This window comes from Zeus faber (genome assembly GCF_960531495.2).
Source record: "Zeus faber genome assembly, chromosome: 15".
In the NCBI taxonomy this organism is placed as follows: domain Eukaryota; kingdom Metazoa; phylum Chordata; class Actinopteri; order Zeiformes; family Zeidae; genus Zeus; species Zeus faber.
Window position 1 is genome coordinate 24,461,270 of NC_137194.1, and position 72,089 is coordinate 24,533,358.

The window sequence follows — 72,089 nt, forward strand, 5'->3', positions numbered from 1 at the left end:
TGTAACGCCTTTTTTGTACAATAATTTATTCAATGTCTCAAGTTGCTTTTGGAGTGCGTTTTGAAAACCACAGACTGCTACCCGTTCCGAAACTTACAGATGCCGTGACAGTAATAATAATTTGAATAATAATGTCAAAACATTATTTACAGATAGCTGGAAGGTCTGGGCCTGACACCCCTTATAAATGCGGTTCAGTTGCACCAGGTCTATGCAGACGATCGTGCAGCGCTGCCTTTCTTAGGTCTCGCACAGTTACCACCTGGTCTCTGCAGACGGTAAAAGCGTCACTCTAACTGGCTTTTAGCGCTGGTTTTTGTGAATTATACGATATTTGCAATGAGGCTCATTTGCATAGAAAGGGGACAATTTTGCACCAAATGTATGCATAATACCCAATTTTACCAAATACGAGCAAATAGCAGCGACGCACGAGACACTTATTTGCATGGCAGCGCAGTCAGCAGGTGCATTTGGCTGTTTGCGGATGCTTTGTGAATGACACACTCGCCTTTTCTGTTATTTGCGCCAGTTTAGCAGCCCCAATAGGCACACAATTTCTTTGTTGATTTGCCCCTGAGTATTTAATGTGCTTTAATGTCTATTTACAGTGGCTCTTCACCCTGTGTGTAAAACACACGGCTGCTGCTAATAGCTCTGTGGAGGAGGATCAGTATGGATCAGAGACCTCCCCGCAGATATGTGACCCACCGCGTACTTTAGGGTAATTTGGCCGCTTTCAAGATTTTTTAGCAAACTGTGATTCTGAGATAATCACCTCCAAAAGTTTACCCACACCAGGTTCATTCAGCCAGCTCCCAGAATGCAAATGGAGTTGGCGGACAAACAAGGCTCATGGCTAATTAATATTCTGCTGAATGGGCCAAACACGAACAGCTCAACAACACAACTCATTTGTTTTTTAAAAAGCTTTTATTTAACTGTAAGTATATACATGTTTTATAACAGTGGAATTATTTTGGAGTTTAAAAGACAACACAACAAAATGCAGAGTATCAATATAAGTCTCAGAAAATCTGAAATCTGAAAATCTGTCACCAACCTCAATGGACTTCATCACATCATCAACTTCTTCCGTCGTAACAACAACGGACGTATCGCCAGTCTCCTCCGGTGGTTCTTGAAAATATTCCGTTTCATCGTCACATTAAGTTTGAAATCCGCTATTTGTTCTCTCCACGTCGCTGTTGGAGAACTGACTATCATCACGAAAATGAAGTCCAGTACGCGCTGCTAACACTGCCTTGGATCTATCGCACTGGTCAGATTAAGGTCCGAAATATGATTCAGAGCTTCCGCCACCCGCTTCACGTAATCCATGACGATACGGAGAAGAAAGTTTAACAAGGTTTAACATTTTTTCTACTATTTATAAATCAAAGTCGGTTTTGAAAATACGTTGAGAGATAAAAAAAAACACAAAGGAACACAAATCTGGAAAAATCTAATTTTCCTTCAAGAAAGGTTTTTTTTTACCTATTTGGCTGCTCCTGGCGATTTTAGAAATGCACTAGATGGCGGCTTTTGCTGCAGTGGGACACATTCGTGCAATAATCAATACAGAGAAAGAGCGGTGCAGTCGGGCACCCCTCTTTTCCTCTTCAGCTCGGTGTCATTGCTTGATAGTATTGAGGGGAAAACAATCGGCGTTTTCGCACCGCAGGAACTGGGAATGTTCGTCGTTCTTAGAACCTTGAGGGACTTTCTTTTAGCCTCTACTCTGGGGCCGGCACAAGAGGAACCTTCAGTGCACGGTGACTGGTCCAGACGCAAGTCCACGGTCCCGAGGACCGAGGACAGACCGCCCGGTCCAGTCGCATCGCACTAGGTGCAGACCAACCCACATACACTTGGCGGTAATAAAAAAAATAACAAATAAAAATATAAACCAAAAAAATAGTTTTTGTTTTTTTTCGATGTATTTCATTTATTTTCTTTTTTCGACATTAATCGAATGAAAAAGATGCGAGCCCTTGCCTTTACGAAAGTCAGAATAAACTTCTAAATCAGGTCTTGTAGATCTAATTTCAGGGAAGATTCAACAACTGGATTGATTATTTTTCCACCTTTCAGCTTCCACTGGCAGGCGAACCTGACGGTGAGTTGCAACGAGGGCTGTGGCTGCATCAGAGAGCTGTACAACCCTGTTTGTGGCGCGGACGGCATCATGTACTACTCCCCCTGCCATGCGGGCTGCCGCTCCGTCAACCACACCCAGGCCCGCTCCGGCAGAGAGGTACGAAACAAAATAAAAAAGGTTTAAAACTGGAGTGTTGCGTTCACATTTCAGATATGCAGATATTTCTGAACGCTCTTCTAAAAAGATTAATAACGAAGTAGTCCTAGGTAATATGGGGTCATTTACTATCACGATAAGAACACCATACCATCTGCTTGTAAAATGTCGTGTTAAAGGATCCAACTTCCAGGTTCATCACGTCGAACAAAATGGAAAGTGTAGTATAATATCAGACCAGAACTCCAGGAGAACTCCATCTCCAGGATTTCAGATCTCATAAGGCTACACACTGCAGGCAAAAGTGGCCCTTTGTGTGACTTTGTGTAATGGTATATAATAAATAAAACAATTAAAAATAAATAAATAATGGAGAAAATAAATGGTTGTGTGATGTGTAAGTATACATTCCCTTAGGATTTGTGGTCTAACAAATTAGTGGAAGAAAGCGGTGTTGAAAAAAAAGTCACATTGGTGACTTGGTGAGTGTCAACATCTCTTACATTGGTTAAATAAATGTTACAAAATGATCCATGTGGCTTCTTCACATCACGTCACGGCAGTACAGACCCAATCTACATGTAGGGGTAGCCTGGTAATAACGAGCGTCGTTAGGGGTGGGCAGCGGGGCTTCAGCCCTGAATGTTTTATGGATAACAAAATGTGTGTGTGTGTGTGTGTGTGTGTGTGTGTGTGTGTGTGTGTGTGTGTGTGTGTGTGTGTGTGTGTGTGTGTGTGTGTGTGTGTGTGTGTGTGTGTGTGTGTGTGTGTTTATGCGTGCCTGTGTGTGTATTAGGGCTGCAGGAACGAAACTCAAATAGAATTTAAATATAAAAAAAAGAACACTATTGGAATGCTGAAATTGCCATTCGGTTGAGTATTAATTTTATTTGTTTATTTGTTTGGATATATATATATATATATATATATATATTATTTTTAATTATTATTATTATTTTATTTTTTTAATTAATAAATAAATGATTATAAATGGGTCTGGATAGATGGCTCTGATCGGTGCTGTGGAGCCATGCCTAACTTTCAACAGCGTGCTACGTGTGACGTTTTGGTAATTGTCATTCTGCGCAGGGTCAGTTCAGGACCGTGTCCAGTTCACATCGGAATCTCATATTGGCCACATTTAAAAAATTACTTGAACAGCCAAACTAAAAAATCGGATCTGAGCAATAAATCCGAATTGAGCACTTGAGGATTGCCGCGTGATCTTAGCCGTATTGTTATCTTGTGATTTCTTTTGTATTCATTTAGACCTCTGTGTATCACAACATAATATCAAAATTAAATGTTCATAGAAACCACTGGGAGTACTTTCCATTATCACCGAGCCCTGGTCATGTCACTGTCAGTCAGCTCCACCGCTCTCCCTATCTCCAGGTTTACTCCGGGTGCAGCTGCGTGGTAGGCAACGTCTCGCTGGGCAGAGAGGGCACGGCGCTGGTGGGGAAGTGCAGCAGCTCCTGTGACCACATGGCACTCTTCCTTGCCTTCTTCTTCATCATCATCTGCTTCACCTTCCTCTGCAGCATTCCCGCGCTCACCGCCACTCTCAGGTGGGCGAAAGAAACCGCCGCGCCGCCGTCACAAAGGAAGATGCTGTGTTTTAACCTCGCATTGACACTACATTACATGACACACTGAATGATGTAATTTAGTTACAGAAATGACGATCCTGCATCTGATCGTGTTCAATTCTCGGCAAAATGATCACAATCGGACGTCTTACTGTCGACCTTACTGCCCCTGCAGGTGCGTCCCGGACAGCCAGCGGTCGTTTGGACTCGGCATCCAGTGGATTGTGGTGCGCACACTGGGTAGGCATTTTTTATTCTAGATGCAACATTACGTCTATTCTACATCTTGGGCTTTGTTATGCATTACTTTAAAGCTTTAAGGACGATCACTATTTTTCCCAACTTTGTATTTTCCTGAGCAGCATTGGATTCGCGGATAATATGACACATAACTAACAGCTCATTAGTAATCATTGTGAGCGGTTATCCAAACTGGGACTCTGAAGGACTAAGTATACCTCAGTCCTTGAAACTCTTCTGATCCTGTCGGTGCTGTGCGGTTGCTTGTGCTTAGGCGGCATCCCGGGACCCATAGCGTTCGGCACGGTCATTGACATCTCCTGCGTGCTGTGGCAGGATCAGTGCGGTGAGCAGGGCTCCTGCTACCTCTACCACAACTCAGCCATGAGCCAGTATACTCTGGTGGCTGGTGTCATATACAAGGTTAGAAACACATACACTAGATATTTGCCTCCCACCAAGGAATATACACTTTGGATTTTAATGAATGGAAATCTGATTCTGAGCCGGGAAGGAGTATTGAATATCTAAAAGGCAAGAGTATCTCAATCCATTTGAAATAAATTCATATTTGCTTTTTTCCTGTGCCGTCCTGTGGTGCAGGTGTTGGGGACAGTTTTCTTCCTGTTAGCCAGCATCCTGTACCAGCCGCCCCCAGAGTCCCCGCAGAGCAGCTGTGAGAACACTGACAGAGCTGACGAAATGGGGGAGCTGAGCAGCAAAGACATCTCGCAAGATGGCGTTATCATCAATCCGCATGCCAGGTTATGACCCCACATGAAAGTTTATGTCCCCACACGGAAGATTATGTCCCCACACGGAAGGTTATGTCCTCACATGGAAGGTTATGTCCCCACACGGAAGGTTATGACCCCACACGCAAGCTTATGTCCCCACACGCAAGCTTATGTCCCACGCGGAAGCTTATGTCCCCACACGGAAGCTTATGTCCCCACACGGAAGCTTATGTCCCCACATGGAAGGTTATGTCCCCACATGGAAGGTTATGTCTCCACATGGAAGGTTATGTCCCCACATGGAAGGTTATGTCTCCACATGGAAGGTTATGTCCCCACATGGAAGGTTATGTCCCCACATGGAAGGTTATGTCCCCACATGGAAGGTTATGTCTCCACATGGAAGGTTATGTCCCCACATGGAAGGTTATGTCCCCACATGGAAGGTTATGTCCCCACATGGAAGGTTATGTCCCCACATGGAAGGTTATGTCTCCACATGGAAGGTTATGTCCCCACATGGAAGGTTATGTCCCCCACATAGAAAGGTTATGACCCCACATGAAATGTTATGTGCCCACATGGAAGGTTATGACCCCACATGGAAGGTTATGTCCCCACACGGAAGGCTATGTCCCCACATGAAATGTTATGTGCCCACATGGAAGGTTATGACCCCACATGGAAGGTTATGTCCCCACATGGAAGATTATGTCCCCATATAGAAGGTTATGTCCTCACATGGCAGATTATGTCCCCACATGGAAGGTTATGTCCCCACATGGAAGGTTATGACCCCATATGGAAGGTTATGTCCCCACATAGAAGGTTATGTCCCCACATGGAAGGTTATGTCCTCACATGGAAGGTTATGACCCCACATACAAACAAACAACCACACTGGTGAGTTGAGTTGCATTCTTTATGGTGCCACCAGCCTGTCTTAGCCATATATGACTCACCAATCTCACACACACGCATACAAGACTACATGCAAACACCTACATACACGATAGGCCATGATGGCTTGTGCTGAGCAGAAGCCCGTTGTGTGTGACAATCGGCTGAGCAGCGGTGCCTAGCCGGTCTGCCTGCCACGAGGCTTGCAGGCGTTTTTACCTGAAACCCGAGCAAACACTTGAATCAATTAACTTTGGGAATGTTTTCTGTTTTTTGGGGGGGGGGGGGGTTTTGGAATGTAAAAAAAAAAAAACAACAAAAAAAAACAAGACAAGAGCCTGATTTTATATTTGATGTCCTTGGAAAGAAAACCGAACGACGGTCTGTTTGTCGTTACATGCCATATATATGAAGCATTTACGATGTTGAAAAAAGGCATTTTGTTTTTCCTGACTTCTGACTGTCTACAGTCCTCCCTTCTTCCCCAGGACAGATAGATAAGTCGATAGATGGTTGTTTCCTTTCCCTCATCTTCTCCCCACAGTTAAACCAAGAGCCTTACATTTACACAAAGTTTCCAATAACCACTAATAGCGGAGTCTTTTCCACCGGATGTTTCTTTCTTCAACCATAAGCCAAGAGTATTTAAAGGCACCTATATCAATGAAACGTTTAATGCAAAGCTCTTAATTCTAACACAGCAGCACAAGTATATTTTAACGACGGAAGAGCCACATGTATGTATTTTTCCATAGCCACATTGACACTGAATTAACAGATTCACGGGCAATTGCTGGCTGATCATCGATAGAAATGAATAAAATGAAATGGACCCAGCCTATAGAAAATGAAGTAAGGGAAGCGGCCACAGAGGTTTATCTGAGACTGTCTTCTGCAGACCTTATCTGAGCGTCACGGCTTCTTCCACGTAAAAAAGGCACTTTAATCGACACGGCACCAGGAGGTCTGCAGAGGCGTCCGAAGAGAAACACGAGACGTCGCGGAAAGCTGTACGTACTTTAAACAGGAGCTGCTACGGACCGTGCACAGTTGGCGCGGCACACAGCACAGCAAGGCCGCGCTGTCACCCGGACAGCGGGGGCGCGCCCCACGACACGCCCATAAATGTCCTTGAATGTGCCAAAGCAATTTGTGTAACTCTCATCTGTCATCGTGATATCGTTGTCTAATTTATCCAAATAATCCTATCTACAGTATATTCGGAGTGGCGCTCGTGTTTTTGTTTTTCGCGGGATTCCTCGACTATCTTTCGCAGCGGAGGGGAAAAAAAAAAAAAGACAAACGCTCCTCCTGTGTCCCCATGGTTTATGTGACGGCGATGCACACTCTTACTATCTCCTTTACGTAGCTTGTGTTGGTGTCTGGGACTGAAACGAAGGCCGTCGACGGAGGCGTTTGAAGCATCGAGTCCCGGCTGAGGCCGACGCGGACACGCGGCCGCACTCGCGTCGCGGCTCCTTCCGAGCTCTAAGAGACTCTGACAATTGAATTGAACCCCTTTTCTCTCCTTTTTTTTTTTTTTTGCCGCTGTTTGTTGTTTTTGTTTTCGTCGTCGTTGTTGTTGTTTTTATTGTACCTTTTTTGTTGTTGTTTTTTTTTAGTACTTTTTTAATTAAAAAGAAAAAAATGAAAAAGCGAAGCTGAAACAAACAACTTTTTATGATGAAATGTTTCTGAAAATGTTGTGTTTTTTCTTTAAACAAAAGTTGAACAACAGAAATTGTGCGTGTGTATTGATTCTGTGTGGTGGATGGATTTACTTGGGATTTCTTCTCTGGGGGCAAAATGGAAACACCTTATCTCTGCCCATAACGGTCAACCAGACCAGAAGCCGAAGTTAGAAGCACTAGATTAACTGTGTTTGTATAGTTTCTGTACACAGGCAGGTTGTTTAAACTGGAACTAGAAAGTCGTGTTTTGTTTTGACAGAACCAACAGAGTTGTCCTCAAAATGATTATAATGATTCTGAAGGTACACAAATGAAAGTAAATGCGCAAAGGGTTATGAATTTCAACACCGTCTACTCTGTCTCTGTGCCATAAAACATTTTAATGGATTGTATTTTAATAGAGTCCTCACCTGCACAATGGCTCACAACCCAAATATTCCCCCGAGGAAGAGGGCGCTGGATAACAGTTTGATGTGTTTCCATGACGACACCGGAGTCACAACTCGTCAATTTCTGTTGTTCCTCCCTTTGCTGCTGGCCAATACGTGTTCTGGAGCTAAACACACACGCACGCACACACACACACGCACACACACACACACACGTATCATCTTGGAACACACACACACACAGCTGATAGTTTTTATTTAAAAACATTGTACTAAACACTCCATTGCTTGTTTGAGCACAGGTTTATGAGATGTTTACACTTCCTCCGTGACGATATGAAAAGCCTTGTAGCTCATTCAGATCTATTATGGTTGTTCTTGGTGTGTGTGTGTGTTTGCGTGTGTGTGCATGCGTGTGTGTGTGTGTGTAAAGCCCAGCTGTGCACAAACAGCACTTGCAAATACCATGCAATAAAAGTAACGATCAAACATTAACCACAGTGAATAATATATGGAACACTTGCACTTTTCATTCGTCCACAACCACGGTTTGAACCCCTGCCACCCCTTCTATGGACGTATATCGAGCCGAATAGATTGTGACTTTGGAAAATAAAAAAAGACATTGTTACTGAATTAAAATAACACCTGGCTGAGGGGGTTCCCTGAGAATTCAAGTCAACGCTTCGCAATATTTTTCCTTGAGTCGTTCTGCCCACTAGGTGATGCCAGGCCCCAATAAATGGAAGGCCTTTCCTGTGTAAGTGGATAGATAGATAGATAGATAGACAGTGTGAGAGAAAAATGCATACGATCAACTATTTTGAATGAGGACAAAGTCCTCTACCCATAGAAGGGGGGTTTTAAAACATTGTCTCTGTTTCCAGGAGCCCCCCAGATTTTATGTAAAGAGAAATGTTCTTTCTCTCTACAATGTCAATTCTAACTGGGAAGAACCAGATCACATTTCGCCCTGTTTACCTTGTTAAGAGATGAAGAATAGCCACAGGGGAGCTTGGAGGTGCATTGTAAGGGATTGTAATCCCCGTCGACCAGGTCATTTACAAGTTCCTGTGAATTCACTGTCTGAGGGTAACATCCAGGGAGACAGTTGGGGGAACAGACTTGTAAATGACTTCTGACCTAAGCCACACCCTCTGTTTTTGTATAAAGCCCTCTTCATCAGAAATAACATCAGACTGGTCAGAACACTGCTTTGGAGCAACCTTTCTCTTTATTCTGCAGAATAAATAATCTTGAATATTTTTTGTTGAATAGTTGAATAGTTTTTGTTGTCTTGTAGCGGGCAGATTATCTCACCGATCTTTGCAGAAGAATTTCTTCCACAACACACAGATTGACAGACAGATAGATGGATGGATGGATAGATGGATGGATAGATGGATAGATAGATGGATAGATGGATGGATAGATAGATAGATAGATGGATAGATGGATAGATAGATAGATGGTAGTTTGAAAACAAACAGTTGAGTTCATGGTGTTCCTGTTTCTCAATGCTCTGGAAGATGAGAACGAGTGGGTGAACGAGCAAGGGAGGGAGGGAGGGAGAATAATGTAGAAGAAGAAAGAAAATCCATCGTCCATCAAAGCTACCGGTTCCTTCCAGGTGTCCCCTCAAACCGGAGCAGCACAAACTGGAGCCATGCTGTCAGAGCAACCTGTGCATCATCCATCCATCATTATCCATCCATCATTATCCATCCATCCATCCACCATCCACCCATCTATCATCCATCCATCCATCGTCCATCTATCGTCCATCCATCATCCACCCATCCATCCATACATCATCTATCCACCCATCCATCATCCATTCATCATCAATTTATCCATCCATCATCCTTCCATCAATCAATCATCCATCCGTCCATCCATCCGTCCATCCATCCATCATCCATCCATCACTCATCCATCCATTGCCCATCCATTATCCATCCATCATCAATCCTTGTCTCAATAACCCTTGTATTGACTCCTTCCACCTCCGTCAGGAAATGCTCAAGGCAATCAGATCACAGAAAAGCTTTTATCTCATCTCCTGTCACTGATCATCTCAGAGGAAATATCCTCACCTTCACCTTCATCATCATCATCATTGTCATAATCATCATCATCATCATCATCATCATCATCACTCACTTACACGGTGACATGTAGACTTGTAAAACAGATTGGAGCTGGACTTTGATCCTCCTTCTCTCCCTCTCTCTCTTTCGCTCAGTAACAATTTTTTTCACTGCTTTGGGTGAAACATTACACACACACACACACACACACACACACACACGCACATACACACACAGGGACGGAGGGATTTTCCACCACGCGTGAAACCAAATGTTTGCCTAATCAGGGATTTGGTCCTTTGTGAAGCTGTGGCCTCTCGGGGAGCCGTGTCATTTGACGTGGTTATCAGCGACACACACACACACACTCCATCGAAAGCCACCAGGAGAGACCAGACACACACAATTACTTTCCCATTAAACCTGAATGACTTGCCAGGCGTCAATAGCACAACTGACATGTCGCCGGCTGAGGAGTCCGCGTGTCACTGCCAGTGCACACACACACACACACACACACACACACACACATACATACAAACAATGTGATCATGTCTAACGTAAAAAACCAAATGGATTCCAGACTACCAGCCGAAGCAGAATCGCATGTTCTCCAGCTCTTTCTCCGGCCCGGATAAATTACGTTCCCGCGGTGTCAAATATCGACCCCCACAACAGAATTAACATAGCGGTTCTATTTATCTGTTTATTTTCCCAGGGGTAATCAATCCCAGCCGAGCGTGAATTCATGTCCAAAGGGACGAGAGTCTTAAATGTATGCCGGCGTTCGCACATGGTGAAGGAGGCAGCAGCTGCAGAGCCATTCCATCATGTAATTGCTGCACTAATGCTAAACCATATAATTGGAGCCTGTGTCACCCTTATAATAACCAGGGATTTTTTTGTTTGTTGTGTTTTTCTTTTCAAATCCCTCCTAATCGGAGAGAGATGATGTTCTCAGGTGACATAGGGTAATGGAGCCATAGGTTCTCCCCGTCTCATTTGTTGGGGTCGTTCAGGTGGAAAATCCTTAGGCGGGAAAAGGGGCGTTCAGGGCTGTTGCGTGGCATTGGATGCATCAGTGAGTAAAGGTTCCTTGATTTCACAAACACAACAGGTAGGATAGCTCATAAGTCTGTGCTCCTGAAAATGGCTTCTCGGTATGGTTGCCATCCCATATACTTATAATGTATATGTGATGGCATATACGGTATAAGTACATATATATATATATATATATATATATATATATAACATATACTTATATATATATATACTGTATATATATATATATATATATATATATATATATATACACACACAGTATAAACAGTATATATACTGTCTATATATATAGACAGTATAAACAGCATATATACTGTATATATAGACAGTATATATATATATACAGTATATATACTGTATATACCTCGTTATGTGATTCTCCGTGGATCAGGGCAATTTGCTGAGATCCTCCACCCTCCTCTCCATCCTCACACTCAGATGTCAAGGGCACGTTCTATCAGACATCAGTCAGGCGTGGAGCGGAGGGAGGAAGGCAATGTCGTTTGTTCGGCAAAACCAAGGAGTCAAGGACCAGAAGAAAAATTAAGAAAGAAACTTGGAGGGGGAGTTGTTCCATCGCTATTGAAGCAGCGTGGGTAGAGAACCCTCACAGGGACGCATCACAGTATGCAGAGATTTGACTGAAAAATGATTGCGTGTGTGTGTGTGTATGTGTGTGTGTGTGTGTGTGTGTGTGTGTGTGTGTGTGTGTGTGTGTGTGTGTGCGCGCGTGTCTGTGTGTGTGGCGGTAATAGCAACAGGGCAACAGGTCCCGGTGAATGTGGCCATCAGCCGACCACTAATCAAAAGCTGCTATTAGCAGAAAATTGGCCCGGCCATCAAATTACCTTCAGGACGACCCAACTCTATCTCAATTAGTTCTTTCCAAAGTTTTTTCTTTTTTGTTCTCTTTACCCTGGAGGGCGAGAGGTTTTTACAGCTCGAGGACTTTGCGAGAGGCTGGGAATCCAACCTGAGAAATCAGAGATCCAACTTTTGAGTTTGTAATGTATGATTTCATTTGATCTTTAACTTTCTCTGGAGAGGTGGAACAAAGCTAAAAGTCATAACCGCCAAAAAAAAAAAAAAAAAAAAAAAAAAATCATCATCCCCGGCGCTACTGCACCCCATGGCTTTTTTCAGATATTACAGACGTTGCCCGCCCCGGCCCCCGTTCTGCCCTGCAGATCTCTACTGAACAAGATATTTGTCGGGGAATAAGGCTCAATTTTAGTCCCAGTCGACGCTGTAGTCATTCTCACGGCTACTTGAATAACAAAATCAAAAACGGAAACAAAAGCTACCGTTCAAGTACGAATCTGCCAAGCCACTCTACACGTTGAGAGCTGCAGTTTTTCCCCTTTTTCATTCCAGGATTAATTATACATCTGAGTCTCTTGTCTAAAGCCATTCCACTCCCATGTGTTGCATGTTAATAATAAGTCCTGTTCAATACATATTCTGGGACAGGATACTAATTTATTCAATGATCCACAGTGTAGTTGCCATCGAAAAAATAAATATTGTCTTTTCACTGCGGCCCAATAAAAAGGTCTGTTATTGATGGTGTTTGGTTGGTGTTTTTGACGCTGTGTGATCTAGATTTTAAAAGCCTTGTGCGCTGGAAATGGGGCTGAACGCGCTCACACTATGATAGGATTTGGCATTTCTGTCCAATCATATACTTCGCCGTGTTGATTCAGGGATCTAGCTACGTTGCTTCCATTTGCACCTCGGCGAGGGCTTTGTTATGTCATTTCGCAGGCTGAGGCAGCGTGAACATCCGGGAAACATATTGAACTGCGTGGATGAACAAAACACACGTACAGATTTAATCTTTTCGTTTAAAAGGCATTCGGCCGTTTGATGAATTACTCCTAGGGTCGGGATTACTCGTAGACAATGGGGTTTGGATATGACACCATTGGGCGATGGAACAAAATTGCACATGCTGCTGGAGTTGCCATCTGAAGAAAAATGACCCAAATTAGTCTTCAAAACGTTCCTGTTGGCTCAGTGGGCCTGGGGATGCCAAACACTGAATTTTATGGTCGCAGTGCACAGGATGCCAAATGCAGAAATGGCGATAGCGCGGCACCGCTTGCCTCAGAGTGACAAGGTTTGAAAGAAAGAAATCGTTTCATTTACTATGATTGCCTGTCACCCTTCAACCATCTCTGATGTTTTTTGTTTGTTTTTCTTGGACCATAGCAGTTAGTAGCAAGTGCACATAGCTGTGGAAGAACACGTCCACTTCAGATTCAGGCTTCAGGCGTCTGATACGCTGAGAATAACAGCGAAAAAAAAAACTCCTCTGCTGGATGTTACTTCTATAGCCAGACAGCAAGGAAGTATCAATGACAGTTAAAAATTAAAATATGAACATTTTGCACATTCCGTGCAGCGTGTATTTGCTTTAATATATTCTACTATACCGTTTATCACAATATTTAATTACATTTTTAATTGGACCTAGGCATTTTAAGATGCGTGTCTATACAGCGGTGGAAATGGAAAGGAGATGTTGATTTGAAATACAATTTCTTCATTAATTTGACCGTAGAAGGGTTATTCTGAATCTTGCCTTGTGCAAATATGTGTCCTGCTCTGTCTGATGCGTGTCAGGGGTGTTTTTATGTATTTATGTGATAAAGATGAAATGAGCTGAGAGCATTTCAGGACATTTTCAATAGAGATGATTCCAATTCCACACACACAATTTGTGCCAGTACTGAGATCTTGCAAAGACTGACATTTTTAATCATCACCACATTATGAATACATACATACATCTCAACATGAGTCTGAAACTCTTCCAGGTTCTTTCCAGACAAACTCATTGTAGAAGAGGGGAACAGCAATGTTGCCAAGCAATCAAAATAGCTATGACTTGAAAATGATGGTGAAAGAAAATCTAAATATGTAATAGAATAAAATGTTTCTCGCTCCCTACTTTGACAAATAATCCTGAAACAATTTCCACCCAAGCACGCAAATTACACACAGTGCCAAACAAAATGAACACGCTCTATGACAGGAGGAAATAATAATAATAACCTTTATTGCGTGGCACCTTTCATACACGACATGCAACTCAAAGATCATTACATTAATGGGAGGCAATCAGATAGTAACAATAAAAACAAAACACATAAGCAAAATGCATTTACTTCACTTATATTTCTAACTCACACAGAGAGAATGAGTGAAATGATGGGTAAAGATGGAAAATAGCACAAATTGAACCTTCCAGACCCTCTACTAATCAACTGCAAGGGTGAAAGAAAACAATGTTTGGAGAGTACGGTCCAACTCCTGCCCCGGAATCTATCTAGATCTGGATGGATTCAGCAGTCTGTGAATTGAGCACCATGGACAGCTCCTTGGTCCACCCTGTGTAGGCCCTGTGTGGACCCTGTGTGACTTTTGGGCTCATGACTTTTTTTGTTTGTGTGGTTCAGCAATGTGGTCACCACTTGGACATCAAAGTGGTTTGATGGACACCAAGCCAGGTTCATTATATGCGAGAGAAACCCAATGAACAGGGTTGCCCCGATGGATGTGGACTACTGGTGTCATTCCCAATGGTTTATGGGATGAGTAGTTCCTTCACTCTTAAAATAATAATAACGTCCACAGACCTTTGACTTTTTTTCCATTTTCCAAATTATTTTTGCTAATCAAACGTTACATGGTCACGGTTCATCTTGTAGTTGGTTTGCTTGGTTCCAGGTTTAAAACCCTTTATAGAAGGATTTTCTGAAACCTCAGTGAAGGGAATGAATCACTGACGTGAATGGAAATTCACTTCTGGAAACGGAGCCGTTCAAACAGCGGCCGCTCACTGTTGAGCTGTATAGAGCGGAGCAGGAGAGAGAGTAACCTTGGGGGACAAGGTTGTTTTTTTCCTTTTCCAAGGTTGGCGGTCATTCAAACACTCTAATTGCACTGAAAAGAAAAATGAGACCTGGTCAAATCAATCTTGTTTATTTTTTCAACCTCAATAGGTTATTGTTTGCACTGATGATTCAACCGGGAGAATTTCATGGCCGTTCCCTGTGGTAACTTATGTCTGAGGGGAAAATCCATTTTTTTCTTTGTCTCTTTTTTTAACCTATTTTTTTTGTTTGTTTGTTTTTTTAAACAACTTTTTACTTCTTACTTTGCTGACTTCTCCATAATTGGGTAAAACATAATTTTCCTTTTTCAGTAAAATGTATAAATGCGTATAATGTTTTTGACTAATGAGAAACGGAACAACCAAGCAGTAACATTTTCAACAAGTAAAACCTAAAAGTAAAATTTTTTATACCATTGAAAATACACATTTCTTGATATCGTTTACAATGGTTTTCCACTCGAAGCAAAAATGTCTTGGCAACCCTGTTGTAGACCGATCGAGTGGTAATGTATGGGAATAATTAAATAAGATAATAATTAAAAAGACCAGGTCATTATCGTTTCACAAAGTTCTCCATCGACGCCGTGAATCCTGTTTGGAGGGTGCGACCGCATCCCCACCCATGGCAGGCGAGGGTGTAATGTATCTTTATTGTGTAACGTTAACCTTTGCATTCAACGCTCTATAAGCTGAATGAATCTAAGTCTGTACCAGACAAATGGAAATGTCATGCTGAATATTGATTCAAATTCAAACTTACTGGGGGCCATGCTGAGGGTTGTGAATAAAATCAGGGGCCAGGCATTTATTACAATGATTATTTTTTTATTGAGGAATTATAAGTAGGCTAGTAACTGTATTGAATTAAAGAAAAGAAATTGCATGCATGCATTGTTCAAATATTGTGTTTTTTCCATGTTTGTGGGTAATTCTTACCGGCAAAAACGATTAATAAAGCAAAATAGTATTAATCAAGTGCTGAACAATGTTTCTGTATAAAATTATAACTATTAAACAAACCACATTTCCATCACAGTCGCCTGCTTACGTCTGCCACCAAAGAACAAATAAGGTCTTTGTTACCGGCATTCATTAATAAAGCAAAATAGTATTTATCAAATGCTGTCGACAAACAATTGTCTTTAACAAAACAAAAAATAAGGTCATGGTTTCCAGCAAAATAGTCAGCGCAACAACTCAAATTGTATGGCTTACTTTGGAAACTTCGAAGGACACAACAATAGAGCCTATAATGCCAAACCTAAGCAATGTAGGTATTGTGCTGCTTTTTAGTTCCACTCTCACCAGACACCGCAACTTTACTTAGAAATGATCTCATCTCCTCAAGGCCAAATCTCCTTTGCCGTGGCCACTGTCAAAACAGAGCCCAGATGCCGGTCCGTGAGCCAGGGTCTGTGGGACGTCTTGTTCAGTCTCATTACGGGGAACATCTGTTTGCACGAGCAGGCGCTTCCAAACAGAGATATGATGCGTGCAGCGTGAAGGCCAAGCTGTGACATTGATGGAGTAGAGGTGCAAGCTCAGCAGCCCCAGCTGAAAGGTGCTGGGTCTCCAGAGCGTCATTACGTCGCAATTCATTGAGTTCCAACTGCAAGTGCTTGGATGCAGTGTCAACGTCAATTGCAAACGGAAGCGGAAAAAACTGTCAGAAAAATTGCGAAATCCGATCTTTTAACATATTTGCAACATCGAAGGTGTGAACTTTCCTTCACTGAAACCTTGAACTCAACGCTCTTATGAGACACGTAGGCAAAAAATTTTAAATGCTTCTGAAAAGCCGCTCTCCGAGCATTGTGGTGAAAGTTGTCATTGGTTAAGGTTTAACCAATGGCGAGTGAGTAAATGTGAGAGATTATTTTTGTAGCATTTTCTTGGGATTTGGGATAAAAATCTACCATTCATATGGGAAATTAAACTATGATTGTCTAGATTAATCAAAGACATCAAAAAGCATTACATTCCACTACTAAGGTATATCCATTTTACATATAACAATTTATAAAAAGGAAAAATCACACGCCTCCAAATGCTTTTGTTAACGATTGTTTCCATTATCATAATTAACCCATAATTATTAGGTTGGAACACAAAATCAGGATAACATGGGATTTGGAGCCTTCATAATGTAAAGTAAACATGTATGTGTGATAGATTCATTATCAATTTAATATTCAAATATGAATTTGACGTTACACTCGGGTGGCCCCCTACAGGCCACCCAAGGAAGGGGCGTCATTTCTTTAGAAACACCTGTGCAAGGCACTAGGTTTTCAACATTCTTTCTTTTGGTTTCCTTTTGATTTCTACTATTTTACATCATTTAATTTCAAATGACTATTTAATTTTATTTTGTTCCTTATCAGAAAATGAATTGATTTCCGTATTTTTTAAGTGTATTATCATCTGTTGTTAATTATCACTTTCAAACTCAATATGCAATTTTAAGCCTGGACCGAGTTCTCTGTGTCTACTGGAGCAGTGTCAAAGTAGGTGATCAAAATGCACTTTTGGAAAAAGAGCTTTTTGATATGGATATCTATTTTCCTACATCATTCCGTTGGGCGGAGAGAGAGAGAGAGAGACACGCACGGAGAAAACAGAGCTGATGAGAGACTATATAAGAACGACAGGACCAAATTCTGTGGCAATGAAAGTGAAAGGGGCAAACGGGGGCAGGGAATGGAAAACAAGAGGGTGAGTGCTGAGGTCCGTGGGGTCGATACAAGATACGATGGGCCGTGGAAAGAAGTGGAAAGGCATTTGTTCTGTGGACGGATCAAGTTTAAGTTCAAGAGGTTATTTGTCACATACATATACATACGGTCATGACAGTATACCTGGGAGATACATACATAGATACACGCACACACGCACGCACGCACGCACACACACGCACGCATGTCATGATGCCTTGCAATCGAAATGATCCAATTAGAATTAATTTAAAGATTCATTTTTGTCGTTTTCTCAGCCTTTCCAGTCCCATTAAAACAATGAATATTACGCGTTCCATCAACCGTCAGATCTCTCTCTGCGCACGCACACACGCACGCACGCACGCACACACACACACACACACACACACACACACACACACACACACACGACTTTCGCTGCAGAAAAAGCTGGGCGGAGCGGAGGGCTGAGAATCGTGATCCGATTGCAGATTGTAAGATGCGACATGAAAGCCAATATGAAAAGGAAAAGTTCAGATGTCGAAGCTTCGCCGTGCACACGTGTAAGATATTCATACGAACACATACAGTACATAACAGCTTGCATGTTTCCCCTGTATTTATTTACATCAAGGCTTGTAGCCCTCAAAATCTTTTGTCTTCAAAGAACAAACGTGGACCGGTCGAGATGAATTGCCGTCCTCTGTCTGGTGATGTCATCTGTGTTATATGATGTTATTAGTTGACCAAACACAGTAAATGGACACAAACTACTTGGCTGTGTGTAGCTAAGAAGTTTATGTCTGTTTTTTTAAGAGTACTCACATTCTCCTCTAAGATATTTAAAATGGTGGTCAGATGAAGGGCAGGGAAGGAAGGAAGGAAAGAAGGAAGCAAGGAAAACATGGGGATTGAGAACTTAAAGGCTGTTAAAAATCTCTTCACCAAATGGACACAGTCCAAAAGAGCGCAAGTAGCAGAGGAGCGCACGGGCGACTGAAAAGGCGCTTTTCTTCAAGGTTTGGGCCCGACCTCCCATTGCACCCGTGATGGATCCGCCCCGTTTAAATAAACCCACTCTTCCTTCAGCTCCCCTCATTCTGCTCCGGGCTGTGGTCGGGGGGGTGAGGGATTACACGCCATCTTCTTCCCAGACAGCTCGGTTCTTTCTGTCAGCCGCTCTCTCTCTCTCTCTCTCTCTCTATCTCTCTCTCGATGACACATCCTCTGCGCGGGCGTACACAATATGACCGATCTTAAGGTTTGCCGTAGGCGGAGCTGCTGGCTGAGAACCAAAAAGACACAGACGCTGGGAGGAGGGGGGGGAAGGTTCCGGCAGCATCTGAAGAAGAAGAAGAAGAAGAAGTGGTGCTCATAAAACAGACATGGAAAAGAGCATGGCCGCAGGAACAACACACTCCCTTATGCGCAGGCTAATGTGTTTAGCGCGTAAAAGTGGCAGGATTACAAAACTCATTTTGGATAAAGATGGATCCCGGTAAGTGTGTGTCTCAAACAGTGGCATGGAGTTTCTGTCTGGGCGGGGCTTTCATAACCCAAGCATGGCCCAAAGCTTGTTCCAAAAGGTGCCATGCCAATGTTCTGACAGCCCATTATTCCTGACACCTCAATTGTCCTGAAAATGAATTGGAAATGGACTCCACCCTAACCCTAAACTTAACCATCTATAACCTTAAACCTAAACTTAACCATCTCTCACCCAACATTTTTCGGACTAATGGTATTTCGGAAAAATGGCGAGTCCTCGTTCCAGAGATGGCATCAAATTGATGAAATATTCTCGTCTAATTTGGTCATTTACTTGGTCCACACTATTCTCTTATATTGCATGTGTCCTCAAATTTAGAAAATGCAACATGGGGAGAGAACACTTCAAGGCTACGGAGATTTAAATCAATGTTTTAAGCAACCAAAATTGATCTTCAGATATTCATCGCAGATGGATCTGGAAAGTTATCTCCCGGACATTGAATATCCAGGAAGAGGTATATCCGTTGGATGGATATACCGGCTTTGAAACCACGAGCCCTGTGACGTTGCACTACTATTGATTTGCTCCTCGGTTTGTATAGGATGTGAGAGTCATTTTCCCTGAGGTGAAGTTGACAAGTCCTGGATTAGAGGTATTATGCCGGTTCAATGCTGCCCTTTAGATTATTTGGTTTATATGCATGTGCATGTGTGCACGTGGGTCTGGTATGTGTGTGCTCTGTCTTATAAGAGCAATTAGGGATTCTTCACATCATTGTTCCCTGACATGCATCAATCCCCTCAAAGACTCTGCGAGTCTATTTTCATAATCTCAGTTGACTCCAGTGGTTTCAGTGCAGCACAGTATAGTGCAGTATGTTATGGTATGGTCAGCGAGTCCGAATGACCTGTAACAGCATAACCACATTCAAAAAACACCTCTGCCCACATTGGTTGGGTACTATGCTCAGTGTTTACAGTTCATCTTAAATCATAACGCATGCTGATTGATGTGATTACTCGGCCCACGAGAGCACAGGGTTACAGATCTGAGCGCTATGCAAACTAATGAAGTGTAAATCTTATTAACACAGTGGAAGGAAAACAAGCTGCGGAGACCACGGTAAGGCTGCAAGGGTAGAACTCCTGGGACAAGGGGCCTAGATTGGTATGCCCAAGAATTACTCACAGCCGAGAAATTACACATCCCTTAAAACATAATTCTGCCCAATTTTTGAAAGGACAAAAAGATTGGGGTCATTTTCTGTGGCAGAAACACACAGGATAATGTATAAAAGTAAAAAAGTATAAAAGTACACCCTTAAAAATGACCACAAAATTGAACACCTCTGTGAGCCAGTATCAAAAACAACACGTTGTGTTGTGTGTGTTTCAAGGCCAGTGGACAAAGGCGCATAACCTAATGTGGGGAGCATAAAACCCATAAAAAAGGACGCCTTCAATCCACAATGTCAAACTGTTAAACATGGGTGGAGATCATAGGGGTCCAATTTGTGTTCTGCATAGTCATAACGAAGACCAGGTGCACCCTATGGTGTAAATAGTGTTGCCTCATGATGTTCCCATACGGAAGGATAATACCCCTGAGTGATCTCATGATAGCATGAACACCTGAAATGAACATCATCATCAAACCTTTATGGGAAGTTCTAGAGTGATGAGTGGGGAGTAGATTTCTACCTCCTTCATCCCTTAAACAAGCTTTGTTTTTTAGTAGTATTCCAAAAACTTCCTTGAAAGAAATACACTGAGCAGCCACAACATTAATGCCACTGACAGGTGAAGTGAATAACACTGATCTCGTGTTGAATTGCACCTGTCAAGGGGTGGGATATGTTAGGCAGCAACTTTGGCAAGGGCCAAATTGCGATGACTAGACGATTGGATCTCCAAAACGGCAGGTCTTGTAGGGTGTTCCCGGTCTGCAGTGGTTAGTACCTACCAACAATGGTCCAAGGAAGGACAGCCAGTGAACTGGCGACAGGGTCATGGGCACCAAAGACTCATTGATGCACGTGGGGAATGAAGTCTAGTCGTCTGGTCCGATCCCACAGAAGAGCTACTGCAGCACAAATTGGTGAAAAAGTTTATGCTGCTATGATAGAAGGTTGTCAGAACACACAATGCATCACAGCTTGCTGCGTATGGGGCATGTGAGTGTCAGAACTGGGCCATGGAGCAATGGAAGAAGGTGGCCTGGTCGGATTCTTATGCATCATGTGGATGGTCGGGTTAGGGGTCGATTTCATGGAGTATCTGTGGGATGTGCTGGAACAACAAGCCTGATCCATGGGGGCCCCACCTCGTAACTTCCAGGACTTGGAAGGACAAGGATCTGCTGCTAACGTCTTGGTGCCAGATACCACAGGACACCCTCAGAGGTCTTGTGGAGTCCATGCCTCCACGGGTCAGAGCTGTTTTGGCGGCACGAGGGGGGAGCTACACAATATTTGTGGTTATTAGTGGTGGTTTTAATGTTGTGGCAAATCGGTGTATATTGCTAGGTGTTAGGCACTGTCATTTTCAAATCATCTTGCACATACAGACCCTTGCATTTCAACAGTGTATACATGCTCAGTTGAAGGTTAGCAAGTCCCGAAAATCAATATTTTCCCCACAAAATAAGCATAATACTGAAGCATTTTATTTGATTTTGTCAGGGACGGTGTTTGTGGTAAGACATTGTACAGTACGTCCATTTTGATAGCCAAACATATGTCAAATCCTTTCCAAATGTCAACTGAAGTTACAGTAAAAGAGGTCAGTGTTTATACAGAACGTACGCATGTAACAAACCCAGATTGACGTGGTAATATATGTGGTCATAAACGTTCTTTCAAGTTACAGTCCAATTTCCAAACACCAGCTGCAATTAGGTGGTCCAATTAGGTCCAGGTGAAAGACCAGAACTACCCTTTTGTGTGTATCACATGGAATAATTCAATTTTCATGCACCTGTCACCGCTTAAGCATTGTTGTCTTGCCCATTACCCCTTATCATCTTTTGTTTAATGCTGTTTTAACTGTGCCCTGTTTTGGTCAGTGATGATCTTATAATCTGCTTATTTTATGTGTGATGTTGGAACTCAAAATAGTATCTGGTGGTTTGAAAAAAGGAGGACTGGTGTTCTAACCCAGGACCAAGCATTTAGCATGCATTTACAATGTACAGTATATGCAGTGTAGATAATGATAAAATAAAGTAAAGCACAGACTGCTAATACAGAATACTTCACAGCTATTTACATTAACACCACATTAACGTACCGTCACCTCTAAAACGTAGCAGCTATTAAGCCTATTATATATAACATGGAAGTTGGAGATGCATCACAATGTCGGCATGATGAATCTACAAGGGGAAGAAAAGAGTTAACCATCGGTGTGACGGCTGAATAATGAGGACAAAGCGCTGGAGATCCATTCTTGAATACATTATGATGCAGGTCTTTTGTTCTGTTCGACAGTACGAGTAGTCTTAAGGGGGACGAACACGAAGGCTGCTTCAGAAATGTGTAAAACGTTATCGCTCTGAGATAGTGGTTTGAGCAGCCACACCTGTCCTGGGTCTAAAGTAGATCATTGGGGCCCAGGACCAGAGTGGCTGCATACTTGTTGCCAATTGATTGGTCTAATGAGCAACAGGTAAAACCCCCATCCCCACACACACTCAGGAGAGGAGCCCTTGTAATGACTTGTCCATCGGCTCCTGGGCTTATTCCACCTAGCCCACGGTCTACAATAAACTTGTGTGTCTGAAACACCATCTTCTTTTTTTCTTTCGTATGACATCATATGTCCAGTTCACTATCGCGTAGCCATTTCATCGTCACCAGGTCCAGTTCGAAGAGGCCAGCTTCAGACGGTAGACTGTGGTAGTCGCATCCATTGATAATCTGGTCAACTGTTTGCTCAGGTTCCCCACATTCGCAGGCAGCACTGTCAGAGAGACCCTATTTTTTCGTGGAGGACTTGAAGCGACCCACACCTGTTCGCAGCCGGTTTAGTTCTTCACCCTTGACTCCTCCACCTGGGTCCCAGATGTGGCGGCGGAGTCGCGTGGGCTCCCACTCCAGTCTCCCACCCTACGGTCCAGGACGAGGCGAGCCATGCCCTTCTTGACTGTCCCTCTGGAGCCGCTTGCGGTAACCTCTGTGCTGCCAGGTTGTAGAGCTGACGTGAGACCAGTCTACTTGGGGGCGCTACCGTGGTTGTTGTCTGGTGCAGCAGGTGCTCTTTATGCATCTTGGCCTTTCTTGCCAGAGCGTAGGTGGCGGCTTCCCTTCTGATGGCGGCAGGGGCGATCCCTGCTAGGACAGGGAGCTGGCTGACCATCCACCGATGAAACACCATCGTCTGTGTCTCTCTGCTGGAGGTCCCTGAAAACGCCGCTTGAGTTGGTGTGTGGCAGGTGGAACTGCCACATGCCCTCCATGCGTTGGCAGTATTATTGGTGACTCTTTCTGCAGCCCATTGGAGCTTCATTTAGACATTTCCATATACTGCCATGTTGACAAATGTAATTTATTACACACAAACCAAACCATAGGCAACCCAACCATCCCATTGATACCTTTATATGATTTGTGCCTCCAAGGATATGTCCAAGCAAATACAAAGGCTGCTTCTTTAAATTATATCAAATTGAGATTTGTTATTCTACCAATATCTATACTGGCTCCTGACCCTTGAGATGCCATCATTAACCTTTATTTTCCTCTTCGATTTCCTTATGAACTTTGCCCTCGTGCAACCTTTGGCTCCTGAGTCCCAGCAAACCTTTCCAGAGCCCCTCAGATCAATAACCCCCTGTATTAAATATGAAACACCTAATTCCGGCCACATTTTGTCGGGCTGATGAGTGAATCGATAGGAGAGTGGCGAGGAGGCAGAGAGACACTGTAGCGATGGAGGACTCTCCTGGAGAGGCAGGACCTGGAACACATTCACTGCTGGAGCCCTTTCAGCCAGCTCCTTTCTTCCCTTGGCAGACTCTCTCTGCCAAGCCCAGGCGGGTTAATCATTAATGTTGCGGCGACACCTTTTCAGGGGCTGAAAGGTCAAGTGGGGTTTTTAAGGGGCTCAATGGCATATCATATCTGATTCTGCATTTCCCTCACGGGGACCACACGCCACATACCCAACACTGTACAGAAGGTGCTTAGCTGGAATTCATTGTAATTACCCATAAACATGGAGAAGCAGGTCAGTGCTTGGTGTCGCCTCTTGAACTAAGGACCTACATTACAACTATATATAGATAAATAAAGCTACAAATACAAACTAAAGTGTCAAAAGGTTGCCCATAGATACATTGCCAAGTTCAAAGCATAGTTGTGGTTCTTGCAGTCAGTTTAGAAGGATGAGGGTTGTCGGTCAGGCCTGCTAATCAACAGGTTTGATTCATGTTACTGCCGCAACCGGAGGCGCAGCAAGGAGTTGAGAATGTTTGGAGTCGCAAGATCATCTGAACTCATGCAACTCTTTTGGCAGAATTGGTACCTACGTAAAAAGGAATGTCCCTAAACGTGTCCTTAGGTAACAGGGTGTAGCCTAGAAAATGAGACCAAGTCATTATCAGTACTGGTCCTTCTGCAAAGCTAAAAAGGAAATTCTCAATTTTACCTAATTTAAATGGATACCCCAGTTTTTTTGTGATTCTTCTTACCTATCTTAACTAGATTTCCTGGCGAAATGAAATACAACTTTGCATCATGGTTCGGAGTCAAAAAAATGTTGATAATAAACAACTACATCTTGTCTTCATTTTTACTCAGGACCCAAGATGTGTCGCTATCTCTGCACTGGACAACACGCAGGGATGAAATTAGTATCGACCTTCTCGTCTGAATCTCGGGGAGCACAAAATGTTCCAAAAAAGCTGAAGTTTCCCATTAAAGTGTGTAGCCTGCAACACCTGCAACTTAATGCCTCATTCTACACATGCAAACATAATAAACGTAGCTTGGCAACCCGCCCCCTACCCCCTGCCCCAGTATTTTTCTTCAGCTGATCTGCCGCAATCAACCTGTATGATGGAAAGACGGATCAGAGCAGACCAGGCAGGAAGCTTCTGTCTCGGTTTTACAGACTACACAGGGGCAACAGCGGTAATTAGTCAGTGGTTGTTGTTTTCTGGCATTTAAAAGGCAACTGACCTCTGGAGGAAGAAAGCCCCCATTTCTACTTATTACAGAGCGCTGGGACTGTCGCATACATAACAAATGAATGCATCAGATATCATCTGGATCGTTTGGAATAGCTCCGTCCCTGCACGCCGTCGCATGCAAACAATGGTGTACAAAAGAATTTTCGCTCCAATGAACTTTAAAGTTTGAAAAGATTTCTGACGGCATTTCATCCACCTGGAGAGAATATGATCGGTGTATGTTTGGCGTGTCTGTGTGTGAGTGAGTGAGTGTGTGTGTGTGTGTGTGTGTGTGTGTGTGTGTGTGTGTGTGTGTGTGTGTGTGTGTGTGTGTGTGTGTGTGTGTGTGTGTGTGTGTGTGTGTGTGTGTGTGCGTGAATTGCACTGCTGCCTCACAGCAAGACGGTCCTGGGTTCGATTCCCGCCTGGGGCGCTGTTGGCACCGTGCTCCGGCGGGTTATCTCCCAAATAGGAGCCTTTCTGTGTGGAGTTTGCATGTTCTCCCCGTGCTCACATGGGGTTTCCTCCACCTCACGTCAGTAAGGACCCCCACCAAAAACATGCACCCATCATTGTCTGACCAGCAATGGACACTTATCACCTGGTCCCCGGGCGCGTCTACGTATGCTGCCCGCTGTGCCCCCGGAGGAAGGATAACCCAGGATGGGTCAAAAGCAGAGAATCCATTTCACCGGCCACCATCAAAAAGCATGTGCATGTGTGTGTGTGTGCAAGCATAGTGTGGTGTGTTGTGTGATAAATAAAGACTGTTTCTTCTTCTTTCTTTTTTCTCCTCACGTCAGATTTGCCCCAAACGAAAGCTGTTTGTTTCAGGGTTAATGATGCGGGCTGGTGTGAAGGCAATAAAGTCAACGTTCCATTGATAATCCATTCAACACCTTTATTTGGTAACACCACCTTAGTTTCAGAATAATTGTCGCCGTCGATACAAATAACCCCATTCAATTTAAACGTAGAAATTGAGCATTTAAGATGGACAAATAATGGGAGTACCACTCATTGACATTAATGGCTGCTGAAGATGACATTTTGATAACCAAACATATGCAAATATGGGTTTTCCGTCTCCTTTCTAAATGTCAATTGCAGTGAAGGCAAAAGAGATGGGTGAGTAATATATATAAGAGGATAATAAGGAGGGAATGTGGTCGGACACGTTAATTTCATGATACGCTGCAATTCCCCAGCAACAGCCAGGATTCTGCTCAGCGCTGCAAGTTGATTTCCATTGACTCTCACTCTACACCCTACTACCCTAGAAAGATAACGCACATAGCCATTCGTTTTGACTTTGTTTTATGCGTTTAACCTTGTTCCTCATCAACCCCAATCAAAAATGAAACCATGTCTGGTGTCCTTGTCTTTCTCTTTTGGCTGGAGTTCATGTACCGGCTAAATTCCTTCTCACACACATTTGATTTATCGCTTCTAATGTTACTCTGCTCTTTGTTTTTCATCTTACTTGCCTTTGGATTCATGTTCATATTATCTGAAGACGCAAGTAGCTCTCACTTCACCTCAAAACTCCATATTAAACAGATGCTCTCCCAGCGCGCAAAGTCCTGAAAAATATTTTGCAAAGAAATATCGTCCCTCCCAGTCATGAAGTTATATTTTTCAGGACTGTTTTTTATTTTTTAATTTCTCAGAAATTGACTCAAACTGCAGCTCAGAAAAATAAAACTATCAACCAATCCAACCTATACCCAAGGGTATAGGCTGGATTTGCAAGTTGCAAGGAATACAATTGAAATAATAATAAAAACAACAATGACTAAGTATCGGGCAGCAAATAAAATATTTATTCTTTGGTTGCTTGTACATATCTATCTGATATCTATCAGAATTGTGTAGTAGTTATTTTCTTGTGGATAAACAATGTTCTAAACCTCTCTTTTCCAACATTGAGTATGAAAGTGGGGTTACCTTGTTCATACCTCTCACTGAATAATGTTTCTAACACACACACGCCCACACACACCCACGCACATGCAGTACACATGTTCATGTACATATGTCAGTATTGGCCACCTCATCTCCGCTGGACCAAAGCTGCTTCTACACACACTGCAATAGCAATACAGCAATATTGACTAATCGGGATGGATAGGGACGTTCGTTTCTGGATTGACCCAACATTGACTCATTTTGAGTTGATAGATGATAGTATACACACACACACACACACACACACACACACACACACACACACAACACACACCTGCCACGTGTTACCGTTCACTGTTTCTCCAAAGAAAACAAGTAAAAACAGTGTGTGTTTATCTTAGGTGTATTTTATTCCTAATTGAATGAAACAACTCCCCCACACTGAGGGTCTCATAAATGGACGAGCGAGCACACTCACTCAAACACACACACACACACACAAAATTAATGAAGTAATAATAATTATATAACATTAATATGATATTAATGATATTATGATGATATTATATATATAACATATACTGTTTCTTATATTAATTGCATTGTATATTGTATATATATATATATATATATATATATATATATATATATATATATATATATATATATAATATATATATAATTTTAATTATCATTATCATTATTATTATTATTATTATTATTAATAATAATAATAATAATAATAATAATAATAATAATAATAATAATAATAATAATAATAATAATAATAATAATAATAATCTTTATTTATATAGCACATTTCATACATATATTCGTTGGGGGCAGCAGCTGGTTTTTTAACCAAAACACTGTTGGAATTATTACAGATACATAAATCTTTTTCAAACTCAAGTTGAGCGGGTATAGATTTTATAATTTAAAGTGTTAGTGTGTGTGTGTGTGTGTGTGTGTGTGTGTGTGTGTCTGCTATGTCTATGATAAAAAATATGCTCATGACTGGATCAAGTCGTTCTTAAATACCACCTCAAAGTAAAAATAATATAAAGGATTATTATTATTATTATTATTATTATTATTATTATTACTACTATTATTATTCGGAACCTGTTTATTTTCGATATGCAAGGTTGAGCAAGTCGCACCACAGTGACAGCAAACACTGAATGGACGTGCGTCACCCAGAAGGTGGATGGAGGGATGGAGCACGCCTCCTTGCCGCTCCAACCATTTAAAAACGCCGCAGCCTCATCCATCCGCACACGGTTCCTCCTCTCTCCTCCCTTTTACGCACGAGCTTCTCTCCTCTCCGCGTCGTGCGCGGGTGAAAATAACCATCCCTGCTCAACACTATAACCCTCACCGACACCTGTCTCCTGCTCCAGGTGCACGGAAAGCCATGGATCTGAACGTCACGCTGTCCATGCGCGACTTGGAGAGCCTGGGCGCGTTGCTGGCGCAGAAGGTTCTCCTCGTGGGGAATGGAAGCGGCGCACCGAACGGATCCGTCCCCGCGCAGCGGGGAAAGGAGGAGGACCTGGAGGTGAACACGGATATTTACTCCAAGGTGGTGGTCACCGTCATCTACGTCGCGCTGTTCGCCGTGGGCTGCCTGGGCAACTCCATCACCATCTCCACCCTGCTGACCAAGAAGTCCCTGCAGAACCTGCAGAGCACCGTGCACTACCACCTGGCCAGCCTAGCCGTGTCCGACCTGCTCATCCTGGTGCTCTCCATGCCCATCGAGCTCTACAACTTCATCTGGTTCCACCACCCGTGGGTGTTCGGGGACGCCGTGTGCCGCGGGTACTACTTCCTCCGGGACAGCTGCTCGTACGCCACGGCGCTCAACATCTGCAGCCTGAGCGTGGAGCGCTACATGGCCATCTGCCACCCCTTCAAAGCCAAGAGCGTCATGTCCCGCAGCCGCACCAAGAAGTTGCTCAGCACCATGTGGGCCGCGTCCTTCGCGCTCGGCGCGCCCATGCTCTTCATCATGGGCCAGGTGACCATCAACGGGGAGAAGATCTGCACCACCATCGACTCCCCGGTCACCATGAAGACAGTGCTGCAGGTGGGTGCGGAGTGAAACTATGTGGAACTGTGAAAATGACGTCATCGTCAACAGGGCTGCGGTGCCATTTGTCCCCCGTGCGTAAAACCCGTTATTCCAGGGCTATTCATCTGCTGTACACATTATATCTATACACATCCTTACAACTTGTTTAGCAGTTTAGGGTTCCTACAAATCAACATTATTATTATTTTTTGTTAAAAAGTGTGCACAAACACACACAAGAATAGCCGTTATGTTTGTTATTGTGTTTAAATGACCCAACCGGGTATTTGTCACATTAATCTAACTAGGAACTACATACATTTTGTAACTTTGCCAACGTACCAATATGTTTCACACTTGGTCCTGTGTTTACTTACCAAATAACACATGCCTATCTGCCCGACTTTTAAAAACAATGATGTAGTAGAAACTGAGTGAGCAAATTGAGATTGGTTGAGAAGGCAGTGGGTGGGATTAACAGCGAAAATTGTCTTTTTTTTTAAATTGCAGATATTTCTTTTTGAACCCAAGGTCCAACTTTTGCAGCGTGTTTGTTTTCTTTCAATTTATTCCTCACCTTCTGTCTTGATCAAAATTCCACATTTTGCCCCCGGGCCACCAGTTTAATAGTCCTGCCTCGAGGCTTATACACACAATTGTCATCCGTCATATCTCCAAAATGGTCACATTTTTGTGCAATGATTCTGAGTGAACCAAGTCTTCTCACACACATACAGCATACACACACATGCGCACACACACATTTATACACCAAACTACTGTATGTTGCATCCACCGTGACCAATGGCTTGTTCAGTCATCAATTCACAGCACACATTTTATTTTTCCGGCACTAAGGATATTTTTAGAGTAGATATGCTTTAACAAAAGATTGTTCTTGAACCTGTCTGTTCATTTTGGATTGTTCAGATTATTGACTTGCCTCTACTAAAGATGACCAAGCTTTAGTTTTCAGCAGTGTAGATCCAGCCCTGTTTTTTTGTTGGTGAAGGCAGGGTAAATAGAATAGGGAGGCTTTTGTCCAACAAAAAGCCCCATTGATCCCCCTGTGCCCTTAATTATCTCAAAGACAAATGGCATTGCTCCGTATAGGCCATGCAAACGAGGGGTCTCTTTGGCTTTCATGGTTAAAATTAACGGCGGCAGGTTTGACAGGTTTTGTGTGTGTGCAATCCTGCGTGTGTGGGTGGATTTGAAAATATGTGCATATCTACCACTTCCCATTTATAAGGCACTTTAAGTGAAAAGCTCTCCAGGTGGAACCCTACTGCTTTGAACACACATGGAGGTTGTTGCTGTGAAGACAGCGGAACGACTCTTTTTGGAGGGGGTAGGGCACTGTTGTTTTGTCAGCGCGGGCTAAAGAGGGCTCCGGAAATCGTTGGGTAAAGCATAAACGAAGGCAATTTTAATACAAAAGTGATGTGAATATACAAAGACACAGGCCTCCCGCGCGTCAAAGATCGGAAATTGTAGTTCCTGAGAAACCTTCAAATGCAACCTTCAAAGGATTGCGATGATGCTCCATTTCGGAACGACAGACGACCCCTTTTAAGAAACCTTTGAAAAGTTCCCTGAAGTGTCTTTGCTTTCAATGAACAGCCAGTGAAAGGTCACGCCCTCTCCTCATGCCCTGCAGGAAAACATGTCGCAATTCAGTCACCTTGGCTACATTGCCAAACATACACCATCAGTCATATGATGTTGGAAGTGTTTTTCCACAGTAAAAAGCCACCCCACCAAAATCATTCACCTCTGCAATCCACAACGCAGGGACAGAGAGAGGAAAGTTCAGTGTTTCTGTTTTGAAGGTGCACATGGGCGTTCTCACAGGGACAGTGGCGCTTAGTGCAGTGGTGACCCCCGGCACAGAGTTTTTTTTCCCCTAGTCCGTCTGCTTCTCCACCTGCCTGGGACCAGGAGCGCCCCACTGGTAATTTCATCCGCATCCGCGCTCCTCTGGGTGTGTTGTTTGCTTGTAACATTAAGTGGTTTCCCGCATCCGGGCTTCTGGAGGAGTAGAGCTTTCCTGACCCCCAGCTGCGGATTTTGATGTGATGTTATGTCCACAATGTGTTGCAAAAATGACAGGAGCGCGATTCATTCGCTCGAGGAGCGCCCGGCACCGCTCTGGAGCCTGGGGAGCTGCGGAGCAAAAGAATGCGTCCTGGGACGTCCTGGGTCCGAGCCGAAGCGAGTAGACGAGGAGATAAGCCCCGAAATGACCGAGATTGTGTGCACCACCGCAAAGTCCTGAAGTGCCTGCACAAAGTTGCCAAACTAATAACAATAGCATCTATATTACTTAGAGACACGAGTGTCTCCCAATGTTTCAAACCAAAACCACAATAAAACTGGAGCAATCTAAACAGGCGGGACATGTTTGCTTCCATGAAATCGAGCTCTCGAGTGGGAAAGAGAGAGTCGCGCAGGATCAACAGTCCTGCTCTGTCTGGGGGTTCGGCTCTCTTTTTTTTCAGGGTGAATTTTTTTTCTCAAGCAAATGCCCACGACATTAACTTAAAGACATGAACAGAACATGAGAGGTTGTGAAATCCACATGAGGCGAGGGGGAACCGACCCATATTAGGGAAGGCGGTTGAAGGTCCTTCTGAGATCTTTGCGAGGCGGAGGAGGGATCCAGGGGTTAGGGTTAAAGACTCTTAAAGACAAGGCGGGTTTAGCCTCCTGAGCGCAGGGGCACCCTGCGGATGAGGAGAGCCACAACTCTGAGGAGCCACCCCGAGTCGTCACAGAGTAACAGTTCCCAGTGCTGCCCAGTGGCTTTAACCAGTGTTTTTTAATTGTATGCAAGCGGATGGGAAGCCAACCAGGATGAGGAAGGGGAGACGTGAGTTAATTTAGGTGAGTTGGACACCAGTCTGGTGGCATGCGCTGTAGAGGCAGGTTACCCAGTCCAGAGTAGTGGATTGGTCAAGACAGCTTTGATTGGCTTAGAATAATAAATGCGAGATCTGGAGAGAGGCCCTTGAGGGCTTTACAGGCTTTACCCAACATGAACAGGACCTGATCACATCCCATTTCATACCGGATTCTTCCGCCACTCAGTAACTGCTCCATGATCTACTTGTTTTCCAACATCCCATCTAGTGAGCAGTCATTGGAGACGGTTTCTATCTCTGCCACACGGGCATAATTCTTTTACCTCCTGTGTATATGAAGAAGTACAGTATATTATAGCAACTCCGGAACCTCTACGTGTGCTGCTGTTCTAGGGGTGAAATGCTCATATCTCCCACTCGCGGGAGCTTAACAAGTATCTTATCAGGCTCGCTCCCTTTGGGCCACCCTGCTGGGAGCACCAACTCTGCGTCTCCTCCCTCCCTGAACAGAGAGCATTATGGGTTGGACTTGGTGCGAAGCCAAAACAGATCCTTCTTTTTTTGATGGGCCCTGGGTCTCGCAGGCCCACGTAATTACTCAACTCGCTGCGGTTCTTTGAGAGTTTTGCGATTCATTGGACTGCCAATGGCACACACTGCTAGATGTGTGTTGATCTCTCAAGCTACTATCATCTATCAACTCAAAATGAGTCAATGTTGGGTCAATCCCGAAACAAACGTCCCTATCCATCCCGATTGGTCAATATTGCTGTATTGCTATTGCAGTGTTTGTAGAAGCAGCTCTGGTCGAGCGGAGATGAGGTGGCCAATACTGACATATGTAGATGAACATGTGTACTGAGTGTGTGTGTGTGTGTGTGTGTGTGTGTGTGTGTGTGTGTGTGTGTGTGTGTGTGAACATTCTGAACTGAACTTTAAATGTTTATTTTATGTGTCTTTCTTTTTTGTCTGTCACTTTCCCCGGTTCAGTTAGCGTCATTACTGCAGCATTCTCAGAAGGACAAATAAAACCCTGCCTCGCAGCTAATGTCTCTGACCACTCGGCCATTAATGAATGGGAGGCCGAGCTGCTGCTTTTCTGGGTTTTTCTTGAGCCGATTTAGTTTGGTTTTGGCGAGAAAGAGTGTAGGCCTTTCCAGACATGTACAGTCATTTGCAGTCTGTGTGCGTGCGTGTGTGTGTGTGTGTGTGTGTGTGTGTGTGTGTGTGTGTGTGTGTGTGTGTGTGTGTGTGTGTGTGTGTGTGCGTGTGTGTGTGTATGTGTGTGCGCGTATGTGTGTGTGTGTGCACCTGGAACCTTGGGGGACTGGAAGCGGAGGCAGCAAGTGATGGATGAGGCCAACACGGTTTACCGTTGATGCAGACGCTGGATAGACTGTGTGTCACACCAGTTTGGAGGAAGTCTGCCTCAGCAGTTGGAGTCAGGGGCCTCCAAGATAAGATGTAAAGGAGAGAAAACAACTTCCTACTTCTTAACAGGTTTCCATTTGGAGAAACCCAAACCGTTGCCATCTGATATGGAGAGCCTTCTAGTGGAAGCCATCTGGTCCACCAACGCCTCCGCATGGTCACACGACAAGACCCGTTCCATGATGCTAACACCCCAGAAACATCGCTAAGGAAACCCAAGTGCCGTTCCGTGAAGACCAGGTCACCGATCCGAACCTATACGGGCGTTTCCCCGGCATAAACTAAGATTTCCGCTTCCTTCCTCCCTCAAACGAACGGAGGCCGTTTGGTCTTGAAGGATGTTTGAAATATCTCCCTCCACACAGTTCAGGACTCGCGTGACAGCGTTCCGAGGAGGATTACAGCTTTTCACTCCGTCAAAACAGATTCCCAGGATGTGTCTGTTATTATGTCCACCCCCCACCCCCCACCCCCGTATGTGTGCGATCTATTTAGATTTAGTCGTGCTGACTCGAGTTGGAGATTCGGGACTGGAAATGCACAGGACACGAGGACAGACTAGTGGGAGGAAGAGCAGCGCGAGGTCTGGACAAAGGGGGGATGCGTTTGAGTCAAGTGTTTGAATGAGAACGCTGTATTCACGTGGCACCGGCACCCTTCCGTGTGGGCTGCGATGGCGTTGGGTTTAGGGATCTCCATCCGAGCGGCGGCGGAGCACGGGTGTTGTTCTTGACGCATGCAAGGCCACGCCACCGCGTCCGCCAAAAGGGGTGAAAGAAGAGAGGAGGAAGAGAAATCCGCATCCCAACATCAGCTACGGGAGAAATGGAGGTTGAAAGAAGACGAGGGGCCAGAGGAGGTGTTTTTCTATTGTCAAGAATGCACAAGGCGTTACGGAAGCGGAGAGCTTTATTTTTCTTCCACTTCACTCCTTGATGGAGACAATGACGGACGCAGGGGGCAGGATTTGGAAAGAGTTGCAAGCGTTTGAAAGGTTTACTGTAGAAACACTGTTGCCGTCGCGATTGCGATCTCCCCAAAACGGCGCCGCAGAGATCTGAGAGGGAGGAGGTCAAAGTCTGCATCGAACGCAATTTGTCTAGTCCGTCAGCTTTGAAAAACAAACTGTGATCCAAGATGAATAAAGAAGGGGATTGTTAAAAGGAATTGTCTGATACAGAAGTAAAAAAGCCCCCCCAACACACACCCCATCCCACTCAAAACAAAGTCCACTATTTGTCTGGACACAAAGTTTTCACATTTTCTGATCAATTGCAAATCCAATGCTAAAATAGTTGATAGCAGATCCAACTTCAAAACCAAGATCAATTGATTACATCATCATCATCATCATCATCATCATCATCATCATCATCATCACTACTGCTGCATCATGTGTCTCATTCAATCTCAGTACAAATGCCATCTGTAGCCACCTGTAAAGCAATGAAAACACAATTTATGTGTGAATTATTGTGTGTGTGTGTGTGTGTGTGTGCATGTGTGTGTGTGTGTGTGCGCGTGTGCATTAAACCGGAGCTTCAAACACAAATTCCAGCCGACAAACCCGTATCCGCGCAGCGTTTTCCATACCTGACAGCTCACAGGCGCAGAGTGAGTGTGTTGGCACCGTAAACCTCCACTCTGCTGTGTGACGGGTGGAGGCTGTCGAAGCCGATTTGCACGGGAAGTCGAAGTCGCGCGGAGGCGACAAAAGGGGAAGAGGGTGCAAACCCGTGCGAGCGTGCAAAGCGAGTGGATGATGTGCCTTTGGCCTCTTGCTGCTCTTCCGTGTCACTCTGTTTACAGTGTGTGTGTGTGTGTGTCTGTGTGTGTGTGTGTGTGTGTGTGTGGCTCAGGGGCGGCCACAGCATTTTCTTTGAGGCCAAGCAGAGAGCATGCATGAGGAGACACAATCTACTGTAACAGATTTAGCCAGGCTGTGTATGGAAGTGTATGTTTATCTCGTATCATTTGCAAAAATGTGAAGGCATTCACGAGGTTTGTCATTTACCTGTTTACCAGTTTACTCCAATCTACAGAGTGCATCCCGCAAAACCAATGGGAGACACGTCATTGTTCTTGCGACGCTCTTTCTGTGGTTACAGTGTAGTAAACCGCGCGCTGCAGAACACTGCAATCTCCGTAGCGTTACGCCCAGAACGAGTTGAAGTCAGTTCCTTCAGAAAAAGTGGAGGGAATTCCTTCCAGAATTACACAAGATGTCACTGTCAAGATATCGCAGATTGGTCATGTGCAGGGGTATTTCGACTTAATTTGTCACTCACACGGCGGCGCCCCCGCAGGAATCCCAACATTGGCGGCTTCCGCACACTGCAAAGCGTCCAAAGGTTGGTCAGGTACGATCAAGTTTCATGTGAGAGAGGTGCATATTTATTTATTTGTTTGTTTATTTATGTATCTATTTCTGCATTTATTTATTTGTTTATTCGTTTGTTTATTTATCTTTTTATTTCCGCATTATTTATTTATTTATTAATTTATGTAGCTTCTGCAAGTGGAGTTCAACTTCTCCGCCTGCAATGCCTGCAGCGACAGTTGCATATTTTCAAATGTGTTTGAAAATTTTTGTTTGTGTTTGGAATAAGAGGTTTCCTCTCATTTGAAATGGAGCGTTTAGTTTTTTTTCCTGACTCGAACATGTTTGAGCTGCCATAGCAACTGTAAAAAGCCGAGCAAAAAAAATACTCAGCCTATGTCAACACTTTAGAGGCCGGTGTTCAAGGGCGGTACTTTTACAAAAGATTGAGAAAAGTGTACAGAAGGAGATCTGTATTGTCTGAAAAGGAAGGGATATGAAAGATTTGCCAGCTGTCCAAACAGTGATCACAACCACGCGTGTTGTGCTACGCGAGTAGTTCCCACCCGGAAACTGAATGAATGCAAACTGAAGCAGGCCTACAGCTCCGGTCGTGCTTGCTCCAGTTGCTGTTCCCCGGCACACACCATGTGTGTTGCCGAGCTTTTCGCTAAGCGAGTTGCATTTGCCGCTCATCGTCGAACAGAAATTCTGTGGAGTTACTGTGAACACATCAAACACAAGCCATTTTTGTCGTTGTTTGTGATTTACGGATTGCTAGACAAATATTCACGCGAGGGCAGACTCAGAAGGAGTGTTCGCTCCGACGTAATTGAAAATGAATGGATGGACGGGCTTTCATGGGAAGCATTTACCTGCGCCGGCAGGTATATGCAAAGCAAGTCTTCTGTTTAGAGAAGACTATTTCATTTAAAACATTGATGTATGTGGAAGTTTGTGTTTTAGTCAGTGACACTTTGTCAAAAAATAATATTTTAATGTGCAATGCGTTGATTGACTGACCGGACAATTCGCCTCAAATGAGCGACCTCCAATGGAAGTCAGGGAAACTACAGCAACATTGAGGTGAATTAAATATGCACCTCTGCCTACTGTATCTCTCATGTGCTTACTGATTGTTTAAGATGTAAATGGGATGGAAATCTAATGCATGCACTCCAGTTCTCCTTTGTGTGATTTTTTTATTTTTTTTGTCATTGACATACGAGGAATCAGAGTTTAATCAAAGTGTCAATAGTGAAGTTAGAGAGATTTAATAGTTTTCTTTACAGAAAATGTTCATAATATGTAATATATATAATTATATCATATATAATTTTGTCATTTTACGGACGCTATTAATTTAACACATACTGTAACTCAGCTATTTAATGAGTGTCCATAAAAAGACCATAAAATGTCTTAATTAAACAGACATCTTGAAATTGCAGATATCTTGTCCGTTCGTTGGTTTTCGATCGTCCGTACGATCGAGCGATCTTAATCTCTTCAGATGCCTATTCTCATTTAGAGGAAATTGTATATAGAAGACAGAAAATATTTTGACTGTTTCAACTAAACTGGCTATTTGATAAATGAATCCTATTTAGTAAGTATTCAGTTCCCCGGTTATTTGATAAATCGTTCTAACCCTCGCTCGGGGTGCGCCTCATTCCATACTACGGCAAAATCACCGCATTCATCGCATTTTAGCGCCTCTTACGCGCTCTAATCGCTCTGCAGCAATATGGCCGCTTGAAGCATTCCCGGCAAAAAGAAGTTAGACAATAATTGGAACATCGGCAGCGGCCGAAGGTTGGGGTGCGAAAGGGTGCAGAACGTCTTGAAGCTCGGGAAGGCTTGTCTCCAGTAATTGCCTGTTTCAGCCTATCGTGGTTCAAATGGGCTGTTTTGTGTGTGTGTGTGTGTGTGTGTGTGTGTGTGTGTGTGTGTGTGTGTGTGTGTGTGTGTGTGTGTGTGTGTGTGTGGGTGTGGGTGTGTGCGTTTGGACACGCACATGCACAGTGCTGGTGTGCGGCGTGCTTTTGTTGGTGTGCACATGTCAAACATGTGAAAATGGAACAAGATACGATCCAAGCTGTAATGCCAGCACCGAGGACGACGTATGGCTTTTATTTTATTGCCGTTATATTGTGAAAGCAGACAATGCCCTCATGCGGAAGGGCTGCCGCTGTCAGCATTCTGTTTTACTGTTATGGACACTACTTAGGAGCGATTGGCCAGATTTTGACAGAGGATTGAATTTATGCCAAAAATAATGCTGTTATTTTTTGAGGGAGAGGTGCAATTGGTGAAACCAATCAATGCCAGGGATGACATCATCCGCTTCCATGTGCTAGTTTTTTTTCAGGCTTTGCTTTAGTTGAAAAGGTCATTAAATCCCTCCACATAATATGTTATTATATAGTATGTTGAATTTTATTTTTTTTTATTTTATTTTTATTTTTTTGCATGTTGCATTGCTGTCATAATACTGAATACTGAAAATACTGAACACTGAAGTTTATCTCACGTGGCATTTATCTCAACATTGTTACACATTTATCTCGAAAGCCACTTTGGAAGGACAAACCTAACGATGCTTGGCCGCCGGATATCGCTCCAAGACGAGGCTCAACGATGGTATCAGAGAAAACACAAAAATCCAAGTTGAACGCCAGAGTGACTCCAGACTTCCGGATCATTTAGAAGATTTGTTCTCTACGAACAAATAATTTCCTTCTTGCATAACTATTAGTAAACAAAAGATTATTGACTTGATTTTTGCAACATTTTTGGACATAGAAATATGGAAAATGTCTCCGGTAGAGAACATTTTTTTTTTAGTATGATAATCATCTGGTATGTAATAGAAGGCTCTATGTTCATACTGTAAGGAGGAAAACAGGGATGGGAGCGGTGCCGTGCTATTCACCCACCGCTCTCAAATGTACGTCTCGAGGATAAACATCAGCCAAAATAATGCAGAAATTTTGGCGGATCACTATCGCAAAGCGTCTTGCTAATTTTTGTTTGCCGCGAACCGCTGCCCTTTGCGGCTGCCTTTCTGCAGTCGCCTCACGTTCGCGGCACAGCCTCTGGCTTTTGGATCCATGTCTGAAATCTCCAAGAGCAGTGAGCCATATAAATATTTATTATTTTAATCTTTGTTCCAGAGAAAGAGAGGAGCGCAGTTTTTTTTACTGTTTAATGGTTAACTGAAAAAAATGTGTATATTGGAAATTTGTCATCTCTATTAAAAATACTGTGACTGTGTGTATCTCAGACTCCGTGTGTTTATAATGTTGATAGTGACTCAGCACCAGACAGACAGGGCTTTTCTCACTCAGACACAAATCAAATAAAATATTAATTCCACGTTGATGCTGGCAAAGACGATCTAATCCACTTGTCACATCCGCTATGAGTAAAACCTTAGTTAAGAGGTTGGAGTGGGGTGGAGCTGATAGTGCGCATTTCTCCGTTCGATCCTCCTTGTTAATCCTCCGTTTAGTTTGTCACACCCAGCAAGCGCCTAATGAGACACACGGGACGGCGACGGATGTCAGCGCGCAGCCGGAAAAAAGAAAGGCCAACTCCAGTGCTTAAAAGCGCTGGAAAATGTAAAAAAAAAAAAAAAAACGAAAAAAAACAAAAAACTCTGGATGTTTGTTTTGTTTTTGTTTTTTCGTCAGACTGCCCTCTCTCTCTCTCTCTCTCTCTATCTCTCTCCCCGATTGTCTCATTAAAAGCAATGTAGGCAGATGCTGTGCGCACAAAACGCAGCCAGATTAGCCCATACGCCGCCACACAAAACAAACGAGCGCAGACAGCTGACTTGACCTGGCCGGGCCTCTGACAGCGGGGACTTTGATTACGGCGATAATAATGATGATGCCGTTGCTGGTGGGTGGAGATGATGACGGAGCGGCACTTTGTATTCATCCAGTCCTCCGCAACCTTACGCCCATTCTGCTCCGCTCACTCGTTCATCACATCAACACCCGCCAACCCCCCCGCACCACCACCACCCGACCACCATCCCCCGCTCCTCGCTCCACTCATTACGTGTGAAACGCTTCGGTTTCTGCCAGGGACCCAGAGGGGGGATTGGTTCTTAATCTGCCGTCAGAGGTGCCACGAACGGCAGATTCAAAACGGCCTGTTATGTATTCCACTGAAACCTCGCACCTCATTTCATGGTTTGTGTTGTAATCGGTGGATTTTACAAACGGAGGGGAAAAAAACAAAAAAACATTGAAACAGCCAAAACGGAAGGTAAAACACCGAACGGCGAATGGATATACCTCGTCTTTGGGTGCGACAGAACAGCCAAAGAGATGCCACTGACTTTCTTTTCATCAGCGTGAAGTGTAATTATAAACAACGAGATAATCAATATTGATTTCACCAGAATAAAATCACATGGAGGCAGGCGACCCCTTCCATCCACTGTACGTCGTCGGTCGGTCTACGCCCCCCCCCAGCGCCAGCCCAGGGCACCGAAAACTCAAGGGTTTCTGAACGTCATCCACGCCCGACTGTATTCCTTTTTGACTGTTTGATGCGACTGCATTTCTGACAAACGCTTTGACTCGCTTCGAAGTGACCTTCTTGGGCTTCTGGGCTCCACTGCCCGTCCGGTTTTCAGGACACACCGGCACTCAGTGTGAAATGTAGGAGTGAAGAGCTCGAATCAACCCGTTGGATTGAAGAGTCGAGCCCGACAGGTGGAGGCAGGGGAGGTGGAGGGAGCGCGGCAATGCGCGGCAAAGCAAGTGGAGCAGGAGGGATTGGCTGACAAAAAAGGCTGATGCATAAGGGGCGCTAAACCGCGTTGCGCCGTCAAGTTGTCTGACAGAACTGTAGCTCAACAAGCTATGATGTCATGGATAATTATCCCTTTGTTTTTCCATGATCAGTTGTGTACTATACCGTAGATCAGTTGATAAATCCAGGACAGATGAATTCAGAACATTTGGTACCCTCGCACAGTGGTTGGTTCTCAACATGGGGTCCGGGGACCCCCCAAGGGTCCTTCATGATTGCCGGTTGCCGAAACAATCACTAGTCAAAATTGACCATTGTAAGGGGGTCTGGTGGCTAATACGTTTAAAATCTAGGGTCCTTGATATAAAAGAAGATGGGAATCTGAGATACGTGAGATATAGATGATGTATGAGGACGATGACTGATATACAAAGCGTGTATTTCAGATTTGTGGGGCGTGCTGTGTACGAAAGGTTTGATCGGTTCACTGGGATGCCGTCAGCCTCAACAAAAGCAGTTTCCAACCGTTTTCTGGCTCGCAGCCCACTTGCAAATCTCAAAAATAATTATGCCCAGTTTTGAAGAAAAATACGACAAAATGAGTTCTCAAAATTCGTATATAAAAAACACCATTGAACTTTATGTTTTTGCAATGATTCACACGCCCACTTGCGGTAGCGTTGCGCACCACTAGGGGGTCAATTGAAAATTGCTGCTTTACACGTTCCTATGTATTTGTTATTTTCATGACCAAAACCAGTAAATGGAATATGGAGAAAATGGAGCCCTTTCATTTAATCCCAATTACAATATAACCTATAGTGGGGTATATTTAATGTTTTGATCATGATCCATCATTTAAATAAGCAGAGGTCAATAGTAATATACACTATATATGAAAAACATCACACTAGCTGTCAGTCGGGGGACATTATTTTAAGGGATTTCAAATTGAACAATTTTCTAATTGAACTGTCTTTTTTTATGGTGAAAGGTAGATCATAATCACTTTAATAATCATCACTACAAAGTTCACTCTATTTCAGTGTGTGCGAGTGTGTGTCCATTTCTTGTGCCCAGCAGGGTTACTATCTAATATCCTGATCCCGGCATCTTCAGCCTCCAATCCTAATTATCCACATTAGAGTTTAGTAAGCCCCTGGCTTGGCATTTCATAATTAAGAACTTTTTTTCTTGAGATTTTTTTTTTTCTTTACCCGACTCCAGCTGTGGTTTGGCTTTGCTGTTTAAGTTCTGTTCTCCCTTTTCACTTCCAATCACTCATCACCCCGCCGGCAGAGAGAGAGAGTCAGCCACATGGTTCATTAGAACCATTAACATTTTTCAATCGTGATCATTAAAAAAAAAAAAAAAAGATTAGTAAAGGAAAAGTTATATTTGTTGGAGTGCGTGTGTGTGTGTGTGTGTGTGTGTGTGTGTGTGTGTGAGTGTGTACTAGTGGAGGCTTAGTACCTGTACTGTATATTTTAATTACATACAGTGTTACCACCAGTCTCATTATTGCAGGCTTTCACTGAATAAAACGCCAAAAGGCAGAAATGTACAGCAGCAGAATGACATGGAAAGTGTTTGTTTTGACACCGTTTTTAACACTCCTGAATGAAAAACCAATGCAAACCAATTAACATTGAATCTGTAAATTGTCAGTGGGGCAGATTTGTGCATAAATTAATAATTCGGAAAAATAATTTCAAAGCTATTTTTGCCATAACAAGCTGATATTGTGGCTTGAATAGGGAAACCCATTCTTTTTCTAGGACATATGCACTCTTTGATGAATCCCAAATTTGTTTTATGCATGCGTTATTGGAGATGTTGTTTACACGGTTGACATATATGTTGATAAAGGAGTCCCTATAACGCATCCAGGCAGAGTTTATAGGCTCATTTTTTATTTTCCCCTGATCATTAATGGGTGCATTTTCACCAATATTTATAGCATGGACCCCGTCTTTTGACAATACAGTGTTATTATAGGCTACATTCGGTTGTAGTAATGTGTAATGTTGCTTGAAGGTTTACTGAGGATAACCATTCCCCAATTTGATTTGGTGACCCAATGAAAAATCTCCTGTGAACCACCAGCAGGCCAGGACCCTGCCTTTAAGAAACCCAGCTCCCACGTTCCTCCCACCGCCTCCTCCTGAAAACTTCTCCTCTCCTTCCACCCAAACAGGTGAACGCGTTCCTGTCCTTCGTGGTTCCCATGGTGGCCATCTCGGCACTGAACGGGATCATAGCCAATCAGCTGCTGCGGATGTTCCGGGAGGCGGAGCAGGACAACAGGGTGTGCATCGTGGGGGGTAACCCCACCACGCTCAACGTCACCGTGGAACCCAACCGCGCCCAGTCGCTGCGGCACGGGGTGCTGGTTCTGAGTAAGTGGCTCCCAGTCCCAAACTTCCATCAGTGGCTAATCAGTGGCTTATGGGAGCTAGGGTGAGGTAATATATTTTTTATTTCTGGAACTTATTTATGGATAGATGAGCTTGTGTTTACCCGTTGACAAAGGCTTGCATATTATTAAACACAAATTGTATTTCATTTGGTCTTACCCCTAAAATGGATAAAACATCAACAAACAGCAAACAAACCTGGAATGACGACAAAGCATAAGTCTAAGCTTTGGGGGCCAAGTAAGGCGAATAATTTCGCTTAAAAACGCACCCATCGGCAGCACTTTGCAGAGCATCAAAAACGCTCGGAAGCGGAACCCACGGATCATGATAGCATAACGTGAGCCTCGCTCGGTCAAAAAAATAAATAAAACAGTTTGACATAATTACAAGCCATTAATCCCTTTTACGCATCGATCCAGCTTTGCCCTTATTACCCAACTATGTCACCATATTGCCGATTGAACACACGTTTAATTGGATTAGCGTGGACCCCCACTACCAAGCTCCCACCCCCCCCTCTCTTTCACTCTCTCTCTCTTTGGGACAAATGATGAAGTTGCTCAGAACTCCGGGTCGTAGCCGTTCCTCACTCCCGTCGAGGCCCGTCGCCACGAGCCACCAGGGACGCCGCTGCACTTTGGTGGCAATGCATTTGGCCCCGGTGATGCACGGCAGTTTGAATAAATCAGAGGAGGGGGTTGGGGGGGCGGTGATGGTGTCGCTGTTATGATTTTTTCTTCGAATCATATTCCGTCGCCGATCGCTGCCCTTATTACCGAGATGTAGAGGCGTAATAAGCCGCTGCGTAACTCGACTCTAATTCTCTATTCATCAATTCTATTCCCCGAATGGATCGCACAAGTGACCGGGAATGAGGCGCGTATTGATGTATCTAGCGCTCTATCTCTCTCTCTCTCTCTCGCTCTCTCTCTCTCTCTGTCTCCCCCTCACATGATCCCAGCCCTCCTTCCGTCCCCTTCACTCAGCTTTTAAACCGTCAATCCACGTCCCTGTCGAGCTGCACTCCAACTAAAACAGTTAGCGGAGTCGGTGGAGGGCCCTGACAGTTTCAGCCGAGCTCTTGTGGACAAATCGCTAAGCTCCTGTGTGGGGGTGTGTGTGTTTGTGCATGTGTGCGTGCGTGCGTGCGTGCGTGTGTGCAAGTGTGTGTGTGTGCGTGTGTGTGTGTGTGTGCTTGCGCACGTCTGTGCGTACTCGCACCATGGCAGTGTGCCGTTGGACCGAGTGACAGTGACAGATTGCAGCGGGCAGGGAGCTGAGGAGAGAGCGGCCTCGCTGCCAAATAGACTCCAGCCACATGAGATCCTCCGCCGCCACCAGGATGATGGACTGCTGCCTCTTCACACACACACACACACACACACACACACACACACACACACACACACACACACACACACACACACACACACACACACACATACACAAACACACACACACACACACCCTCACACACAGTTACATACATCCGTGGAGTGGCTCTCGCCTGGATTCGGAGCTTTGTGTCAGATCTGTGATTCCCAGAGATAAGAGGCCCCCGGGGGCCCGCAAGGGAGGAGGGGAGAGTGCGATGGAGGGGAGGAAGAGGTCAACACGCGTCTGAAACACAAGAAGCGTCCGTTAGATCATATTGTGTAACTGCCTCATTGTGAAACGACATGTGCTTCTTTTCCAGTCAAGTACCAGGCCTGTGTCGGCCACGGCAAACTACTCAGTGGCCGAAAAATTTGAGCAAAGCAACTTTTTGCGATAATTTCCTCTACATGTTAAGCCCTACGCGTCAGGCGGGGTAGGGGTCGACTATTTCGTTCTCTAAAAAAAGACATGATGACAACAGGATGTAAATGCAGGACAAATCATCCACAAATCATTATCAACATGTCATGTACTTCCCTTGACCTCCCTTGAAATATTTGACTTGGAAACAGGGCACACAAAAAAAAAACAACACGCCGTCAGCTCCGCTTTCCATGATGTCAAACCGGGGGGGGGTTATCCTCTTGTGCACACAGAAGGGCGACCTCTGAACTTTTGCCAGCTGCGCTATAGCGTTTTTGCTCCCACATACCGTCCAACTTCCTCCAGCAGCCCCAGTAGCTGGCCCCGTCCGTGCGAAGGGGAAGCTTAGTCTGTAATCCTCAATTCAAACGTATAGACTTTAACCCTCCTTCTAATAAGATCAGGAGATCGTCTTTGGGAACGTCACGTTGACCAGGCCGGCGCCTTCCGTTTCAAAGAAGAAGTTTGCCGAGCAGTCTCCCGGCTTCATTGAATGCGAGCCCACGTCAGTGTAGGAGATTATTTTGGGCCGACACCAGCGTACAAACCACTTGGTAAACAGCCGCCGATGTCGTCGCCGTCGCAGGCGTCGAGACGGGACGTGCGCACGAGGAGATGTGCCCAAACTTCGCCAAAATGTACCTCTGCAGGTCGGTATGCGACAGGTAGACCAGGTTTTCTAAAGTCGGCGATCAATAAAGAACAATCAGGCGCCACCGTCGGTTTGTAAGAGGATGAGACCTGTCGAAGTAATGCGGGAGGAGGGGGGGGGGGGGCGGAAGTTGGGTTTAGTGACAACATCGCATCGAAGGCGACGTGGGAGGTGAGCCGGGACAAAACACGGGATCACAATGCCCCCCTGCCCGCCGCCACATCCGGCAAAGTGTGTCCAATCGTTTAAGTGGCACTCGTCACAAATACAGCAGCGCAACGGTCCCAGAGGTGATCAATGCCGTGCATCTGGGCGCCACTCACCCAGACAAAGGAGACTGGTGAGTAGACATGGGGGGGTGGGGGGTGGGGGTGGAGGAGTGACGAAACACAAAGGAGAGAGAAGAGAAGAAAAGCGCCTTGAATTAGAGGATGGGAGAGGATGAACGTAGGCCGTGGGAAGAGGCGCTGCACAATGTCGGCAGAGCTGCCGAGGTTATCTTAGTAAAATGAACCATCGATTTGGGGCCTTTCTCATCCCAGCGTTCGGCTGAGCACGGATGAGTTGTTTTGTTTTGACTGGGGGGATTTGTCCACATGGGTTCAAGTGGCAGCAACTGGAATTATAGGAGTTAAGCAAGCTCAGTCGAAAAGATTAAAGTGGTAATCCATACGTTTATTTATTAAAAAAAAAAACATATTTGTCCCATATTTGTTATTTTTCCCATATCTATTTAGCTGGTGGCCATCCAATGTATTTTCCATTTTGCACGCGCTCCTCCACATGCTGTTCTCACTGCTGGTGGCGGGGTCCGCCTTTCTCAGCAAGAACACAAAGATCTGGCACGCAAAGGTGAAAGGCAGCCGCTCTGGGCATTGTGACGGCCGCCCTTCCGCTCAGAGCGTGGATGACATGCGCGATCGGACGGTCATATCGGTACCTAGAACGCGGGAAGAGGGGTTCTGAGCAGGACAGCACGGCAGGAAATCCCCCCGCGCGAGTCAGAGCGCTCTGGAGCGCGTGCTCACACTTTTAAGACAGAGCGGAGAGGATTTGAGTGCACGCGAGGACGGGGTTTTCCAGTTGGAGCACCGGAAATCTGCATGCCGGCAGAAGAAATAGTGCTGTTGAATAAAATGCCACCGCTCTTGATATTTGCAAGATATTTCCAAACTGCATCGAGTGTCAATCCGTTGTCTTCAAGAATGTGCTTGAGTGAGGACCATCTAAATGATCACATTTTTATGACTTTTCATGAAGGGTGAGTTCAGCTGCGGTTCATATAAATAACAACAAGCGTACTCAACGGTTTAAATTAAATTAAAATATGTTGTTTTTGTTAAAAATTGGTATCAACTATCCATTTTCCAGACAATAGCTCCCATTTTGGGATTTTTTTGATATACGATTTTGGAAGATTCAAACGATATGTTGAGAAACCTACTTTCGGAATGATCTCCTGGTTCTGCTGGCAGCGACGCTGACACCTATTTTCTGTCAAAGATTTTAGACTTTAAAGAAAACACCTTAAGAAAACCACCTTCGGCGCCCTTACGCCGAACCATATTGTTCTAATTGCTCAAATCTCCCAAAAGCACCACCCTCACACCCACACTCTTGACCCGCTGGGGTTCCTCCATCTTGTCGTTCCTCCACCTTGTCGTTCCTCCATCTTGTCGTTCCAGGAGCGGTGGTCATTGCCTTCGTCGTCTGCTGGCTGCCCTATCACGCCCGACGTCTCATGTTCTGCTACATCTCCGACTGGTCCGAGTGAGTACACCGTCACCCCTCCCACCCCCACCCCCACTGCCCCCACCCCAACACCCATCCCCGCACCCCACACGGCTCGGCTGGGTTCTGCCCGCACTCGATTGGTCCTTCGCTCTGCGGGATGCCGCCGGAGCCGCCGCCGGAGCCGCCGCCAGAGCCGCTGCCAGAGCCGCTGCCAGAGCCGCTGCCAGAGCCGCCACTTTTTGTTCACGTACTGTACACATGAAACCAGCATGCGTACTCACACCCACGCACACACACACACACACACACACACACACACACACACACACACACAAAAAACACATATGTCTACGAGTATTGGCCACAGTCGTCACTGAGTGGGTTATCTGTTAGGCGTGTCTGACAGCCAAGCGGGCGCTGACTCCCAACAGATAGATCGTTCTGGTTCTTCATCTATCACCGCCCTCTTCTCTCTCTTCCTCCTGTCTTCATACCTCTCTTGCTTAAGGACTGACCCCCATCCCGACCCCTAACTGATTTATATACCGTCTCCCAAATTGAATCAAGCCGATACCATTTCGGTAAGTGATTGCTATTTCAGGGAAGTTCCCCCTTCTTCTCCCACGAAGGGAGAGGGAAAAGGGGGATTTTGTTTTGTAGGAAGGAGCGAGGCGCTTGCAGCGGATTCTCAATAAACGAAGCGGGGAAAAAAAGGAGAGAAAATCAGAATTCTGACCGAGAGTCGTGGCGTGCCCGCTGCACCCCTTACATCCAACCCCAATCCACTCATCCTTGAAATATGTCGAGGAGGACTTGAGCGCTTATCCTGGATTTGGCGGGTTCTGTGTCTCTTTCGTTATGATGCCCGGAGCGCAGGCGTTAGGGAGAGATTGGATTTTAATTTGGATTTCCTATATGTGGCTATTGGTAAATCTCTCAAACCCCCCCCCCCCCCCCCCGGTGTGGCCTGCCCGCTGGGGAACTTTTGCATTTTGTGATTCTATTCTCCCTCTTTTGATAGATTTCCCCTCTAAGCGCCGGGGGCCCTACCGACTGTATCTCCGCAATATGAATCAATTTAATGGCGTGAATCAATTTCGGAGCATCATTGGAACACATCTGATCTGTAGGGTTTCGGGAATATTGTCGATATGTGCGTGGGAAGACTACGTGAGAATCTGAACCTACATAGGTCGTTTTTATTGTTATGATTTTTCTTTTATTTACTACAATGACTTTACCATGCCTCTCTGGTGTATATACGTATATACTGTATATATTGCCTATGTTTCACATAACGTATATTATCCACACTCCTGTCAGCGTCTCAACAGCCCATTTCTTGACAAATTACGTTATGTTTGCCCTTCGGGACGGAAGCCGACGGTGGAGGTGTTTAAAGATTGATGTCATGACTACAAGCAGATTGGAGACAGCATTTGCAATATGCTGATAAAGTGGCGAATGTGACTTTTATTGTTTTGGATGTATCTCGACTGTATTTACTCTTCGTTTTTTGCCGCATTACCCTTTATCCTTGTTCATACAAGGTCAACAAAAAGATAAGGAAACACAAAGGGACACACACATATATATATATATATATATATATATATATATATATAAATAAATACATATATATATACTGTGTTTATAGGAGGAGTCTGTTTCTCGCTAAAAATACCAAATACATGATACGTGGTTGGCAGAGACATATTATGTCTCTGTAGGTTAATGAAAAGGTCGGATCTTTCTTGTACACCTGACATGGACGCTACATAGGAGCACACAGGTAAACACACACACGCCCGGAACAGACGATACCTTTGACTTCCCCCACATGCTTGAGCGATTGGCGCCCACTCGTTCCAATCGCGGGAGCCCACAACAGATCGATACGCAGGCTGGCGGTGCGGTTGAGGCGGCGCATGCGGGGCCCCGGGCGTCAGAGCTCATCGATTGTTTTCCCACCTGGTGCACGGCGCGTATGAGTCGTGACCCGCTGGCTTTTTGAAACTCTCTACTACGCCCCAGTGAAGGACTCCTGCAACCGTGCACGTATCTGGGATGCCTTGTTTATACCCCCCCACCACCCCACCCTGTCGCTTCCTGTTGCCTGCAGTCCTTGCCACCTTGTCCCTGCTCACACCATCTCCCCTTTCGAGTTACGTAATGTGTTTATGCGAGTTGGTCGTGTTTATCCTACTGTTCTGCCGGCATTCTCCCTCCATAATCCCCCCCCACACCACATATTTTTTTCTTTGCGCTGCATGTGAAAAATAGAAACCACTTCAGTTTCCATGATCTCACTTACAAACATTGTCACTGCAATCGATCGATAATCGCAATCGCATTCATCTTTTCTGGGGAGATTTCGGGACGGAGTAAGGTCTGTGTCGGCTTATTATTTGCACCGCAGCTCTAATCTCCTCGTGGTGGATGCACCCGTATGGAGACATCAGATCCAATTTAAATCATACACTTGATTTTACTTTTTACTTCACAGTCAGATCTGATTCGCGCTGACTTAAAATGACCGACTGACGACAGCCTCACAACAGTTTCCCATGCAAATCCAGAGCCCAAACGGCAGCGGGGCCTCAAGTGAGCGATGACGAGTAAAGTGATTATGGGTCAGTGTTTACATTCCAACGGGCTTACCATTAATTTGTTCCATGTTCCCTGCAGGCTGGACATACAGTATTTGCTTACACTCCACGCTCAGTATAGACACTGCTGTCCTCTGCATTTTCTCGGCGAAAAAATACAGTTATGGAGCTTTCTCCTCAGCCGCATTAAACCACTTTCAACGAGAGCAATCTGGAGATGCTTGCCGAGTGGTTTGAAGTTTCCTCTATACGTAGTGCATATAATGATTGTGTTCTCAGCTCCTGTACTGTACAGCACTGTACTCACCCCGTTCCATGCACACCGTCATAATGATCCCGAGAGCTGCTGGACTGAATGATTAAGGGTTTTTCATCCACACTCCATCCCTCTCTCACATCTTTTGATGTTCGCCTCCCCGTCGTCTCCGATTCTTTACTGTTTTCCCGACCTTTGTTTTTGTCTCTTCTCCCACAGTGACCTGTACGACTTCTACCACTACTTCTACATGCTGACCAACGTCCTGTTCTACGTGAGCTCGGCCATCAACCCGGTACTTTACAACCTGGTGTCGGCCAACTACCGGCAGATCTTCTTCTCCACGCTGCGCTACTTGTGCCTGCCCTGCCGCCGCAGGCCCAGCAGGCAGCGGCGGGCACTGACGCGCCACTCCATCAGCATCTCCAGCAACCACACCGTCTCCACCAACATCATCAAGGAGACGGCCTACTGACCCGAACCGAACATTCCCACACGGACTCTGCCACACACGCGCTTTCCAAATGTCTTTTTTTTATTTTTTATTATAGTTGGATGAAGACTTCCAAGGTGTCAGCTTGGTCTCCGGGATCATTATACCTTCGCTTTCCCCAAAGCTGCTGGCACACGATGAGTGTCGAATGGCTCCCTACCGCGCCACAACGATCATTTCCTGTGGAGGGAGTGTCTACTCCCACCCTGGCTACCCCATGCTACCCCTGGGATTGTGCTCCACCTGGAAGCCGCAATCTCCGAAGCTCAAATTGTTTGTACTTGACCCGGTCATAGCTGAGCCTTCCAAGCACCTCCCATCAGAATGCGGCGTTGGCAACGAGCGAGACCCCAAAGTCCCACCAATTAAAGTAATTATCCTTTTAGGAGTTGTAAAATATCTTGGATTAGATATAGACTGTAACCCCTGCCCCACGCTGCACTCTTCCTGGCCGTTGGACCCCACATTTGATTCTTGTCATGTGTTTCCAGCTATGATTATCTGGGCAAGCATTGCATTCCAACGCTTACCCACCTGTCCAGTACTGTTGTCTATAAGAATCAGTTGTTATTTTTCAGATCATTTTTTTATCCATTAAGACGATATAATGTCCATAATGATTTATTTTAGGCCAATTAGGCATACTTTTTTTTTTTTTTTTTTTCACTGTGGAGTTAAAGGTGCACACTCCTGCCACTGCCCTTGACAAAGACACTGACTCTAGAATTCGAACACTAGCTGCACACTGTTCCTAATATCTACTGTAGGATGGGTTAAATACATAGTAGAGGTGGATGCAAAAGGTACCTGGCACACAAAGTGATAATCCAGGTTGTTGACATATACCTTGTATTTTAGCTCAAAGAAGGGTATAGGTTACGTTATAGTCTGACTACCAGAATGTAGACCACAGGGATGAAGCCTTAGAAGCTCCCGTTGGCCACTGCACTCCAGCGTCATTTGCATTGATTCGTTCTTGTTTGTTACAGTTCCCCAAATCCCATGAACAATCTTCAACAAAATATTTGTATTGTGCATCATGGCAGGCATTGTCATCATCCATGGAAAAACCTTCAAAAGTTTGGAAAATCCAATATCTTAAAGGGACTTTCTGGCAAAGGTCTGGCAAAGACTAACAAGGATATGAAACAGGCTGTTCTGGTAACAGTCAAACCGGGCACACGAACCGTGTAACTATGACGTCTACGGCTTTGTGGCACATTGTCTCAGAGCCATCTTCTTCATATCGGGCTCTATGTTTGGGCTTTAAACATCAGAAAAGTACTCATGGTTTACGCTTCTGCTCATGAATCAATAGCTTTACCTCGCTCACTGTGGTTAACCAGTGAGCGAGTATGTCGTGCGATAATATGAATTGACCAATTATTGCCACAAAACAGTTTGGGAACATGAAGAAGCAGACGGATCACCCCATCTGCTTGCCTCCACCTGTTTCATGTGGAGCCATATTCTGTTTGGATGATGTTATACAATGTTGTTTCCGGCCAACGTAGCTGATGTCCTTTAAAAAAAACACATTCACAAAAAGACAGAAACCTTTATGCCGGGCCTTGTAAATGTCTTGGACTGTGTATGTGTAGACTTGTCGACTGTGTTTCTGTAACTGAATTGCGTAGGCAGCTGTGAAACAAATCTCAAAGACTGTGCTCCGACGGGCGGAGGTTTTCAACACCTCTTTCTCTTTGCCTCTTTCACGGAGGCAAATGCGGTCGTCGAAACAGGCCCGTCGATCACACGCCGGTGCTTCGAGTAAGAAGTGCCGTCGAGAAGTAACGACCCTCGTGCAACCGTCTCGTACGGCGGCCACGTGGGTCAAGGTGACTTGTCGCTCGCTTTAACAGCTCGCCGTGCACTCTAAACCCTCTTAAATCAGCGCCCTGGAAAGGAGGAGACAACCCTGGCGTCAACGAAAAAATCAACCCTCCGTCTGCCCCGACTGTAATGGATATGTGTGGACAGAGGAGACGGCGCTCGTAATGCATCCGGACGCACCCGAGGATTGGAGGGTGCTGAACGAGCGAGAGACTCAAGCCTGTTCATTCCCGAGGGACGCCGGTGTGAGAAGCCAGCCGGCCCGCAGGGGACCTCTCCGGGATTCAGAGGAGCCCCGCCCGCCCGGTCCGTTTCCGTCTCGGGAGCGTTGTTGGTGTTTTTTGATTGTTACCATTCTTCTTCTTCTACCTCTGAAAAATCTCAACACGCCTGTCCTCGTCTTGTCATTGTGTGTTTGTCTGTCTGCGTGTCTTACAGTATACAGTATATTATTACACACATTTTGTACGCATTTTTATGTGTTTAGAAAAGTTGCATATGTAACGTGATTTTTATTACACTTTATGATTATCTTCTCTGCGTGTGCGTGTGTGTGTGTGTGTGTGCGGGCGCGCCGAAAGCATTGCAGTGAAGTGTAAAATATACAACAAATATGTGAGTTCATACCCTGTGTGTACTGCTGCACATGCCTCCTCCTGTGTGCGCAAGTCAAGCTTCAAATTGAGTTTGTTTCTGAATTTTTTGGTAAATGCTAGCTTTCAGGCTTTTATGGAAATGTGAATTAGTGGCAGTGGAAACCTTTTTTATTCAGAGAGTATCAAGCATCAGTTCCTTTGTGATTTAAATGCGCTGCATTTCGAGTCATTTTTTATTGTTCCGATTAAAAAAAGACTCTTGACGACAGCAGGAGTACATGTGTAAGTCCGTGTGAGAACCATAGGACCTGAAATACAGGACATTGATCTTGGTGTAATTGTCGCCTTATCGGAATTTATATTAGAGGATGTGTTTGCCTGTTCATTTTTCAACCCAGGCTTTATTAAAACGTTGGATCCAGTCATCTATAACCGTTCACAGCACAACCTCGCTGAATGCTCGACTTTACGAATGGGAAATGTATTCTCAGCTTCCCGCTGTGAGGGACTAGAAACAGGATGTTGTGTCGCTTCCTACCGACAGCCGGCTGCAGCCGACGTTGCACTCTGGATGTGCTGCGGCAGCTGTAAGAACATACGTATATGTAGAAATATATGACTGTAATGTCAGTTTGCCCTTTTTTTGGCTTTTTAAGGCCTTAAGGCAGAGCAGAGCGGTAGCTTTTCTTATTAATGAGGATGAGGCTGTGCCGTGATCGGCGATAAATGACGGAAATCCGACGTTTTTCAGGCCTGGGCGGGAAAATGGTAAACCCGATCCTTTAACTTCACACCGCTCTCCTCAATCGAGGAAAACTTACGCCACCCGTGTGTAATGTTGCATATTTACGTCATCTCAAAATGTTTTGTGAACGAACGCATCGTCGTCATACGACGTTGTCTTTCTTTCTTTTTTTTTCCCTTCGCTGCTTCCTGCTCGGCATCGAGCGGCTCATCGGGCGTTACGCGCCGCAAAGCGCACGAGGAGAAAACAAAATGCTTCAAACACAACACAGCCTGCGTGTCAGGAGGCGACGGGACATTTCAAAATATATAAAGCGCATTTTCCCTTCGCGCAGGCTGCTGCTTCTCCTTTGCAATCACATGGAGGCCGCCGACCAGAACAACGGGGCCTCGACGGGAACAAAACAAAAAACAAAAGCAAAAACAAAACGTCGCCACGTGCGCAAAATAAGAGAAGCCTGAGCCGTGTTGTGTGAACTCTCCTCCTGCGTGGTCCAATTTACCGAGCTCCATTCGGCTCGATCAGTCTCCTCCACCTGCGTGGAATGAGTCAGGAGCAGCGACTCACGAGAAATAAACACCGGTTCTTAAATGACCTTTGGTTTAGGCCTCATTTGAATGAGCACCCGTATCCTCCCCCTGCCTCCGGAAATCCAATGACACGGAGCGCCGTTCATCCGTCTTCAGTGATCGGTGGAAGTTGACAATGTTTACCTCAAATCTTATTTTTGATTGATTGATTGATTGATTGCTGGAGCGTTCTGAATGGATTTTAATGTGTTACATACTTACAAAATGTAATAAAAACATCCTGTAATAGTGAGTGAACACCGGCACCTGCGGTGAAAACTGTGCTTCTGCACGGTGCAGGTGTTACAGCATTAGTACTGACGTGCCTTGTGTTGTTGGGTTAATCTCAAGTGTGTCAGTTGTCATAGTGTCTGTACCGTGTCTGCTTCGCCCTCTCCGTACGGAAGACAACCTCTCAAACTGAGCCATTAAGCAAAGAGCCGCAGCCAAATGACACGCACGCACACACGCGCACGCACGCACACACACACACAAGCACACACACGCACAAGCACGAACACACACACACACACACACACGGGGAGGGACAAGTCCTGCTTTTGTGCAACGTTGGAACCCGCCGACGTCTACGCCGTCGTAGTGTTATCGTGTTGTGTTGTGAGTCCTAAAAGTGGAATCTTCTTTCATTTGCTGTAGATGAATAAAGAATTGAATATATAAACAAATATTGCATAGCATGTTGATGGAAGTCTTGTTTCTCTCACTCTCTCTCTCTCTCTCTCCCTCTCACCTGTCTTAACCTTTGACGCGCCTTTTTAACACCGGATGCACGTTCAGTTTGTCGCGGCGTTACGAACGTATGTCGCGGCGTTCACCACGGTTATATCTGACCTTTCATAAAGTGCAGTTACGAGAACCAATAAAAGGAGAGGAGCCGGATGGGAGTGTGCTCTTTGGAGGCGCCACAGAACCGCGGTGATACACACTAAGCAATCTATGTATGAGTAGACGTTAGGGCCGGGCGATTTATCCATACAATATTGGTTATCGCGAAAGTTGTCTTAAAGGCTACATTACAATAAAGTCATTCATATGCTTTAAGTCAATCCCAGTTAAAGTCGCCTGCCAAAAGGAAGCCCGTCGACAGCGATGACCAGACCCCCCAGCAGTGACAGAGAAGCGTTCAGATGAATCAACATTTAGGGCCGGGAACTCCGGCTTGCTGACAGATTCAGGGACTACATTCACAGGAACTTTGCTCTTCACAAAGGAAGTGTGTGTCTTGGCCGCGATAACAAACAGTTTTGTTTTCTTTAAACAAGGCATTACGGCCATTTCTAAAAGACTCGACCCGGAGTGGAACTTGGACCGGAGTAGGAAGTTTATGCTGTAACATCCTTTATGTGATTCAGGTGAGGTCTAAAACGATAAGAGGAAAACAACAACAAAGGTCTAGTTCTACTTAAATTATTTTTTTTTTTCCTGGGAGAATATTTTCCTTGCCCGTTCAGGTAGCCACAAGCCACATTCCACTTGCCCGACTGTTAATTTCACTTGCCACTGGTTAATCGGGACACCAACAGGGCCGACCCCTAATCGGCCTGGACACATTGGCCAGCACCAAATCATCCCAGCACAAACTCATACAAGTACCATGGCATGATTTGCAATTTGGCCAATTGTTTTGTCAACATTTCCTTCCAATTTTTTTTGCGCAATCCAAACTACGTCCAAACTTTAGACTTCCGTGAGAACAAGTACAACCTGGTACAAAACGAACAGGCAAACCAACAAAAACAACTAAAATAAAACAACGTTTAAAGAAAACGACATGTGTCACGGGCCCGGCCGCACCTGCAGCTGCTTTCTTGGTGTTTCCTCTTGGGTCTCCTGTCTCACCCCTGTCTGTCTCTTGCACAATTTGCTGTGATCAACCACAGTGTTTGTGTGTTTTCCCTAATGGCCGAGGCTTGTAATCATCGATATTTAAACACAGAATCATCAAATTTCACCAAATAAACGTAGACTCAACACAAAGGAAGTGTATGTAAACATTTAAAATTGAATGCAATGGGATCTTTTTGAATTGCAAAAAAACAAAACAAGCAAACCCACAAGAAAAAAAAACATTCAGATCGGTCGGATTGGAGGGGACTGTCCGATCTTATTATTCCGCTGAAACTTCCGCTGGAGCCACTGGAGAAACCTGTCGGACAAGAGAAAAAACAAATAAACAACTTCAGCGCCAAGACGACAGCACCGCGCTCGGTCGCCTCCCATGCCCTGAAATCCCCGTCTCACCTCGTCTTCCCGTTCGCGGCTTTCGGCCGCTGCTCTCCCTCCTCGGCCAGCGTTTCCAGCGCTCCCGAACGTGGCTCCGTGAGGAGGATCAGCTTCTGGGCGACCTCGTCCAGGTTGGTGCTGGGAGCCGGGCCTCGGGACGTTCCGGTGGAGATGGGACTCTGTCGGGGGTCGTCCGACTCCGACTCGCTCTCCGACGTCTCGGCATTGTATGGACTCACATATATGAGTCGGCGAAAGCAATTGGCATAGAAGGGTTCCAGAGTCGCACCGGGGGACCAGTCTTCGGTTATGAGGCCTCCGTCCTCCAGCCAGCTAGAAAGACTCTGCTGGGAGAGAACAGCTCAAGGCATCATGGACGCACATCGCATTGAAACAGCAACTCACACAGCACTGTGGCGTTCCCGTCAGCACCCACCATTCCATCCTGCGCTGGGTTGGCCATTTCGACGATTTTCTTACCCACAGCGGGGCTGACGAGCACTCTCTGCTCCAGTTTGGCCGAGTCCGCTGCGGTCACCTTTGTAGAGGTCGTGTCTGGCTGCGACCGTCGGTTCGAGGTTTCCCGGCGCTCCGTCGGGCCCCCGCACAGTCTCTCCGGCGCCACCGCCTCCGGAGCCGCAAAGCCCCTGTCCAGCTGCATCGGCTCCGCCGCTTCATTCTCAGGTCCCTGGGTCTCGCCTCCGCTGCACTCCACCGACAGGGCGTCGTCCTCGTATGGACACGCGTCCTCATCCCAAGTCACTCGATTTCCCACGGACTGTGATGGAGGACGGAGAGGAGAGAGTTTTTCAGAGAGAGACACTTCTTCAAGTGCTTCATGACAATGACCATTCTTCAACCTCCAGTCCAGAACAATGCCACTTTGACATGTCTCTCATTGTGTATTTCTCACCAAACCCCCTCCTCCCACCCCCATCCATCATCTTTCGGCATTGACGTACACCTACGCCACCATCCAACCCCACACTTTGGACTGTTTGGAGGACCAAGCCCAACTCTAAGAACAGACTGCCCCCCATCCTAACATTTCAAAGCGATGTTTTCTACATCAGCGGGTGAGACAACAGAGGCGGAGGAAGGCTTTTTTCACCTGTAGACGGGAGGATTCTCCGATGACTGTGGCACCAACACTTTCACTGGCGAACATCGGCTGCAAAGGGAGAACACAGTGACACCTTACCCAACCCCTACCTTTGTTGCAAAGCCTTTTTTAATGGTTGACCGATATAATTTACCAACAGCCTGTGCGCTTTACGTTCCCTCTCATCTGATGTTTTATAGACTGGGGCATACTGCAGACCAAAATACAAATCACAATTAGGTCAATGTTGGCAAATCCCATGAAAGCTGTCACCTCATGGTATTTATTGTATGGTGCATTTTCCATCCCAAATAAATATGACTTATTTACTTTAATAGTTGTGGGCTTCTGTTTCACGATCAGTCAGTTAACTTATTCACATTCAGACATTTTTCATAGAAAAGTGTACAAAATGCCGTCGAATGTCATCGCAGTGCTCTGACAAGACTCTCACCTCGGGAAGGAGGTTTCGCCGTTTGTGCACTGTTGCAGAACCGCGTGTCTCCCGCTCCATCATTTGTATTTAACTTGTAAAAAGTGGAAAAAGTGGTTAAACGGCTCCGAAATTGTCCAAATATACCGTTATTATCAGTGCCAGATCTGGTTGTATGTTTGAGATGTCGCTGCAGACCCAAACAATGTTGTTATGATAACAACAGTTCTGTGCTTGTCTGTGATGTCACAAAACACATCGGTCCACACTGGTGACATCACAAATAACACCATCCACCAAAGACTATACGGCAACTAATAATTAGGGATTCAAGCTTGCAAAGATATTCTCTTGCAAATAGTTCTCAAACAAAATATATCTAGATCGGCCAGATGGTGGCACTATATTTAAACTATATCGCACCAATATTTCAATTTTTAAGTTAAAAAAGGCCATAACTCCTATCCCTCTGAACAACTCCAAAAAGTCTGATTTCCAGGAAAATGTGGTCTGTATATCTAGGAAAATGTTCTCTACAATAAAGTCAAGGAACCCACTAAGCTCTGCCTCACTCGATTTTCCGGCATTTAGAATATTTTTGAATAACAGTTTTTTTTGTTTTTTTGTTTTTTTTCGCTAGGCCTTCATCAGCTTTTACCGATTGACACCAAATTTGGTTCAGGACATAAAGGGACCCAGCTTTACAAAAGTACAACACAAGATTCACGATCAGATAAGGAATATGGCCGCTATTAACCATTAACATAACTAACATGGTCTAACATAAAATATTAATTCATTATTATTATCTTCCCCTCTTGGAGTAGTGATCAGTTGTTTATAGACCCAAACATCATAAATAGTTCTCCAAAGAGGGGGGTTGGTGGTTGTTCTGTATATTAAAAAAACTGCTCTTGTCATCCTACAGGTCGTTCACAGGACAGAGTTATTGCAGCAGTTCTTGATGATTTAATAAAGAGTTGCACTTCAGGTTGAGAAGTTGAACTCCACTTGCAGACTAACTCTGTCGTAAATGCAATGGCACAAATATCTGTGTTGTATGCCCAGCATGCTGACAGCACAGTTTAAAAAAATAAAATAAAAATGAAAACAATTAATAAAAATAAATAAATAAATAAATCCATAAAAAAAAATTTATATATATATCGCAATATATCGCAGTATCGTATCGCAATGCATGGTCTATTGCAAGCAAAGAATCGCAATATTATCGTATCGTGAGATCGTATCGTGAGGCGATTCCCACCCCACGTTTTGATTATCAAATCAGATTACAAGGGGAGAAAAACGAACTAATTCATTGAGTAATTTCTATTTCATCCGACATTGACAGGCTAGAAAAGCAGCATTTTAGGATGAATAATGATTATCGGATCTGTTTGAATCCACCCGTTAGTGCTCTTTTCTGCCTCTGGTTTTTGGAAAATTGTCCCAAATTAAGCCACTTGCAGGATCGCACATACTGTAGAAAATGCACTTATCTCGAAGATAGATTGTTATTGTGAAACTAAGGCCAGACTGATCGGAGGCAAAATATTATTGGTGGCAAATGAGCACTTTTTTGGGGCTTCATAGCCAGTTTCATCCACTTGGGCAAAATAGAAGTTTATTAAACAATCAAGTCAGTTTGTTTTCATGCAGTGTGTCGTGTGCTTGGGACCCTTCAACAGGTAGCCCAGGGGCTTGTGTGTGTGTGTGTGTGTGTGTGTGTGTGTGTGTGTGTGTGTGTGTGTGTGTGTGTGTGTGTGGCCTCTGTGTGTGTGTGTGTGCACGCGCATGCATGCGTGTGTGTTTGTGAGAGAGAGACTGAATGAGAGTGAGAGAGAGATAGAGAGAGAGAAAGAGAGAGAGAGAGAGAGAGAGAGGTGTGGGTGTGAAATTATATTTTTTTCCGTTTCCCTGTCCAGTTGACTTCTCCCAGATGGAAATTGAGGAGCAACTACCTCTGAAGAAGATTATGCCCCCTTTCCACGTAATTCATGGCTGCAGAGAAGGGGGGGGGGGGCAGGAAGCGGTGCACGGCGATGCTTATTTAATGAGGGCGGATTCTGGCCACGGCAAAGGGTGGTGCTGCGATTACCATCCGTGGGTTATTCCAGCTCGTTTTCGGCGTTAGAAAAATGGGGAAATGTCCCGGCGACATGAGGCACAATAAATCACTGCACGACGCTTTTAATGCCGAAAAAAGAGCCAGATGTCCTTTCCTGCCCTTTCCCGGGCTTTGGTTGATGTGTTTTTCCTGCTTGCGCTGCTTCGCTTTTATCCCAACGCTGTTTTTCTTTGTTCAACGGCCTTGCTGCTCTGACACCTGATAGGGTTCCAGTTAACAGGTGAGTGTCAACGGCATTCAGCGCTCTGTAAGGTAATATGTAATGGAACTGCAAATGCAGGAGGAGAGGGGGAGAGGGGAGGAGAGAGGGAGACGGGGAGAGGGGAGAGGAGTAGAGAGGAGTGAAGGGGAGAGGATAGGAGAAGAGAGAGGGTAGAGGAAGAGGAGGGGAGAGGAGAGAAGGGGAGAGGATAGGGGAAGAGAGAGGGTAGAGGAAGAGGAGGGGAGAGGAGAGAAGGGTAGAGGATACGAGAAGAGAGAGGGGAGGGGGTGGGAGAGGAGGAGAGGAGAAGAGGGGAAGGGGGAGAGGAGAGGAGAGAGGAAGTGGGGTAGAGAAGAGAGAGGGGGGAGAGGATAGGAGAAAAGAGAGGGTAGAAGAAGAGGAGGGAGAGGAGAGAAGGGGAAGAGATAGGAGAAGGGGGGGGCAGCCTCTAAATGGCCTCCCCTACAAGTAGCTAAGAGTAGTTGCCAGGTTGCATGCTCCTAAGCTAAACCAATGTCTTCACAACGTCCGCAGACCGCAGCACTAGCATTAGTGCTACTACAGCTCAACGTCGAAGGCCTCACCATCGCCAAGGCCAATATCCTTAAACAGATAGCCAGCAAAAACAATGTGACGGTGATTCTACTGCAGGAGACCCATGCTGAAAACAAGAACACCCTCAAGGTCCCTGGGCTGGATACATTGCCAATAAACACCATGGCATGTCTATGTTTGTCTGCAATGATATGGCCTGGTCAGCTATAGGACAATCCCCAGAAAGCGCCGAGGTAGAATGGATAAACAACGAAAGTGCAAGACACTACCATCGTCAACATCTACAAGCCACCTCCAAGCAGACTGATCCCATCGTCGCTGCCAGATGTCCCAGCTCCTGCCGTGTTAGGCACATCCTGGACATGTTCCCCCGGTCACACCATCGACTGTCGCTCATCACCATCCCATCCCTGGTCCAACCAGGGCAAGGGAGGGATGCCAATAGGTGGAACTTCCGCAACGCAAACTGAGCAGGCTTCACGACACTAGTGACCGGCAGCTGCTGGCCTACCACACCCGTGCCGCAACAACCTGAAATATGTCTACCCTGCAGAAGCACAAACCAGCGAAGACAGGGACAAAGCAGCAGACGATCTACTCTGTAGGCTAAACGAGAAACGGAGGCAACGATGGACAGAGACTGCGGAATCTATTGACTCCACACACTCTAGCCGCTGGGCGTGGCAGACCATGAACAAGCTGACCGGAAGGTCAACAACCCCAGCACAGTGCCCCATCACCGCAAACTCCACCGTGTCACTCCTGCTAAGTAATGGCTGCTTGCCTAATGCAGACAATGACTTCGCCAGAACAACATCAGCGAGAGTCCATGAGCTGTCCAGGGCCCCAGGATGCGATTCCAACCTATCCACTGATTTCACAACACCAGAAATCAAACAGGCCATCCAACGCATGAAGACAGATAAGGCACCAGGTGTAGACAGCATCCACCCAGAGTACATTAAACATCAAGGCAAGAAGGCAACCGACTAGCTGCCCTCCTTCCTCTCGAAATGTCTCCAACATTCAAAGCTGCCGGATCTGGTGCCGTGCCAAGGTGATCGCCCTACTGAAGACAAACAAGCCAAGCGACGACCTAAAGGGATACCGGCCCATCTCATTGCTCTGCGTTCCATACAAGCTCCTTGAACGTCTTATCCTGGCGCGTCTCAACCCAGTGATCAGCACCCAGCTGCCCAAAGAACAAGCAGGCTTTCGAAGCGGTAGGTCAACGGTAGACCAGGTGACCCTCCTATGCCAAGACATAGAGGACAGCTTCCAGGCAGAAGAGAAGAGAAGGCCGGCACCGTTTTACTGGACCTCACAGCCGCATATGACACTGTCTGGCTACGTGGACTTCACATGAAGCTTATGGAAACCATCCCAGACAAGCACATTGTGAGCTTCATAAGGGAGATGCTGAGCAACCGCAGCTTTTGGCTACACACCAGCAATGGCCAAAGCAGTAGGGTGAGAAAGCTCAAGAACAGTGTCCCACAAGGCTCAGTGCTGGCACCTATGCTGTTTAACATATACCTCCATGACCTACCTGCCACACAATCAAGGAAGTACGGCTATGCAGATGACCTGGCCATCCTACTAAGCAAGCCATCCTGGGAAGCAGTAGAGGAGGGCCTCTCTGAAGCCATGAACATCCTGTCTTCATACCTGAAGAACTGGCGCCTCAAGCTCAGTGCTGACAAGACTGTATCATCAATGTTCCACCTTGACAAAAAGAAGCATCCCGTGAAATTAACATCATGGTTGACAACACCCGGCTACAGTACCAGCCCCACCTACCTTGGCGTGAAGCTTGACAGAACACTGTCATTCAGACAATACCTGGATAAGGTCAAGGCAAAGACAACCTCCCACGCCGCGCTGATACGTCATCTAGCCGGCACCACATGGGGAGCCTCCACAAAGACACTGCGCATTTCCACCGAGGCCCTGGTGTTCTCCATTGCTGAGTACTGTGCTCTGGTCTGGTGCCGTAGCCCCGTCAACAAGCTGGACACTGCCCTTAACACCGCCCTATGGACTGTCTCCAGATGCCTACCAGCCACTCCAACAAACCAACTGCCTGCCTCGGAGGAATTGCTCCAGCAGAGGTTGGCGAGAAAGAGCCATGCTGGCTCTTGTTCGAAAGGCACAGGCGAGTGAATCCCACCTCCTCCACAAAATCGCCAAGGAGAGACCACAGCGCGTGCGCCTCAAGTCCCGGTGGCCCTTTGCCATACATGCCCAAGAACTGCTGGGCACAACACCAGCCAACATCTCCAAGGCCTCATGGGTCAAGGCGAGATGGAGGGACCAGTGGAAGTCAGCAGAACCATATACGCTTCATCACTACATTGAAGATCCCACGGACGTTCCTGGCCAGCACCTGCCCCGAAAGCAGTGGACAACCCTCAACCGCCTGAAGACAGGTGTGGGACGCTTCGGGGCAGCAATGCAGAAGTGGGGCATCGCGGACAGTGCCCAATGTAAGTGCGGAAACCCACTACAAACTGTGGAACACATTCTAACTAGTTGCCCCAAACACCGGCCCCCGAACCGCAAACGTGGTCTAATTGATCTTGATGCTAGGATGCTGGAGTGGCACGCCTTAACGGAGCTGAAGGTCTAAGGACATACGCCAGAAGAAGAAGAGTGGAGGGGGTGGGAGAAGAGGTGAGGAGAAGAGGGGGAGGGGGAGAGGAGAGGAGAGAGTGAGAGGGGTAGAGAGGAGAGAGGGGGGAGAGGATAGGAGAAGAGAGAGGGGAGGATAGAGGAAGAGGAGAGGAGAGATTAGAGGAAGAGGAGAGGAGAGGTTAGAGGAAGAGGAGGCTAAAGGAGGAGAAGAGAGGGAAAGGAAACTAGAAGAGAGGAAATAGAGCACAGAAGAGAGGAGGAGAGAGGAGAGGGAGAAATAAGGAGACTGGAAGAGAGGGGAGGAGGGGAGGAGGGGAGGAGGGGAGGAGGGGAGGAGACTTCACCCATCTCACCCCAGAGCATCAATCTAGCTGCGACTTCTCTCCTCCGTCTGGAAATGGACAAACAGCATGTAGGGGGACATTTGTGCCAATAAGGACAAAGTGACGAAGCTCTTACTTAGCTCAGCTCCATCTGTCGAAAAGGGAGGAATGGCAATCCCTCCATCCTTCCATCCCTCCATCCTTCCTCTTTTAACCTGCATGGCTACTCCCTTTCTCCCAGCTCCCCGTAGAGAGGACAACAGGAAAGCTTGGCAATTCATTTTCTTCCATTTATTTTCCTTCCCCGAGTGGTGGATTAGTGGATTTCCTTGCCTTGTGGTTATTTTTGTGTGTGTGGTTTTTCCGAGGGGCGATTCAAGGTTAAAAACATGAAAATGAACTTTAGTGTTTTCTTAAAAATTACTAGTGTTTTTGAAGTCAGTGTAAAGTGTGCTAAAGCTAAATGGACGCACATGGGCACAGCAAGGACCTTCCAAAATCCCCATGGAACGATATGCTGTCTTTTCCTATTGCCGTCCTCTTCTTTTTAGTTATATTTCGATTTATTTAACACCTCTCTCTCTCTCTCTCTCTCTCTCTCTCTCTCTCTCTCTCTGCCATTTTCCCAGGGAAAAAACTCTTAAACCCCCCCACAGTCGCCGGCCAGCGAATTACTGTGGACAGAGTGAGAGGAAAAGGTAGAATAGAGGAAGAAGGAAGGAAGGAAGGAAGGAAGGAAGAGAGAGAGAAATGAAGGGATAGGGCAGGGAATGAGGGACGACAGAGAGAGAGAGAGAGAGAGAGAGAGAGCGAGAGAGAGAGAGAGAGAGAGAGAGAGAGAGCACGAGAGAGAGAGAGCGACACAGCGAGAGACGGCGAACAGGAAACATTTTTTTTCTTTCCTTATTCGAAAAAGCACACGAGCGGTGGTGGAGGTAGTGAAACCCACACACCGGGGGCGGGGGGCGGGGGGCAGGGAGGTGGGGTGTTTATCCAAATCTCACTCAGTTAATTGTTTTCGGAGGGTCTCAGACGAGGCGTTCCACAGGGCTCGGGGGAGGTGGGGGGGGTATAGAATAGCCGGGTGAGCGAGCAAAGGTGGTTTGCTCAGAAATTCCTCGCCTCCATCTCTGTCCTTTACTATCCGTCTCACTCGGCCTCTCCGAATGTCTTCAGGCCTCTTTCAGACGCTCTCTCTCTCTCTCTCTCTCTCTCTCTCCCTCTCTCTTTCTCTCTCTCTCTCTCTCTAATCGCTCTATCGCTCTCCCTTCCTTCTGGCAGGGTTTCCTGTGTTTTTTCTTCAACCTCACAGGCGAGATGGGGCGGTGGGGTGGGGGGGTGTAGTCTCAAGGCGTGCTGTTTTGGGGAAGGAAGGAAGCAAGATAACAGGGCGATACAGGAAGTTTGTTTTCTTTTGTTGCGATCGCTGTCTCTCTGCTTACCTTGGACGCTGCCGAACTGAATTTCGGTAGCACGCGGGGGAAATAACACAGCCCTGACAGGTAGAATAACATTTTTTTTTAAAGGTACAGAAGCCCTTGGGTTTCTGGTATCCTGTCAAAACAACTTAATAAGCCGTTAAAACAAAAAAAAATTAACACTTTTTGGGCTCAAACAAATAAAAATCACTTTACCCCTCCCTACAAAGTATCATGTGGAGCTAGTTCTGTCGGCCAACTTGACGGCGCCACACGCTTCCACGCCCACAATGGGCCTGCCTATTTAAGCAGCCAATCCCTGCTGCTCCACCTCCATCTCCCCTGCATCCACCTGTCGGGCTCTGCTCTTCAATCCAATGGGGAAATTTCATATGTTTGCTGTACACAAACATATGTTTGCTGGCCACATCCGTGATTGAGAAGCCATTTTCCCGTTCCGCCTTGGGGTGATTACGGCCTAGAAAAATTCTCTTAGTTGAAAAAACCTCGACAGGCGGTTAATCTCACAGGGAGCATCGGTGAGAGAGAGCCATCCAAGGTAATTTCACGTAGCTCGCTTGGAAAAGGACGAGGCAATTTTGAGGGTCCTTCTACGCAGGCGGACATTCCTCCAAAGCCTCATTGACTTCCACGGACAGCGCGAGAAGGAGGGAGAGAGAGACGGAGAGGGGGGAAGTAAAGGGAGCGTTATCGAGAGAGATGGGAATGGGATTTTGTCAATCGTAGCTCTCCGTCACAGTGACGGCAGTGTGAATACTACTGACACTACTAATATGGAGTAAAATACACCCATCTCAAAGCGATCGTCCCCGGATGTGATGAACGGTGGCCACTGTGGCATCCCATCACTAAAACAGGCATTTTCAGCGGAAATACAAGGACCTCTAATAAGCATAGATTTAGCTTTCCAGTGGAAACTAATTAGTCAAATACATAGAAGTCTATGTTATATATATTATATGTTTTATATATATGTATGTAAATATGTTTTTAGAATACATACAGTATGTGTTTAGATTGCTATTGCACAAGCTTGTTTGTGCGTCCATGTTTTTATTTATTTCCCGTGCGTAACACTGAGGTCAGTGTGACGCATGCCAAATTAACGGGGACTTGGAGGGGAAATGAGAAGGCTCTGCGTAAACGGAGAGAAAACAAACACGAGCGGATCGTCTTCATCACACACAAATTGTCTGGAGCCCCAGAGTCACATTTTACACACATTTTACGCTACACTCCCTGACCATTTCCCTGATTGCTAATTCCATTTTCAAAAGGCGCCGTTTGCTTTAATCTGGAATTGGCATCATCCTTTAGACGGCGGTTGCTCACCATCTCATTTAAATTTCCAGAGACTGTATTAAAAATCGAAAAAAAGTGTGCCATCATCAGGGAAACGGTCAGTGGTAAAATGTAAATTGAGCGCTCTGAATAGTAAATGGGTGAAAACTCAATTTGGTTCTGAACTCGATAACAGTCCGTCGAAAGTCTGACTGTGTACTCTCATAACTTAGCACAATAGAACTTATGATAATAGGAGAAAGGTGGTTTAAAATACATGGGGTTTATATACACTGTATATAGTGTTATACATTATCCCTGCTCCCCAGAACCCTTCAACCCTTGCACAGTGGACGCAAAATTTTGAGAATTCAAAATGTACTGTGGCAGAGGAACAAATATTTGACAGCTGTATACAGCAGCGGGCTTCAGTAACCTCACTCACTCTCCGTCTCTTTTAATTCAATATGGATTTGACCTTTTCTGAGCAAATTCAATTTCTTTGTCTGGGGAACTCTCCGCCGCACGGTGCATTCCGATGCCAAATGCTGTGCCACGGGGAAGCGGCATCCTTGCGTCTGTGCGGGCGGTTTTCGGATGGTTGGCCTTTGTCCAACCTCCGGATCAGTCAGCTGTGGGTAACAAGTACATAATTAAAGTCAATGAAAGTCATTGAAAGAAAGATCAGTGGTGTTTTGTTTTGTTTGGGGGGAGGGGGGGGGGGTTGGCTTCCTGCCAGACGTTTTCTTGGAGTTTGCCCCTCAGCAGATTAGCCAAGTCGGGTGGAGCCAACTGAGGAATTCGTCCAGGACCCTGTCTCGCTCCTGGGGTCCTGGGTTTTTGTAAGTAAGAGGATGTCACCCTGAGGTTAGAGGGGTTGCCAGTGAAATAACTTTGGCGCCTAATAATGAAAAAATGCCAAGGTGTGACTGAGCAATGAGAGCTCAGTCACAGCTCAGTTGACTCAAAGGCATTACTGTAATTGCAAAACGCTCTGTGGTGCGGGGAGGGTGTGGTTTAAGCAGCCACACCTGTCCTGGGTCTAGGTAATTGGGCCCAGGATCAGTGTGGCTATACTCGTTGGTTGGTCTAACGAGCAACAGGTAAAACCCTCATCCCCACACACACAGGAGAGGAGCCCTTGTCACGACATGCTGTCCATGGCTTATTCCAGTGTTTTCTTATTTTAAAGATATTGGAACCCTGTGTCAGGGTTGACACAGGGTTCCAATGTCCGTACCACGTCCGTTCTGCGCTCGTGGACGCGTCTCTTGTCTGTACATGGGGCTCGGGTTGTATGTGTGGCAATTTGTGCTCCATGGGACTGGTTTGTGCACCCCGGGGTCACCCGTGGGTGTTGCTCTAGGGCTTCTCTGTGGGTTGAGGGTGTCTTCTGTGGCTGCTGTGCATCTTGCACTGAGCTTTCTTGAGGTCGTGGGGTATCTATAGGGCTGCCGGATTCGTGGGAGGCTGCAATTCCATTCCCGCTGCTTGGAGGCGCTAGGATATAGTTCTGACCCCATACCCCAGAACTCATCGGGACAAATCCTGTGCATTCACCGGTGCATCACATCACACACACACACACACACACACACACACACGCACACACACACACACACACACATACACGCACACACACACACACACACACACACGCACACACACACGCACACACACACACACACACACACACACACACGCACACACACACACACGTGGACTCATCACAGGCACAGACACACTACCAGCATCTGCCTCGAACACACCCCCGAACACCCTCCTGGTTACATCCTTCTCACTCTCTCTCCTTTACCTCCATGGCTATCACAGGAAGAGGCCCGGCACCGTAATGTCTGTTTCAATTTCCATGCACATAATGAATCATGTTTTCAAATAAAAATACATGTTGTCGTCAGATGTTTCCATGTTTATGTTTTGTCAAGTACATATTGTTGTTTGTCTCTATATTTATCTGCCTCACCTGTCTGATTCTCCCTCCCCCTCTTGGAGAAGTAATGATGATTAGCTGTTTAAAGACCAAAACATGGTTAGATGGTTCTCCAGATGGGGGGGGGGGGGGGGGGTTGGTGGTGGTCTTGTATAACAAAAAAGCTCTGTTCTTGTCATCCCGCAGGATGTCCACAGGACAGAGTTATTTCAAGCAATTCTTGATGATTAATAAAGAGTGGCATTTCAGGTTGAGAATTTGAACTCCACTTGAATATTCATTCTGTCTCGGATGCAATGGCATAAAAAATCCCCTGTGTTGTATGCCAAGCCTGCTGCCGGCACTGCTATGAACCATAAACATTCTTTCAGTCCTCGTTATCAATAAAAGTCATGACATCACTATATCATTACATTTTTTCATATTTTCAACACGGTCGAACATCTACTAACCCCCCGGAAGAACCAAACAAAATCAAAAGAAGGACAACAATCGACACACCGCACACACCCCGGCCACCAAGGAAGAGGAGCTACCCGAAAAAAATGCACAGGGACGGATACGGAGACAGAGAAAGCGGCTGGAATGAAGTGGAGAGAGATGAGAAGAGAGAGATAGGCTTTTGAATAAATTGCATCCAAAACTCAACACCTCCACACCCCCACACCCACACACACACACAAACAGAAATAGTGACAATATTTACTCTGCCCACAGCTCTTTAGACGCACTGTGTGCAATCAGACGCTCTGCATACCAAACGCTTCCTGCAGCTCCCAAGTGCGCAGATAATTAGCGAGAGAAGACAGAGAGACAGATGGGAAGACGGCCGGAAGGTGGAGGACGAGATCGATGGGGTGACACAAGCAGGCTTGGGACAAGCACAGAGGCAATGGGTGACCGCGAGGGCGTGGGGGCTCGGGGTGATTCAGCGGAGATGGATGGGGAGTTGGAGGCAAGGGGATCCAGGAAGCAACAGCCCAGAGATCACGTGCTGTGCCACCCCCACCTTGTGCCAAATACTTGATTGGAAACAAAATGTGTAATCTAACCTTCCATCGCCCAAAACGATTCGACTGGCCTATGGGATTTGTAATTTTAGAGAGAGAGAGAGAGAGATGAGCGGTGATAAGGAGGAAATTGTCTCCGTGCGGAGCTGGAGTCACGACTCGAGTCAAACAGCGCGACAAGGTGGAGATTGCCGGGCACGCTGATGAGAGGGGAGGAAGAAATTTAGAAGAGAATTCAACTTTTTATTTTCTTTTTTTTTATGAAATTGTGATTTCACTGAAAGCGGACTCGGCGATTACCATGCAAATAATTTATTTCCATTTCCTGTCTACGTTATCAAAATTTACAACGTTGACGGTGGCGACCGTCGGCCGACCCCCCGGAAGGTCAGAGGAGAGAGAGGAACAAAGAAAAGACTCAAAGGGCGAACTTGAACCAAGAGAAAATTCAAACTTTGACCAATCCGGCACCGGTGGTGGGAGAGAGGTGATAAAGAAAAGAGAGACGGATTGATAAAGTCCCACACGGAGAGACAGAGTAGGAAGAAACAGTCTCACAAATGAGACATGGAGAGAGAGGGCGAGGCAGAACGGCAACACACAGCGAGTAGTGATTTCATCCCCGCTGTTAATGGAGTTCCGCCGATGGCGTCGGGGTGTTACGGCGCAAAGACCCTAGATCATCAATCCAAACCGACGGATCGGATTGAAAAAACAGCTCCCAATTGTGGCACACCACCCGAACAAAACATGATTTTTATCGCGCCTTCCACGCCTCCGGAGACACGCCAGATGTGTGGAAGGCGTGAAAAAAGAATTTCGCCGTTTAACTATTGTATTATGTTGGCCAGATTTGACCCACATTTCAGTGTTTATCACAACTAAAAGGTTGATTAACATACTTGTTTCAGCTTGAGGCCGACATACTGTCATGAACATAATTCTTAGGTACAATGAAGCACCCTCTGATGGAAGAGGAGAAAATACACAGGTGGAAATTGAGGCAATGCTGAAGGAATGGAAACAACTGGGTCACAAACCCTCCCTGCAAGTGCATCATCAGAATGGTCCCAGGGCTGACATTGTACCAGATTACACGCAGTGGTGACATCAAATCTGCATTTTGAACTGTTCATACCTCAGCCGGTGGAGAGTCTGACCCCGGTCAGAGGATTATTCTGGACAACACAAAACCTGGTGCTTCATGGTGCTTTATTCATAAAAATGTGCTGCCATCATGTCGAGGCCACCGGGGCAGCTCGTCATAATGAATGTTATTATTATATTATTATATTATATTATATTATTAGATATATATAATATATAAAATATATATAAAAAATGAATGTTATTGTTCCATATCTGCCCCCCATGGAATGCAAGACAACCATTACATGTGTAAAATACTAAAAACATGTCAGTGTGGCAGTTCCGCCCCACCCAAGTGGCGTTTTCAGGGACCTCCGGCACAGGGACACAGACGATGGTGTTTCAGAGAGGAGCAGATAGACGTGTGTCATGACAGGGCTCCCATCCTGAGCGTGTGTGGGGATGGGGGTTTTACCTGCTGCTCGTTAGACCAACCAATGAGCAACAGGTATGCAGCCATACATCATTAGTGCATACTGTGTGTATCAAGCGAAACCTGTCCAATGTGGATAAAAAACTGAAATATCTACTCAAGTTTGTAATGATCATCAGTGACACGAGAATACATTGAATAATTGCTTTTTGAGAAGGGTTGAATATGCATATCTCACAATTTTTTAGGTGACTTTTATAGCATTGGTCTATGCAGCCAAAACAGCATTTCTTGGTAAATCATTTAAATAATATCACAAGGGTTAAGCATGTGACCCTTACCCCTTTGTCCGTCACTTCCATTCACATTTGTCTTGATTTATTTCCACTTGTCCACACACACACACACACACACACACGCACACACACGCACACACACACACACACACACACACATTGAAGGAGTCATCTCCCGTGGTGCATCAATCATGTGGACAACTTCATTATCTTTATCAGTGTGCATTGCTGTGTCAGTCTTCCCCTGGGGCTCCGCTGGCATGGCTTGTTTTCTTTTTTTCCCCCCCACGTCATAATGATAAGGTGCACTAATTAATTAGAGCAATCTCCATCTTGATTCGGCTCGAAATGTTTGCCGGATTTTTTTTCACCAGAACGGAGAAAAATTAGTCTTGACAGGCTGGGAATAACGAGGGGCTTGAGCGATGCGAAGCGCGCCCTCGTCGGTTTTTGTTTTTCCCCCGCTCGCGTCCTCGTGTTTCCCCCGGGCGACGCCCTCGAGGCTTGAGTTTGGAGGAATTTGGCCGTGAACTTTCCAACGGAATTAGCTTGGGAAAAATGGGATGGTAGCACTGAGTCATCGGGAGTCCGATTCTGACGGGAATCAAGAAACAATGTAGGTTGTGCTGTAACCCCAGAGAGATTAGAAAAAGGCTTTTGGTGATGAAGAG

General features: G+C 45.5%; 2 protein-coding genes across 2 annotated transcripts in view; both read left to right on the top strand.

Moving 5' to 3' along the window:
• The window catches only part of slco4a1 (solute carrier organic anion transporter family, member 4A1), a gene marked incomplete at both ends in the record, with an annotated part of 11,685 nt that extends 6,825 nt beyond the window's left edge, over window positions 1-4,860 (top strand). Inside the window, 5 exons of the mRNA XM_080015978.1 lie at window positions 2,095-2,257; window positions 3,653-3,828; window positions 4,025-4,089; window positions 4,364-4,512; window positions 4,693-4,860. Of these exons, the coding sequence (XP_079872104.1) occupies window positions 2,095-2,257; window positions 3,653-3,828; window positions 4,025-4,089; window positions 4,364-4,512; window positions 4,693-4,860 (721 nt within the window). The remainder of the gene's footprint in view (window positions 1-2,094; window positions 2,258-3,652; window positions 3,829-4,024; window positions 4,090-4,363; window positions 4,513-4,692) is intronic.
• Window positions 4,861-28,543: 23,683 nt separating this feature from the next.
• On the top strand, window positions 28,544-50,534 carry ntsr1 (neurotensin receptor 1 (high affinity); the record flags this gene model as incomplete). The annotated part of the gene is made up of 4 exons (XM_080014760.1): window positions 28,544-29,218; window positions 42,786-42,987; window positions 47,146-47,230; window positions 50,279-50,534. The coding sequence occupies 4 exons, from the start codon at window positions 28,544-28,546 to the stop codon at window positions 50,532-50,534; spliced, it is 1,218 nt and encodes a 405-aa protein (XP_079870886.1).
• Between the last annotated feature and the right edge of the window lie 21,555 nt (window positions 50,535-72,089).